The sequence below is a fragment of the Eulemur rufifrons genome, chromosome 10, assembly GCF_041146395.1.
Source record: "Eulemur rufifrons isolate Redbay chromosome 10, OSU_ERuf_1, whole genome shotgun sequence".
In the NCBI taxonomy this organism is placed as follows: domain Eukaryota; kingdom Metazoa; phylum Chordata; class Mammalia; order Primates; family Lemuridae; genus Eulemur; species Eulemur rufifrons.
In genome coordinates this window covers 31,087,788-31,156,758 of record NC_090992.1, presented here as the reverse complement: position 1 = coordinate 31,156,758, position 68,971 = coordinate 31,087,788, and the positions used below count along the sequence as shown (strand labels likewise).

Genomic DNA, 68,971 nt, shown 5'->3' with positions numbered 1-68,971 from the left:
CCTTTATTCTTTAAATGTTGACGGTGCACCCACACAGCAAGGCACTGAGCTGAGCTTGGGAGAAACAGCAGTAATCAGGTATGGTCCCCGCTTCCTGGAGCTCAGCCTGTCCTGGGCCACCCCAACCCTGAAACACATTCCCCAGCACAGCCCGGTACTGCTCAGCCTGGTGGTCCTGTAACCCAGCAAAATGACAAATCCAGGTGTCTGGTACTGAAGCACTTGGGTGGTTTATCCCCTACATGCCTCTTGTCTGACCTTTCGCCGGAGGAAGAATTTGTTTTTGCTCCGGGAAGAGAGGTATAGCTGTGGGAAATTCAATGTGTTTATTTATTTGTTTGGCTTCCTTAATTTAATCTCTTAAACAAATAAAAATAAAGATAGTATGCTTGCCCAAATAGTGACAGGCTCCACCTGAGATGTTATTATTATCCTTTCCAGAATTAGAATCACACCATTACTGCTGGTGGCCTGCGTGCCCGGGGGCAGTCCAGGGTTAGGAGCCCACATTCCGGCCCAGTTCTGCCAACGATGTGTGATGTTGTAAAAGTCATTTCACCTCTTCAAGTCTTGCTTCCCTTCTTTATAAAATGAAACGGTTGAGCATGCTTATAAAGTCAGAACTTCCACATTCACTAGCTCATTTGGCATTCATAATATCCTGTGAAGGAGGCGTTTTGATCCTTATTTTATTGATGGAGAAATTAAAGCAGAAGAGACAGAAGAGTCCAGGTGACTCAACCAACAACGAGAGCAGAATCCGGGCTCTCAACCCTTGCCTGGGTCCTGTTGTCCTCACCCGGGTTTCTCACACTTGAGCAATGCACAGATACCTTAAAAAAAATTCTGACTGATCTTACGAATATGTCCAGGGATCTTAGGGTCTACAAACCCAAATTTAAGAACCTGCTCCGTGTGATCTACAGCAAAATCTTGGTTTATTCAGGAGGCTGGGAAGTCATTGATTATCCCCGTACCGATGTGATCATAAATACAAACACCAACACGGTGCCAAAGTCACGTGGCCATACAATGTTATATCGTCCAAATGATCCAAAAATATAATTTTCAATTGTTTTGGATTATCGCTGAAATGAAAATTAAACCTTAAACTCTTAAAGAACTTGTCTGAACCACCCCCCTCCCCATTCCGAGATTCTATCACGCTGCCTCCACATTGCCTGCAAACCCCTCCCCATTCTAACAGTCTTTGAGTTTCCCTGGTAACCATCTGCTGGTGGAAATGACAATTAAGCTGTTCAGCTGCTGGGTTCACTTAGTTCCCCCATCATGGCTCTGTGCCAGGGTCAAGAAGGCCAGAGTTTACCCACCTGCAGCAACGTGCCAAAGGAGGGGGAACCTCCCAAGGTCAGGGATGAGTCTAGAAATACAGAGTAGAAAAAGCCTAACCCTGGATGGACTTTGTACATCCATCCACCACCCCCTCCACTCATCCATCCACTCTTCATTCACTCCTGCCTGTTATATTCCAGGTCCTAAATTTGGGGGAGAGAAGGTGAGGTGGAAAAAAGTAAGCAAGGTTTACCGCAGTGTGTGTAATGTGCTACTGTCAATATTATAATATGTACCTATGTCTGTGTATTTGTATCTAAGCTCCGGTGACATTGCTTCCTCCCGAGATGACAACTGAGAAGCCGGGGGACACAGCGGGTGGGAGGGTGGGAGATTTACTTTCCTCTGTACTCTTTTTGTAACTTGGTATTTTTGCATCATGTGTATGTATCACCTACTCCAGAAATAAGTTTCCGTTTTAAACAACATTCCTCACTGCCATTCGGTGCCCTGGCCACTTGAGCGGGCTGACCCCTCAGAGGTGGTGGCGGTGGGGTGATTTGGGGTCAGTAACTGGAATGAAGAAGGAGGCATCTTCAGCCCTACGGCCATGGGCTCTGTGACCTTGTTCAAGAGGCTGCTGGCCCCAGAGGCCTCTACCTACCCTCTCCCGGCCCCAGCTTGTTCCTGTGCTCACTGTGCCCAGGATGAACTGCTTGGAGGTGACTGGGGCACCCTCCTGCCATGGCCTTAAGAGACCTGTTTGTGTAGGTTGGCATGTGGTCGCATATGAGTGAAAGTGACTGGGCACGTGTGTCCTTTTCTTTCCCCAGACAAATATTTTCCTTGGAGTCATCAGATGCTCTCCCAAGCCTGCCACCTGGGGGTGGGGACGCCGGGGGAGGGGGGTGACTGGGCGGTTTTGAGTAGCTGCGGAGTGTCGAGGGTGTGGGACACGTCCTCCGTCCTCTCCTGGCTTTCCCAAGAGATCACGAATGCCACTCTACACACGTCCCTGCCTCCAGTGTCACCAAGCACGGGCTCAGGAGCTGCTCAGGACCCAGGACCAAGAGTGGGAGGGAAGCAGGGGTGAGACCCACGTCCTGCACGTCCCAGCTCCTCCAGAGACCCAGCCCCGCTCTGAGACGCAGTTAGGAGATTTGAAGAGGTTGTGTTGAGCCCTTGGGGCCAGGCGAGACTGGACACTCACGCTGCATGATGGCTCTCAGGCAGCTGCTCCTCCGGAGACTTTTCTCAGCAAATCCCCCTCTCCGTGGGGACTCCAGTACTTCCTGCTGTACATCGGCCTCCTCCTTCCAGCCTCATAGCCTGCCTGAAGCTCAGGGTTGTTCTCACCCTACTTTACAAGTAAAGACGCTGAAGCCCAGAGGTAAAATAACTCACCCCCAAGTTCACCAGCCTGTGAATCGCTCAGCCGGAATTTCAACCCAAGTCCGCCCACTCTAGAGCCCATGCTCCTAACACCCCGCCTGAGGGTCATGGCCTCCTGAGGAGGGCGCCACACTGCGAAATGGCCTCAGCTTGCTGAGTACTGCAGAACCCCAAACCACAGAGGACGTTGACATTGTTGGTTATATTCAAATCTAAAGCCTTTGTGCATCCAAAGACTGCATAAACAAAGGGAAAAGATAAGACCGCAGGATTAGAGCTCCTGCAAATCAATAAGAAAGACACAAACAACCCCATGGAAACGGGGGCAGAGGATTCAAAGGCAATTCACAGGAGAGGAAATCCAAACGAGCAGTGCAATTAGGAAAACGTTTCAACCCCACCGATCAGAGAAAAACAAATTAAAAACAGGAATGGAAGACATTTGGCCCCCGTCGGAGCAGCAAACATTCCCAAGTTCGACAATTGCTGGCGCTTCAGATGCAGCCAGGCAATGGCGGAGACCCCAAGACACGCACACACCCAGCGATGCCCCCCGAGGCCCACGCCAGACGCGTACAGGGGTGGTCACGGCAGTGAAGTTTTTATTGTGGAAAATTGGAAATCAGTCAAATGCCCATCAACAGGAGAATGGATAATAAATTGTGGCGCGTACTTACAATGAAACAGATTGACCGGTGGAAACGTATGTGCCGGTGCTCCACGCATCAGTGCATATAAATTGCATACACAATGTTGAATGAAAACAAGCAAGTTGCAGAAAGCTGTGTACAATACTGTCATTTACAAAAAGTTTAAAGCTGCAAAGCAATATTTTGCATGTTTTATGCATTATATATGTAGCACATGTATATATATATATATATATATATATATAAACACTTAGAGGAACAACTCATGCCAACTTCAGGGACTCGTCTGAGCAGGATGGAGGGGAATGAGCTGAGAGAAGCTATTTATTTGAAATGTTTTCTTTGACAATGTAGATCATTGGAACGCAGAAGCTGTGTGTATGTGTGCCTACATTTTTCATATGTCAAATATCTTAAATGATTAAAACAAAAGTGGGGAGCTGGACAGTTGCCCTAAGGTCCATTGTCTCCCAGGTCACTGTTTGAAAGCTTCCTCTGGAATTAACTTCCCAGTCATTGGCCCCGACTCTGTTCCTGACACTGGCGCCATGCACCCGAATAGGCTCCTGCCCTCAGCAGGCAGACGGTGCGGGCTGGCCACTGAGAGGGGGCCGCATCTCCCAGCCACCCCCTCTACTGGTGTCCCCCTCCACCCTCTTCCACCACCGTCCCCCACCACCCCTTCCGGCCTTCTCAGCAGATGGTGGCTCATGAAGCATGTTCTCTTCTGCAGAAATTCCTTGACAAACCCAGAGGCAAAGGAGACTCAAAAAAACCCTACCTCAGTGGTCAGCAGAGTTCTCTGTGCTAACCGTGGACTGGGCTCAACAAGGGACCCTCAGTGGGAAGGACTGACCTGGGAGTCAGGATTTCCGCTGTTGACTTGCTGGGTGACTTTGAGCAAGTGACACAACCTCTCTGAGCCTCCACAGGTGCACTGAGAGAGGTGGCAGTCTACCCTGGTGGTTTCCAACCTAGAAGCATCAGAATCAACTGGGGAGATTTTTAAAATGCAGATGCAAGGGCCCCTCAGTTGGAATCGCCTGAGGTGGGGCCTTGGGATTATAGCTCCACTGCGTAGCAGGTGGTTCCAATGCACAGCCAAGCTGGGGAATCATTGGACGGTGATTCCAGGTCGGACATTCACATACGTGAGCAAGCTCTGTCCACATCGCCTATTTTCTCTCCCCATCCCCTGTGCCTTTCTGCATCCTTGTTAATCATCACCCTGAATAGTTTATGCCAAGCAGGGTGCTGGGTGAGAATGAGGGAGCAGATGAGCTTCCAGAATGCGGCCCCTCTCAGCCTCCCACTCCTTAGTAACCGCAGGGAAGCTGAGAAAGAAGGCAGGAGGGGGAGCCGGCACTCGTACCCCTCCACAGGTGGAGGAGGGTCTGGGGCGGGGGGAACATGGCCCGTCTGCTGAATTCTTGCTCCTCTGCCCAAGGCCCAGCACCCCAGCTCCTGGGGCGGCTCCTTCTCCCCGCCTCCATCCCACCAAAGGCAGGAGTCACTGCAAATCACAGCCTTCTAGAACATCAAAGGCAGACCAATGTTTTCCCCATGCAGCCATTCACTGCTGTCTTACCACCTGTATATTATTTAATTGGTACTTTCTTTTACATTGACTCACCGTTTTTTACTTGAATGCCTACTTTAGTCCCTTTCTAAGCAATAATACCTGCAAAATAGCAGGTTTGATGTGCTAGGTATTTTTTGTCTAATACACATTTAATAGAAATACATAATGATTTCCATTTTAAAATGTCCATCTATTTATCTCTTGAAGTCACTTTGTGCATCACCACGATTTCAGAAACACTGAACTAGCCCAACCCTGCTGTTTCACAGAGGTGCAGACTGAGGCCCAGGGAGGGGCAGAGCTTGCCAAAGGTCGAGCCACTGGAATTGAACCAGGTATTTCCACACTGGGCAGGCCCCGCCACCCTGGTGACCTTGACCTTTTGGGAGACCTTTCTTTGGTTGTGCACTGCCCCCTCCTGGCTGGTTCTCCTGCAACGCGTGTCCTGGAAGGAGCAGTCAGAAAAGGGGCCTCGTTGCAGAACACAGATGACTCTGCCCAAGGTAGGAAGCAGTCAAGGAAGGCACCATTGAAGAGGTGGCATTTGCACTTGGCTTTGAAAGATGAACAGGAAACAGTCAAACTTGAAAGAGGAAAATGGCAATTCTATCCAAATGGTGTGAAGGCAGTGAGATGTTCCAAGGACAAAGTGTACTCAAGATTTAGTTGCTGCTTTAGATGACAGGAGACACACCAGGGAGCAGGCTGCGATGGGCTTTGAATGCCTGTTAAGAAGATGTGGCTCGAGCTTGTGGTCAGTGGTTCAGCCAGGGGAGCTTTGATAAGCAGGGGAGTGATGCGATGCCAAATCCAGCGTGGAGAGGGAACGGGGACAAGAGACAATGGCGGCAGGGGCAGCCTGCAGGGAAGAGGATGTGGCAGTAGCCCAGGCAAAAAGGCACAGAGCCCTCCTTTACCTCTAGCCCCCTGGGGACCTTAGCAAGTCACTTCCTGTCACTGGGCCTGCCCCCTTGTCAATAAGAGGACAGCACTGGCTAGATGCTCTCCAAGGACCCTTCTAGCTCTAAGATACAAAACCACGAAAATGGGAAATTATGCTGATGAGGCTATGAATTGCTACGACCCTTTTAGCAGTTAATCTGACTTTAGCTATTAAAATAAAACACAGGCACCCCTCTTGACTGCAGCCTACAGAAATGAAAGTTCCAGTCTACAAGGATATATTTACTAGGATATTTGGGGCAACACTGTTGTATTAGCCAAAAAACTAGAAGTGAGTAACCTATATCATGCTGTCTCCCATCTCTGTCTGTCAGTGGTCCTGCCCAGGGAGGGGTTCCAAGACTCCAGCAGCTGGAGCCTGAGCTGCGTGGCCCGGGCCTTATCCTCTCTGAGCCTCAGTTTCCTCATCTACAAACAGGGCTGATAACCATTTACATGCTTCATAGGGTGTTGTGGGGGTTAAGCTGGTAGTATCGTGAGCCTGGAAGCGCAGCTCCAGCTCACTGTACCCACTCTACAAATGTGAGCTGCTACTATTATTCGAAAGGGTGTGGCAGAGCCAAGTGTCTGATATGAAATGGCTCTGATGTGCTGTCATGAAGTGAAAAGAGAGAGTTTCAGGGTTGAGTGTTTAGTACGATCCCTTCTCATGAGAAAGAAAGAAAAGAGAAAGGAAAAAGGGAAAGGGCAGGAAGGACCAACACTGTATGATGAATGTCTGTGTCCGTCTGGGCAGAGGAAGGGCATGAGGGTATCTAATACCAGACCCCTAAGACTGGCTGGGGCGGGGAGGGCTGGGGTGTGGGGAAGTGGGCCAGGAATAGAGAAGAAGGAGGGAAAGACAATTGATTTTGTCTTGACACGTCTCCGAATTGTTTAACTTGCTGCTTCAGTAACAACTTGTAAACCTTTAAGAACTCCTTTGAGATTGAAGAAAAAAGAAGGAAAAATTGTCGTCCCGTAAGAGGGAAGGAAACCGTGGGAAATCTGGCCAAAGTGACTTGGCCCAGGGAAAAGCCACTGTTACAGTGCATGAAGGAGGCCGGGGGCAAGGGCTGGCTTCCCAGATGGGCCCTTCTCTTGATAGGTCCAGCGCTGGAAGGGCCTTTGTCCAACAGCTTCATTTAACAGAAGGTAATGTTAGGACCAGAGAAGGCAAGAAACTGGCCCAAGGCCACACAGGCAAACTGGCCTGGAAGGTAAGCGCGCCTGGCCCAGCAGCCTCTCCTCTGTACCACGCCACCTCCCGCCTCTGTGCCAGAGCCATTCCTGCTGGGAGGAGAGTAGAGTGCCCACCTGCTGCTCATTCTTCCTTCACTCATGTCCCGAGTGCCCGCGCTGTGCCCTGCATGTGAATCCAAGGTGACTAAGGCGTGCTGCTTGCCCAAGGGGTGCTCACAGTTGAGTGGTCTGGAAGCTTCTGGCTTCTACCACTAACAAAGACATCTTTTTTCCTAACTGGTAGAGAAATGCTAAGAGGCTAATTTTTTTTAATGCACTGTTTTGTTTGTTCCTGTCTTAATTGTTGCCATGTTATATTTTATCAGTTTAATGTTCTAATTTTGTGCTTGGGCCCTAAGGCAATTCAGTGAAGGGTATGATTTGGAAAATCAAGGAAATAAAGAAATTGTCCACAGAAGAGCCAGCCTCCCAGGAGCCGAGGACAAAGCATCAGTGCCGACAATGAATTTTATTAGGAACAAAACAAAAACAAACAACCTGTTGCCAGACAGAAGGTATTAGACCATCCTGGTTTTGTTTTATTTTTGTTCTTTAATTTAATACCAGTTCTCCATTTCTTCCAGGGTCAGCCAAGGATGTACAACTCAGTTCCTTCTCCACTGCCTTCTAGAAGCCTTCCACATCCCCGTCTCCGGGCATATACTCTGAGTGAGCGCCCTGCCTGCTCCGCCCTCCCCTCTTCTTCAGGAGATGGTCTGAATGCATCTCCATGCATTTGCCAATATTTATTAAGTGCCTGCTGTGTGCGGGCACAGTGCTAAAGGTTGGAGATAATGCAACCAACAACACCAGCATGAGTCTGCTTTCAGGGCGTCTGCATTCTACTCACCCAGGCTTCCTCAAGTGGGGCCAGAATGCCCTCAAGGGAATGAAAATTGGTGTCGGGGGTTGCGGGGGCTTGGTGAAAAAATTCTGAGGTCTTACAGTGGTTTGCATGCTTATCATATATGTTCATTACCCATCCAGCCACCCAAGCAGAAACCTGGGCACCATCCCCGATCGGAGCTGCCAGCCCTCTCTAATCTTAGTTCCCAACCTCCCAGTGGCCCAGGCCATGCAGGCCTCCACTATCCCCCTGAAAGCTGACCCCATCTGCCTTGCTTCTCTCCCTGCACAGCCTAGATCCCAGAGCCCAGAGATTTAGCTTCTCCTTTGCCAATACATTAGACCCCTGTGCCCTTTTTCCCCACCCATCTGGCAAAGCCCTAGATAAACCTGGATAAATCCCACCGAGTACTTCCCTCTGCCTGTGGCTGGGTAGGAAAGCCCCGATGGAGGCAATCACTCAGCAGGACAGGACACACACACACTAATTACCACCAACCTCAACTGGGTTGCCAAGACTATCAGGTGATTGGGGATTTTGTGGGCAAACTGCTTCTCAACTCTCTGAATGATCATTCTCCTTCCCTCAAACTCCTCACCACCTCTTCCTTACTCTCAGCAGAAGACCTTGCCTCCCACTTTGCAGAAAAAATAGAAGCTCGAAATGAAATCTCCCTTAACATCCCACTTGAAACCTACATCTACATCTGCACCCATTCTCTCTTTGTTCCCACTTTTGGGTTCTAGAGAAGTCATCCCTCCTCCCCCCAAGACCAACCCCTCCACCCACACGCCTGATCCCATCCTCTCACACAAGCTCGCCAACATTACTCACTGTCTCCCCTAGTTCCTGCACCCTGATTAATCTCTCTCCCCTAGATCTGCCATCAGTTTTTAAACAATCTCTAGTCTGTTTCACCTTAAAACACACCTCCTCCAACAAACACACTGACCCTATCACTTCATCTCTCTCTTCCACCTCACACTGAAACTTCTCCAAAGACCTATGCCTCCCTCATCCCTCCTGCACATTGGCTCACTGCCATCTGACCCTCTCCATCACGCCACATAAACAGGCCTCCCCAAGGCCCCCACCAATCTCCATGCCTATTGTTAAGCTGAAGCCCAGGGCTGCATCTTCACCCTCCATCAACTCTTCCCACCTTCCCGGAATGCTTCCCTTGGCCTCCTTCCATACGCCCACACTCCTGGGCTCCCTCCCACCTCTGCAGCCACCCCTGCTCGGCTGTGCGGGCAGATCCTTCTTCACTCAGCCCCAACCAGTGGGTGCGCCTCAGCACTTCATCTTGGGCCACCTCTCTTCTCTCCCCAAGTTCTTCTCCCTGGGCAAGCTTGTCTTCATCCACAGCCACAATTATCTCTCTGTTGACAACTTCCTATCTTTGTCTGCAGCCCAGACCTCTAGGCTGTGCCCAAATCCAGGTTTCCAAGTATCTACTCAACATCCGCACTGGGTGCCTCTAAGGCACTTCAAGCTCAATCGTGTCTAAAGTAGAACTTAGACTTTCCTCTCCCCCTCCACGCCCTCCCCTCCTCACTAAAACCACCCACCATCCCTCCTGTTCCAGTTCTTCCTATCCCAGCAAAAGGTGCTGCCTACCTGTTTGCACAGAAACCTGAGTCCATCCTGACACTACCTCTCCCCTACCCTCCCATCCCAACACATCATCACTGTGACAACTTTCCTTCCTGATTAACTCTAGGAACCTTCCACTGCTCTCCAACTCTGCTGCCACCAGCACACCACCCCCATCTTCTCCCTAGATGCCTGCCTACACTCCTAACCCCAACTTGTCTTTCCACATCTGCTCATACACCCCACTCCACTCTCCACTGGGCACCCACATAGGCCACATTAAAATTCAAGTTTTATCTATCCCTCTTGGCCTTACACTATCAGAGGCTTCCAATTGCTCTCAGGATGAAGAGAAAGACCCCTGACGTGGCAGATCCTTAATGTGGACTGTGCCCTCTGCCCACCTTCTGCACTGCCCAATCCCCTACTCTCCCTCTGGGCCCTGCTACAAAGGCCTTCCCTTGCCCCTTCTCTCAGCTGTACCTTCTGCCTCAGGCCCTTTGCACAGGCTCTTGCCTCTGCCCAGGTTTCTTCTCCCCAACCCTCTCCATTTAGGTTTCCTCATAAACATCACTTCCACAGGGAATCCTTCCCTAACCCCAAGAAAAAATAGATCCCTCCTTTCTGTCAAGTGCATTCACAATAATAACAAACACACACACACTAGGAACACTATGTTTGGAGCTTTTCTAAGCATTTCTGCTTAGAACTCATTCATTCCTCATAACAATCCTACCTCGTGGAAATTATAATTATCTCCGTTTTACAGACAAGGAAACTGAGTCACAGAGGAGTTATATAACTTGCCCAAAGTCACCTAGTTAATGAGGCAAAGCCAGAATTTGAACCCAGGCAGTGTGCCTGCAGCGTAGCTTTTAAATACTATATTATTCCATAAGAATTTTCCTTCCTGCCCTTACCCACGTTTGTAACAGTGTATTGTATGACTGTTTGTTTAGCATGTGTCTCCCTTATTAGACTGTAAGCTCTATAGGAGTACAGATTGTTTCATCCCCAATAGTAGGTACTCAATAAATATTTGCTAAATGGCTGAATGTAGCTTAGTCACTCTCTTCCTCACCCACCGCATTCAGTTAGTCACCTGGTCCTACCCATGTTTCTTCCTGGAGCAGGAGTCCCTTACCCTAGGAGGTCCAGTTATGTTTATCCGTGTCCTGAACTTGGGAGGAAAATGTTATGTTTCTGTACACATTCAACACGTTCTTGAGCAAGGGCTGGGTGGTTTGCAGTGTCATCAGATTCTCAACGGGTCCATGAAGTTAAGAACAGCTGACTCAAATATTCCCCAGCCTAGCTCACCCTTTCCTTGCCAGCCTTCCTTCAACAACTACAGCAGCCTCACATCCGGTTCTCCACAAATTCATCCTCCATGCTTTGGTCATAGCTATCTTTTAAAAACACAAACCCAGCTCACTTTCCTTCATAAAGCCAGAGACTATCTAATGCCCTTAGAGCAAAGTCCAAACTCTGTGGGAGATGGGGGAATGGGGTCACAGGCCCTGTCTACTTCTCCATCCTCACGTGTCCTCATTTCTTCCCTCTCTCCCCCAGCAGCACAGGATGGGCTCTGTGTTTGGGGTTCCCAGTCTAGACTAGGGTGGTTTCTCATGTTTCATGCAATGCCCTCTGCCTGGTGTATCGGTCTTCTCCTTTGCACCTAGAAATTCCTACTCTGTTTTTACGCCTCAGCTTAGATGTCTTTTTGGGGTTAGGTGCCCCTCCTGGGGCTACCATAGGCTGTGCCCGTCCCTGACAATGCATACCAGGCACTGAGCAATAGTTGCTTGGTTACTGACGGTCACCCTGGCCTAGGTGAGCTTTGAGGGCAACCGCCATGTCTTATGCATCTTTTTATCCCCCCAGCCTCCCCAGGTTCTAGCCCAAGGTATGGTGCTCAGTAAAAATCTGTTCAGTGAAGGAATGAATAAACCAATGACCACTCGTGCCCAGTTCGTAGGTCCCCAAAAATTTGTGAAATGAATAAATAAGTGGGTAACTGGAAGTTCAGGTGTAGAGACATGCAGATTACAAAGTTCATAGGTGAGTAAGACCGGTCGCAGCCGTCAGAGAATTAACATGGGAGACAAATCTCTTCAAGGAGCAAGCCTTGAAGATTAAAAAGATGGAGTCACTCCCACCGCGACCGGCCCCGGGGGCGGGTCCAGACCTAACCCCGCCCTGTCCGCCCCAATGGGCGGTCTTGACGCCGTCCGAGTCCCCGCCCCTTTCGCCCGCCGGGGCGGGGTCTACCATTCCTGGAAAGGAGACTACATTTCCCGGCGTGCCCCGCGGCAACGGCGAAAGAGGAGCCGGAAGTGAGACGCGCGAGGTCTAAGGGCGCGAGGGAAGTGGCGGGCGGGGACTGACGGGGGGCGTGCAGGTGAGCCGACCGGCCGGGGGTCGCGGGCATGGCCGAGGCCAGGAAGCGGCGGGAGCTGCTTCCCCTGATCTACCATCATCTGCTGCGGGCGGGCTATGTGCGCGCGGCGCGGGAAGTGAAGGAGCAGAGCGGCCAGGTATGCGTTCGAGGGCCGTGTGTGAGGGCCGCGTGCAAGATCTAGAGATTAGCCGCCCCAGCCCCCTCCGCAGGCGACCTGGCGGGCGCCAGGAGCCAGGTCCCGTGGTGCTCGAGGACACGGGCCAGGGCTGCCGGAGAAGCCACAGCCTCTGCCTCTCCCCTTGCGACTTCCAGCCCTTTGGGCCTCGGTTTCCTCGTCTGTGCAGTGGGCGGGACGGGACGTGTGATCTCAAGTGCAGGGCTTTGTAATTCCCGCGCCCCCTTACCTCCACCCCCTTGCGGATAGCGGCGGTTTTAAGTTTCCTAAGTCTCCAGCCACGTGGCTCGGAGCAGTCTCCCTGGGACGAGAAAGTTGCTGCGAGTCTCAGGGGTAGATTGCGGCCAGCACCGTGGGGGAGCATCTAGAGAAGGGTCCCATGGCCCCTTAGTTGAACTGGAACACAGGCCCTTAGCAACCCTCTGTACTGAGACGGACAAATTTGGGACTCAAACTCACCAAACTCGTGATGCAGTCACTTCTTGCTTGATTCATTCATTTGGCGACTGTTAATCTGATGCCTAGGATGCTGGTGGTAGAATGGTGAGCCTTCCTGGAATTTACAGTCTAGTCGGGGAGACAAATCACAGAATCACAAAAGTGACTGTACTCTTAACACTACTTTGAAAGTGTTAAGAATAAGGGGCACAGGAATGTGGCGGGCTGTCCTTGTCAGGGATATCCAGAACTGCTTCACAAAGGAAGTGGCATTCGATTTGAGATCTGAGGCTGGGCGTGGTGGCTCACGCCTGTAATCCTAGAACTTTGGGAAGCCGAGGCAGGATTGCTTGAGGTCAGGAGTTTGAGGCCAGCCTTAGCAACATAGTGAGACCTCATCTCTACAAAAAACACAAAAATTAGCTGGCCATGGTGGTGCGCGGCTGTATTCCCAGCTACTTGAGAGGCTGGGGCAGGAGGATCACTTGAGCCCAGGCATTTGAGGTTGCAGTGAGCCGTGATGATGCCACTGCACTCTACCCTGGGCAATAGAGTGAGGCCCCGTCTCAAAAAAAAAAAAAAAAAGAGAGAGAGAGAGAGATCTGAAAGAAGGGAGGTGGCTATTTCAGGCTGACATGCAAATGCCCTGTGGTGGGAGGGAGCTTGTGTACTTGCTGGCCTCAGGAAAGCCCACTGTGGCTGAAGGGTGGAGTACAAGGACTCTAGATGCCCATAGGGAAATGGAGTCGGGCTGGCTGGAGTGGTCTCTTGGGCAGTTTGGTCTTCATCTGAAGAGCAGTGGTAAACCACTGGAGGGTTTTAAGCTGGTAAGACAGTACCCTGAGTAGTCAGGATCCCTTTGGCTGTGGTGTAGGCTCTGGTCCTGATGCTTGCTCACAGGGCCTCCTGAAGAAACTGACAGGTGATGGGCCCTGAGATGTTACCTATGCTTTTACCAACCCTCTGTGAACTCCACTTGCCCGTCCTACTCCATTCATATCACTTAACAGATAAGGGGCGTGAGAGATAGTACTCCTGTTCATTGGGGCATATGCCCAAGCAGAAGTATCTGCGTACATTCTAGCAGGAGCAGACAGATGACAAATATAAAATATAACTTAATGATATAGTATATTATGGTGATGGTAGGTGCTAGCTATAAGAATAAGGCAGGCAAAGGGGGTTAGGAATATCAGGATTCAGTTATAAACAGGGCGATCAGGGAAGCCCCGCTGAGAAGGTGACAACTGGGCAAAGACAGGAAGGAAATGAGGGGGTGAGCTGTGTGGTTGGTAACATTCTAAACAACAAGAATAGGAAGGCCCTATCGGGGGCAGGGTGGCCTGACACATTTGAGGACAATGAGGAGGCCACTGTGCCTGGGGTGGAACAGAGTGAAACCAACTCTTGAAGTCCCAGTGTTACTGACTCAGTGTGCTGGGCACTGACGTAGCTTGTTTTGTTCAGACCTGATAGCAGCCTGCAAGCTGGATATTGCTGTCATCCCCTGTTAGAAAGAAGGAAACTGAAGTTTGAAGAGGTGAAGAGATTAGTTAACAGAGGAATGCTGCCTGACTCCAGATGTGCCCTCTTGGCCACTCTGCCCAGGTTCCTGACACCTTCTACCCTTGCCCCACACTGCTTACCTCCTTGGAGCTCTTGACGTTTGCATAGACAATGGGCCCTCTGGCCTCTGCTCGAATGGCCTAGATTCTACTGGATCCCCTCTGATTCTGCCAAGAGACTGGCACTATTTGGGCCCCAGTCTCTTCCCAGCAGACTAGTGGACCGCTGCGGTCATGCCACCTGGATGCCTCTGGTGTCTGGGCTGTGGTTCGTGTTTGCGGAGATTGACTAGCCAGGCCTTTGAAAGCCATTTTAAAGGTCAGAGGTGGGAAAAGCCCTGTCTCGTGGCTGGTAAGTGTGGATAGTGCTAGGGAGGCTGGATAAATGCTAGCTTGGAACATTCCAACTCCATCTTCTCAGCGGTGCCTCTCACCAACAAGTCTTAAAAAGTTTTAGTTGGAGTTGCTTGTCCTTCTTGCCTCTGGAAGGTTTTGGATGGAACTGGCAGGACCAAGCAGACATGCTTCCCAGAACAAAAAGATCCTCTTCTGAACCACCTGTTTGTGCAAGTCATGAGGTCAGGGAGAGCTGGGCCTAAGAAGGACCCTTTCTGTGCTGGGGAGTTAATTGTGGCTCTCTCTTTACTTCTCTGCAGAAAATTTTCCTGGCTCAGCCTGTAACCCTCCTGGACATCTATACGCACTGGCAACAGTAAGTCTGGTGGGGCTGAAGGGGGGCAGTAGGGATACCCCATGCAGTCAGCTCGGAATGAGCTGGGATATTAGTCTAGTCTAAGATCTGTCCCCTTAGCCCACTATGGACACCATGTTACCTCTAAGAAGTCAGGTCGCGTCACATATATGGGTATTTCTGTGTGAACGTCTGGTAGTGGAAGGGGACATTAACAACTATGATCTCTTAGGAAGAAAAGCTTCTCACCAACTTGTTATTCATTTGGTCAACAAACATTTACTGAGTACCTACCTGCTAAATGCCAAGTCCTGTTCTCATTATGGAAATGTTGTCAAAAATGAGCCAGACATGGTTCCTTCTTTCATGCTGCTGACATTGTAGTCAAGGAGGTAGGCATGAATGAGAGGGTGAAAGAATTGAATGTAAAATTACAGTGATAGTAGGGATTATGAAAGAAAGGTACCTGGTGCCACAGCCACATAAATGAGGTGATCTGTGACTTGAGAGCTGCAGGAAGTAGGGGAGTGAACTAGGCAATAGGTATAGAGAGGCAGACAGAACGTACTTGGCAGTGGGGATTGCTAGTGCTGAGGCCTGTGGCCAGGGGACAGTACAGATGATGCTGGGCAGTCGGCAGGGCCCACTCCAGGCAAGGCACGGTCATCCATCGTGAGAAAGTTTGTCTTTGCCAAGAGCAGTAGGAGCCATGGAAGGGTGAAGCTGTGAGTTAGGAGATCGCTCTGCACCATGGTGAGACTGGTCAGGGACATCATCGTCCAGGCAAGAACTGATGGGGCTTGAGACAGGGACAACAAGAGGTAGACAGTAGATTCCAAGAATAGTAGGGGACAAAACCAGGCTCTGTGGGTGGATGGGAGAGGAAGTATATAACTGACTCCCAGGTCTGGCTTGTGTACCTGGGTGGAAGGTGGGTCCATGCATAGAGCTGGAAGAGAACCCAATTTGGAGGGAAAGATTTCATGGACAGGTTGGCTGTAAAATGCCTGTGGAACAACTAAAATTTAAATGCTTTTCAAGGAAGGGAGAATAATCTAAGGCTGTGTCAACAGAGAAATGGCTTGAGAATGAAGGAGGGGAAAATCGTGTTCTCTCTCTGCACTGGCCTCACCATAGCCAACTAGGGAAGTAAAGGACCTATAGATATGTCCCATGAGGAATGGTGGAGAATACTGAAATGTCCTGGATGTAAAAGAGGTGGGAGGAGGTGAGGGACCACTGTCTGCACATCTTTGAGGACAAAGAGAGTAACACGTTCTCTGAAGCCCTGGAAGATAGAAGTGGGTCCCATATGTACTTGCTTTAGAAGGACAGGTTTCAGCTTCTGAATGTAAGCATTTGATCATCAGAACTATCTAAAAATGAGGTAGGCTACAGTGGGAGTGGTGAGCTCCCTGTCATTAGAGGTATGTAAGCAAAGGCAGGAATGGTGTGGAAAGCTCTAGAGAAGAGCCAAGGTCATTGAAAACCCTGCCAGCCCTCAGTTCTTGGCTGTCCTCTGCTTCTAAGGTGAGCACAGGGCACAACCCGTACTTCCTCACCGTCTGACTTGCCCGGATGTGTGAGTGTTATTCATATACTTCCTTCCGCAGAAAACTGCTTCAGTGAGCTGCTCACACCCTTCCCTGCCACTGGCCCCTTTTATGGGTGAGGGTTACTGAGTGGGACAAGCACTTCATACTCACCAAGGCGGCCTAGCCTAATAGTTCCCCACAACTAGCTGTATGACCTTGAGCAAGTTTCTTGGCCTCCCTGAGTCTGTGTCTTCATCTGTAAAATGAAGATAATAATAGTAATTATCTCATTGCATTGTGAGGATTAGACAGTGGTCTATATAAAGCAATAAAACTAGCTCTACTCTCTGCCCCCCAAGTTATTTACTGAGCACCTACTATGAGCCAAGCACTATTCTTAATATAATTGGGAACAGACTAGAGAAAAATTCCTGCTCTTGTCAAACTTACATTCTGCTGGGAGGAGAGAGGCTAAATAAATTGATACGTGTAATAAATGAAACCTGTTTTTAGCAGAAGATTCCTGACAAGTGGGCTTCCTGGGAACAGGGGACCTGAGCATCACATCCCAAACTGCAGAGCAGTGTCCATCCCAGCTGGAAAACATGGGGGTGACTCCCTGGGGGGCAGGAGCGGGGCTCAAAGCGGGTGAGACTTGAAAGTTCAGGGGACTTAGCTGTCTGGGTGCTTATCCTATCAGTGCCCCAAATGTACTTTGGTCCTGGGCAAGTCACTTAGTTGTCCATTTTTTGAGACTTGTGCCAGGCACTGAGGATATTGAGGGTATTGCAGTGAGCTGCCATCTCCCTGCCTTCCCGGGCCTTTCTGTGTAGGTGGGGAGTCAGACAGGAAGTAAATACAATAACAGAAGCCAGAGAAAAGTGCTCTGAGGAAAACGAAACAGAAAGAAAGGGCAGAGAATACCTTGGGGAAGGGGGCAATCAGCGAGGGCCTCTCTGAGGAGCCCACATTAGAGTTGAGACATGAAGGACAAGGACTCGGGCAGAGTCTTCTAGGAAGAGGGCACAGCACAGACAGCAAGTTCTGCAGGAGGAAGAGCCTGGAAGTTTCCTTGAAGTGCCACATGGGCTGGCACCTGTCACTTAAAGACTGTTAGCTACTGCTGTTATATAACATGATGGAGCATTCGTGATTATCTTAAAGACTAATTGAGAATTGTAAAAGCACTTTATGAAATGAGTGAAAATGCAGAATACAAAATTTTACCTACATTGTGTTTTGATCATGGTTTAAACACTGTGCATATTTCCTCTGGGGCCTGGGAGGACGTGGGAACGTCTGTCCATTCAAATCTCCTGGAGTTGTTTTGTTACCCAGTTGGTACAGACAGTCATAGTCACCCTTGTCCTGCAGAACCTCAGAGCTTGGCCGGAAGCAAAAGGCAGAGGCCGATGCGGAACTACTGGCCAAGAAGTCCCGTGTGTCGGACCCCATTAGCAGCTCAGAGAGCTCAGAAGAGGAAGAGGAGGCAGAAGCTGAAACTGCCAAAACCAGTAAGAGCACTGCATGCTGGTCACTGCTGGGGGACATGGGCCTCCCAATCAGGCCCCCCTCATTGGTGCCTGTGGGGACTCAGCCGAGGGCCCTGCACCTTTGGGAACAGGCTATAGGATATTGGATTGTTCCGGGGTAGAGTCCCCTTCCAGCTTCCCCTTTAAGTGAGCCCTGGGAAAACCAGGACCTTTTAAGGGGAAGATTGGGAGGGAACCATGAATCTTTTTCAGCATATATTTGAGCCCTTCCTCTGTGCCAGACATTGTGTCCCCAGGCTCTGAGTATCGAAGGCTGAAACAAAAAAACCAGATGGGTCCTTACAGTCAAAGTCCTACCAGAGAGATTTCAGAAGGCAACTAGCGGACACCGCTTCTGTGGGGCCTGTGGGTGCTTCAGGAGTTGCTGACCTTCCTGTTATTTTTGACGTGTGCATGTTAGCACTGGGGGGTGGTACTGGGCACTCTGGTTTTAGAGCATTGGCGGGGGTAACCCAGTCAAAGCCGTTACAGCCCCTTCTCCCCCCGAGTTCACAGGGCTCCTTGAGCTTTACTCAGCAGCAGCCGTAACTCCACAGAGGAATCGCCATGTCTCCTACACATTGTATCTCTTTTCTATGCATTATATTATTGCTTTTTTGCTTACGTGGAAGACAGTTTCTACAATTTGGCAAATTATTCTTCCGCTTATTTTTCCTGAGCCTTTTTTGTTTTTGAGAGACAGGGTCTCACTATGTTGCCCAGGCTGGAGTGCAGTGGCTGTTCACAGGCATGATCATAGCACACTATAGCCTTGAACTTCTGGGCTCAAGCAGTCCTACCTTTTAGCCTCCCGAGTAGCTGGGACTACAGACATGCATCACCATGCCCAGCTTCCTAAGCCTGCTTTTAAAGATGTTTGAGATCATACTAGATATATATTTTATATCTTGCTTAAATTATAAATGCAAACAAGTTCACTTTGAACTGTACAAAATCATATAGAGAAAAAAGTGAAGATTTCCCATTCTCCTACCCTGTTGCCTTTCATTCCCTAACTGCGTCTCCCAGCGAGTAGCCTTTAAAACTCCCTCCTTTGAGTCAGGCGCGGTGGCTCACGCCTGTAATCCTAGCACTCTGGGAGGCCAAGGCAGGCGGATTGTTTGAGCTCAGGAGTTCGAGACCAGTCTGAGCAAGAGTGAGACCCCGTCTGTACTAAAAATAGAAAGAAATTAGCTAGACAACTAAAAATATATAGAAAAAACTAGCCGGGCATGGTGGCACATGCCTGTAGTCCCAGCTACTTGGGAGGCTGAGGCAGAAGGATTGCTTGAGCCCAGGAGTTTGAGGTTGCTGTGATCCAGGCTGACGCCACAGCACTCTAGCCCGGGCAACAGAGTGAGACTCTGTCTCAAAAAAAATAAAAACTCCCTCCTATGCATCTGTATGCATCCATACATGCATCTGTACAGACCTACATACTATGTAAAACAAAAGTGGTAAAGTTTCATACTGCTGGGCTGTTCGATATTGATCAAGTTTTTAAGCTGTGATAATGGAATTGCAATTGTGCTTTGGGGAGTGGGGGTGGTTTTTGAAACAAAGTCTTGCTATGTTGTTGCCCAGGCTGGCTTCAAACTCATGGCCTCAAGCAATCCTCTCACCTCAGCCTCCCAAGTATGTAATTACACCTTTTGAAGAGCCCTCATTGAGAGAAATATGCTGAAGTATTTGTGGGCAACATGATGGGATGTCTGGCATTTTCTTCCAAGTAATACATGATGGGGAAGGGTAGATGAGACAACAGATGAAACAGGATTGGCCACAAGTTGATACTTCCTCTCTACTTATGAACATGTTTAAAATTTTCCATAATTCCAAAGAGAGAGATGGAGGTAAGTGCCAGCACAAGAATTAGATTGTGCCATTCATCTCAGCAACATTCTTTTCAATAGGAAGGCTGAGATTTAAGGAGACAGTACCCTGGTGTAAAAGCACCAGCATCGAGAATCTAGAAATTTCAACATCTAACTGAGCCCAGGTCTCATGGTTCAGCTTCGTCTTCACTAAGAAACCATTTGAATTCTGAGCAGCTTTCTCTGTGGACCTGGAGCTTGCTGCCTGGCTACTGTCTTTTCTTGCTGAGGACTTTTAGGGCTACAGTGTGGTAGCCTGTGTGGGTGGTACCGCTGGAGTTGTGCAGTGCCTTCGTGCTAGCAGACAGCAGGAACATGAGCAATCCTTCTCACTCTGAGGGCCTCAACTTCTCTTGCCACAGGGGAATTAGGAATCCATCAGAGATACAGACGCATTTTCTTCTCTCCTGCTCGCGGTGGTCATGGCTAATGCATCACAGAGCTCGTTCCCACAAGTCTGGGCTCAGCCATAAATCCTTGTGCCAACACCAGGCAGCCAATACCAACTGAGTTATTAGGTGAGATGAAACCTGTTTGCCGTTCACAGATGAGAAAAGCTCATCTGGCGAGTGTTTGTGTCTTGCAGCCCCAAGACTAGCGTGTACCAACTCCTCAGCCATGGGGGCGGATTTGCTGTCAAGCATGAAAGAAAAGGCCAAGGTGAGTGGGACCTCCTTCCAAGCTGTTGCCTGTGGGAGTTGAAGTGCCCTGTAGGGGGCAGTCGCCTGTGTCAGAGAGGAATAGGGTTGTGAGTAATTGTCCAGCCTGGGTTCAGATCTCAGCCTGTCACCAGCTGCGGGATCTTGGTGAGTCCCTTCATTTCTTTCGGCCTCAGTTTCCTTTTTTATAAGAGAAGAATAATGCTACTGTGGTGGGCCACCACGCACGTTGTGCGTCTTGGTGGGGACAGTGTCTTTCCCCTTCATTCCCTACATTCATTCAGTAGATCTTTACTGAAACCTGTTATGTTCCAGGCACTGTGTAGGCCGTGGAGACAATGTAGTGAACAAGACACCTGTTGTTCTAGAACTCTCTAAAAGTATATTCTAAACAGAAACTACTTAGAAAGTAGAATATCACTTGCTGGTAATCCATAAAGTGGTGCCAAAGACAGGCAGGATTCTGTCTCTGAGATTGCTTGGAGTGTGAGTAACAATGTGTAGAAATAATGACAATATCCACAGAAACTGTTGTTTACCACTTAGCAAGTAACTGCTATGTCCTAAGAACTGTACTTCCACTCTCAACACTTCTGTGAGGGAAAATACCGTTTTGGGGGGAAGCAGAAACTTAGGGAGATCATTTGCCTAAACTCACACAGCCAGAAAGTATTAATAGTAGCATTGGGTTCCGATGCAGGTGGCCTGTGCTCTTAATTCACCATGCTGTACCCGATGTGTCTATCACTCTAATTCTTTGTAGGCAAAGACAGAGACAGCCGGCAAGATGGGGAACTCCATGCCAAATCCTGCCTCTATGAAGACAGTGGCCCACCCCCTCTCTGGGAAGTCACCGAAGATGTCAGGAGAGCCCTCAGCAAATACTGTCTTGGCCTCAGAAACAGAGGAGGAGGGCAGTGTTCCGGCCTTCGGAGCTGCCGCCAAGCCTGGTGAGAATCCCCTACCTCTAGGAGCCAAGCCCCCAGAGTTTGGGCTGGCAAAGTAGGCCTAGGCACTGCTTTGTCAAGTTCTGGGACATTCTGGAGTTGAAAGGTTTGTCTCCGTGACGGTGAGGGTCCTGCCCCTCAGGCCATTTTCCCCTCCCCTACACGAGGAAGGGTCAGCGGCAGGGATACCAGCTCAGGCTTAGCATCCTGGGTAGCGGTTAGAGCATTTTCTGGTTCATTACCCTCTGGTGGGTTACAGGGACCACTGTGGTGTCTAAGAGACTAAACTGAAAGGCCTGGGTTTAATCAACCTCCATTTCTATGTAATATAGGTGCTTGCCCTGCCTGTCTCAGTGGATGTGATGATGGAGGGAGATGCTGTAAACTGTCACGTGCTGGTGCACGTTTGTCGGGTCTTATTATAGCCCTTACCAGGGCCTCAGAGATGTGCAGGAAAATAGGGGAAACGATGGGACCCATCTCAGAAGGGGGCTCCAGGGAGGGCGGGTCTGTAGCTCTGCACATGAGGGTGAGCGAGCAGCACCGGCTTAAATTAGCAGCTGGCATGGGGGGAGGTGCCGGGGAGGGGCAGGTGAGTCTGGAAAGGGTGTCCCTCAGTCCCCTCCATGTCCATCCCTCAGGGACGGTGTCAGCAAGCCAGGCCGACAGCTCCAGCGAGGACACCTCCGGTTCAAGCGATGAGACGGACGTGGAGGTAATTGCTGCCCCTCCTCGGGCCTTGCCCTCTCCAAGCCCTTCTCCCTCCCAGGAGCCTGCCCAGGCTTCTGATGCCAGTGGGCCCAGGTCAGTTCAGCCACTGTGTCAGGCGACCAGGAGCCAGAAAGGCTGCGGCCAGGCGAGAGAGGGAAAGGACTCTGGTGCTGCCCCCCGCACTCTGAGTGTGAGAAGGGGCCAGGTGTGGGAGAGGGTGCCGTCCTTCCTGTGAGGCCAGGCAAGGCTTCTTGGAAGAGGTGGCCCTGGAGCAGGTCCTTGAAGCACAGTGGGCGTCACCAGGAAGGGGTGTGAGGTAGGGCATTCCAATCAGGAAGAGATGCAAGGCCCAGGGGCAGCACTGTGACTGTCATGTGGTGTGGTCAGGGCTGAGGCTGCTGAGAAGATTCTAGGCCCACTGGTGAATGCCAGGCCAAGGCACTTGACCAGAGTTGGGCAGGATCTGTGGCCTTGTCTCTTCTCTGAACTTTGACCTGGGAGAGGTCCCCATAGGTCATTCCTCATTGTGTACCTACTAAGTGCCAGGCCTGGGGAGTCAGGTCGTGGCAAGATGGGCAGGGCTCATGCTGCCATGGAGAAAGGGGAGGGATTTAACTGTGGCAGTGGCTGCTGTGAAGGGAAACAGAGCCGTGAGGGGCAGTCACAGGAACCTGGCACTGAGGCGTAGGCGTAAGCAGAAGGAACAGTGTGTGCAGAGATGGAGACAAGGAGAGTTTGGTACCTTTAAGGAACATTGGTCTGTAATTTCATGGTTGGGGGCAAAGTGATACAAGATGAGGTCACAGGCAGGGGCCAGTTCCACCACTTGACCTTGAGGGCCTCCACAGGGAGTTTGGGTTTTATTCTAGGCTGTGAGAAGGCATTGCACAGTTTCAGGCACAGAGATAAGATGATCTAATTTGTGTTTCAAAAAGATTGCTGGCTATGGCCTGGATTGAGACCATTTAGGGGCTACTGGAATTGATATTGGCAGAAGATGCTGGGGGCTGGGACCAAGGTATCTAGGATATTGTAGAGGGAGAACCAGCAGGTATGAGGGGTGGACTGATCTGGTGCCCAGGGCACTTCTCGCCTCCCTGTCCCGCCTCACCCAGCAACCCTGTGAAGGTTGAGACCTCACCCACATCTACCCCACACCTGGCCATGGGCCTTTCCTCACCTTTAGGCCCTAGGTACCGCCAGTCATAATGATGCTTCTGGCCCTGGGAAACAAGCCCCTAAACACATTTACACACAGCCTCGGTGGGCCAGAGGCCATGCAGACCTCCAACAGAAGCGAGGAGCACACAGATGCCCCAGAAACCCAGGGCCAGGTGGGGGGTCTAGGAAAGAGCTCACAGAAGGAAGGAATGTGCCCAAGGAAGCCCAGCTAGCCAGTGGCGGGCTGGTGTTCAAATCCTGGGCTCCTGGCCCTCAGGGTGGCTACCATGGTCAGATACTTGAGTTTCAGGGGCAGGCAGGGAGGAGCTCTTGATTGAGAGAGACTGCCCCCCACTCCTGGGCTGAACCCTGTGTGTACCAGGTGGGAGACGAGCTGGATGGTTGAGAGTTCTGTCCCTAAAGCCAGGTAGCCACGGGTTCCAATCAGGACTCTGTCCCTTCATATTGCTCTTGAGTGATTTAACTTCTTTAATCCTCTTTTCTGGAAAATGGGATAGAGATAATATCTATCTCAGGAAGTTATTTGAGAATCATAAACTGTGGAGCACCTTTCACACCTAAGGGGAAACGGTTATCATTGGTTTCCTATTTCCATCCTTGTTCCAGGCAAAACCCTCAGTAAAACCAGCCCGGGTCAAAGCCTTGTCAGGCCCTGCCAAGGAGCCTCCATCAAGAAGGGCAGCCCCAGCCCCTGGGAAGGTGGGGGCTGTGACAGCCCAGGTCAGAGGAGGTGCCCCGAGCCCGGCTAAGACAACCAAGAAGCCAGAAGAGGAGTCAGAGAGTAGCGAGGAGTCCTCTGAAAGTGAGGAGGAGGCCCCTGCGGGGACCCCCAGCCAGGTGAGGCCCAGAGGTGGGAGTAGGAGTGGAAGAGAGCGTGCAGACCCCGTCCACGGGGGGCCGCTGCTCCTCGGCTCGGTCAGGTTTGCTGTGCCCAAGGGCTACCAAGTATTGCGTGGGTGTCCATTTTTTTTAGGAGTGCAGATGTAAACTTTTACATAAAATCTACTTTCCCCACATTGACTCAACAATTTAAAAAGAAGCAAGCCAAGCACAGCCTGTCTGGAGCAGCCTGCACCTTCTACACAGGTGCCCATCTCTTAGAAGATGAGAGCTGCTGTTTTCTGCAGGGGTGGCCCAGGGCTGAGTGGCCGGGGCCTGTCCAGGGAAGACGGGCCCTCCTTTTGCCGAGGCCCCAAGGCAGTGCAGAGCCTGAGAGCAGCAAGGCAGAGTTAGTGAAGAGGCCGGCGTGGAGACCTCACCCGTGAGGCTGAGGACGGGCTTCCCAGGGGTCCTGCTGCTTTCCATGTGCAGAGCCCAGGGGGGGCCTCCCCCAGTCCCTTCCTCACGTTCAGAATGCCTCCTCCCCCGGGCCTCTGCACCCCCTCCCCAGCCCAGTCAGCTATGCTCCCACAGGCCGGCGCCTGTGCCCACAGAGCTCTCCAGCTGCTGGGAAGCCAGCAGGGGACAGGCTGTATCTACGCTGTGTTCCAGGGCAGCCCAGGGGCCTCTGGGAGAGCTGCCCTGAAAAAGTAGTGTCTGTCTGGGACCCAGAGGCTGAGGAGGCGGTGGCCAGGTACAATGGGGCAGGGGGCTTGAGGCCCCAGGAGTGAGAGCATGACACTGGCTGATTTTTGAGGAACCAAACTGTGGCGAGAGCACCAGTCAGGGTGGAGGTGGGAGAGAACAGGGTGTCTTAGGTGCCCATTAAGGCCTCTGGGCTTTAGCCTGAAGGCATGCCCAGAGGGTTTTCAGAGACGGGAGAACAACTGCTCTTTCTCTTTTACTAGGTAAAAGCCTCCGAGAAAATTCTTCAGGCCAGAGCTGCCTCGGCCCCTGCCAAGGGGAGTCCTGAGAAAGGGCCCACCCTAGCAGCCCCTGGGAAGGCAGGGCCCACAGCCACCCAGGCCAAAGCAGGGAAGCCGGAGGAAGACTCGGAGAGCAGTAGTGAGGAGGAGTCTGACAGTGAGGAGGAGACACCGGCTGCCAAGGCCCCGCTTCAGGTGAGGCCCAGGGCGGGAGACCCCAGGCGTGCCTCCACCCCAGGCCCTGTGCCCGCCCCCTGTGTGATGTCGTGCACTGTCTGGTCGTCTGTCTCTGCTCTCCTGTGTCTCTTCACACGTCCACCCTCTGGGCTCTGTTCTGTTTCTCACTACAGGCGAGGCCCTCAGAGAAGACCCCCCAGGTCAGAGCTGCCTCAGCCCCTGCCAAGGAGTCCCCAAGAAAAGGGGCGGCCCCAGCACCCCCTGGGAAGACAGGGCCTGCACGCGCCCAGGCCCAGGCGGGGAAGCGGGAGGAGGACTCGGGGAGCAGCATCGAGGAGTCGGACAGCGACGGGGAGGCCCCAGCGGCCGTGAGCCTGGCCCAGGTGAGGCTGGAGGACACCCTGCACGGCCCACGCCCTGCCTCGGAACGCCGCCTGTTCGCTTTCCTTCCCTCTACCTGGCGCCTGTGCGGCTCCATTTGCCCTGCTACTGCCTGTGTCTTCACACACATGCTCCCTCTGGGCTCCCTCCCCTGATCTTGTCCTTTGTCACTCCCAGGCAAAGCCCCTGGGGAAAAACCCCCAGGTGAGACCTGCCCCCACCCTGGGTGTGAAGCCCTCGGGGAAAGGCACCATGGCAGTGCTCCCTGGGAAGGCGGGGACCGCAGCCCCCTTTGCCCAGGTGGGGAAGCAGGAGGACCCAACGAGCAGCAGCGAGGAGTCGTCAGACAGCGAGGGGGAGGCACCCACGGCCGTGGCCCCGGCCCAGGTGAGGTCCCATCTGTCCTGTCAGGCTTCTTTTCCCATCAGAGCAGAGCCCCACGTGGCCCCACCTGCCTGCCCTGTTTCCGCACTGAGACTCTGTCTGCCTTCGCAGTCTCTCGGGTCTGCACACATCTGCCCTGTGGGCCCCCTCTGCTGATCCTGTGTGGTTTTGCTCCAGGCAAAGCCCTCGGGAAAAATCCTCCAAGCCAGACCTGCCTCCAGTCCTGCCAAGGTGCCGTTGGGAAAGGGGACTGTCCCAGTGGGCCCTCAGAAGGCAGGGCCTGTGGCCACCCTGGTCAAGGCTGAAAAGTCCAAGGAAGACTCAGAGAGCAGCGAGGAGTCGTCTGACAGCGAGGAGGAGGCGCCAGCAGCCGTGCCTCCAGCTCAGGTGAGGCCTGACCCACCGCCAGCCCCACAGGGAGCCATGCCAGTCGCGGCGTTTGTTCTGGCTGGTGGGGAAGAACAGCAGTGGGGCTCCACCCCAGAATGGGCGAATGGGGGGCCCTGAATCCAAGAGCCTTCTCCAACCCATCCTCGGTGTCCCCTCAGGCAAAACCAGCTCTGAAAACTCCTCAGACCAAGGCGTCCCCAAGGAAGGGCACCCCCAGTACCCTTGCGTCTGCCAAGACCACTGCGGTACGCGTGGGCACTCCAGCCCCCTGGAAAGCGGGAGCGGTGGCTCCTCCAGCTGCGGCCGGGGGTGCCCAGAGACCAGAGGACTCTTCTAGCAGCGAGGAGTCAGAGAGTGAGGAAGAGGAGACGGCTCCTGTGGCAGCAGTGGGACAGGTGAGACCCGCGTTTGCTGGGCTGGCCTCAGGGCCGGCCCCGCCTCAGGGCTGGCCTCAGGGCCGGCCCCGCCTCAGGGCCGGCCCCCACGTGGTCTTTTGGGGTCCTGTGAGAAACTTCTCTCCCACTTGTCATCCCAGGCGAAGTCTGTGGGGAAAGGCCTCCAAGGGAAAGCTGCCTCGGTGCCCACCACGGGGCCCTCAGGGCAAGGGACTGCCCCAGTCCTCCCTGGGAAGACGGGACTTGCAGTCACCCAGGGCAAAGCAGAGGCGCAGGAAGACTCCGAGAGCAGTGAGGAGGAATCCGACAGTGAGGACGCAGCCACGGCTCCAGCGCAGGTGAGGCCTGGGAGGCACCAGCCCATCCCCCCACGCCTGTGCCTGTGCAGGGCTGAGGAATGGCTTGTCTGGGGCCACTCTTGCCCCCAGCATGCAGAACCGAGATCCCCATTCGTTGCTCTGTGTCTCCCTTGCCCTCCGGAGCTCCAGGGTCTCCTTTGTGGCTTTTTGAGCTCCTACTGATTGCCTGTGCTTTCCACAAGCTCTGTGGCGGTCCCACTCTGCCGGCTGCTGCCCTGCTGGGGGGCTGCTGTGGCCCTGGCCCTCAGGGAGGTCCTGCCTCAACGGGGACATAGATGGCTGCATGGGTGCTTCCAGCATGGTGTGATGGGCTTGTGGTGAGGGTGCGTCTGGGCTGCAGAGGGTGACAGGTGAGAGCGTCGAGGGCTTTTGGAAGAAGCAGTGACGTCTGAACCATGGGCTGAACGAGGTGACCTGGTGAAGTGTCACAGGCAGAGAAAGCAGCCTGTGCGAGGCCGGGGGATGGGGGAGTGCCTGGCTCGGGTGACTCCACAGACGGCACATTCTGGTGCGATCACGCTGTAGGGTGGTGGGGTGGATGGCAGGGGTTGGGAAGCAGACTGCCTGGGTTCGAGTCCCAGCTCCACGTCCTGGCACGTGATGTAGTCCTTCAGAGCCTCTGCTTACTCTTCCGCAGAGTGGAAATCAGCCCTCGCAGGTTAGGGTGAGATCTCCCCTGCCGCACCCAGCAAGGGCCCGCACACAGCCAGCCCTTTCTCCTCCAACCCTGGGGCAGGCAGGCTACTGTGGAACACAATCGAGAGTCCGATGTCCCAGCCCGGAAGAGCGGAGGGTAGTCAAGATAGCTCACTCCCTATACTCACCCACCCACTGTTTATTATTTTTAATTATTCTTTTTTTTTTTTTCCAATAACCACTCAAATTAGTCATTTTTCTTTTCCCTGTACCAGAGGACACATTTCTGTAGATTTTTTTTTTGTCCCCATCTCACTGTTGACTTGTGGAACCCAAGTTCCCAGGATTCCTCCGCTGGGGGTTTCAGCTATGCAGGGGCCCCCTGCAGAGTCTCAGCCCCGCAGGCTCCTCTGCCCTTCTGCAAGCTGCAGGCACATTCCAGACTCAGCCCTGTAGAGTTTCACTGTACAGATCACCTAAATGTTTGTCTTCCCATCTCAGCCTCCTCCCTGTACCGTGAGGTGGGTGTTTTGTTTTTATTCTTTGAACCAGGGGTTATTTAGAAGTGAGATGTTTAATTTCCACATATCTGGGATTATCCAGGTTTCGCTTTGTTACTGATTTCTAATTTAATCATATTGTGGTTGGAGAGCATACTTTGTATGATTTTAATTCTATTTTATGTATGCAGACTTGTTAGGTCAAGTTAGTCTTTGTGTCTTCTGTTTTGTTCTCCCGCATCTGTGTTAGAGACACAGCTCCCGTCTGGCAGACTGAAGTGCTGCTTGGATGAGCACCTCGGCCTCGGTCACACAGTCCACGCCTTAGGGAATTTTTCTTCTTGAAGTCCTGACTCTTGGTTTCGCCTGGTCTCGTGTGGATGAGGGACGCTGGGAGGAGGGGGCATCTTCTGACACTGACGAGATGACATCTCTGAGTGGAGGCAGAGGCCTTGAGATGCTGCCAAGTCCCTCGTTCTTGGTTTCACATTAGCAGGGCTTGCTCTCGTCTCTCTAAGTATGTATTTGCTAGAGACCTGGACAGGCCCTTTGAGGATTCTCTGGATATCCGTTAAGATTAGGTTAAGCTGAAGAAAACCTCAAACAGTAATGGCTTTCTGTCTTGTTCTGCCATCCTCCGTACCTGGCTTTAACTCATAGACTAAGGTGGCTGCTTGAGCTCCATGCTCAGCATTCCAGCCAGCCAGGAGGAGGAAGAGACATGTTTCCTACCTTTTATGGCAATCGACTCACATTCAGTAGCCAGAATTCAATGACATGGCCACCTGGCTGAAAGGGAGCCTAGAAAACACCTTTGTTCTGGGTAGTCTTGTGCTTGGCTAACGCTAAGAAGAGGCTACGATAATGCGTTTATTTGAGTGCTTATTATGTGCCATGCACTGTGTTAAACTCTGAACCTCTTATTTAATCCTCACAATAACTCTATAGGTGGGCCTCATTATTATCCCCATTTCACAGAGGAGGAAACTGAGGCCCAGTGAGATCACATGATTTGCTCGGGTTCACACAGCTATTAAATGGAGGCACCAGACTCTAAACTCAGACATCTGACTCCCGAATTAGTGCTCTTGGCTAACTGCTCTACTGTGTCTCACCTTCTCCCTCTATAATTCCCTTTTCTCATTCCAGGTAAAGGCCTCAGTGAAAGCGCCTCTGGCTAAAGCCAACCTAGCTGCCACCAGAGTGTCTTCAGCCAAAGGGGCAATGTCAGCTCCTGGAAAAGGTGTCCCTGCAGCTGCTCAAACCAAACAGGGGTCCACAGCCAAGGCACGTGGGGCCAGAAGCCACAGGCGGTGTTGGCATTGGGGTGGAGAGGAGGACCAGGCACTGACCCCAGCCTGAGTGGGGGGTGGGTGACCTCCCACAGTTACACCACGGTGGGGAGCTTAACCTAAAAGGATTCCTGTTGTCCACTTCCATCCCTGATACCGTTATCTCACAATTCAGGCAAAACCACCAGCGAGAACCCTCCAGAACAGCACTGTCTCAGTGAGGGCCCAGGCACCTATGCCAAGTGCAGGGAAGGCGGGGGCCACAGCAGCCCAGGCCCAGACAGGGCCGGGAGAGGAGGACTCAGAGAGCAGTGAGGAGTCGTCGGACAGTGAAGAGGAGGCGCCAGCTCCGGTGAGGCCCAGAGAGCAGCCCTGTGCTTTCCTCTCCGTGCGGGAGCCACAGGCGTGCCTTGGGCCCGCCCTGCATGAGGCACAGCTACGTTTGCCCCATCGGTCTCCTGCGTCTCCCCGCACATCCACCCTCCGGGCTCTCCCCTCATTCTGTTTCTCACTGCAGGCAAAGCCTTTGGGGAAGACCCCCCAGGTCAGAGCTGCCTCAGCCCCTGCCAAGGAGTCCCCGAGGAAAGGGGCTGCCCCAGCACCCCCTGGGAAGACAGGACCTGCACGCGCCCAGGCCCAGGCAGGGAAGCAGGAGGAGGACTCGGAGAGCAGCAGCGAGGAGTCGGACAGCGAGGGGGAGGCCCCAGCAACCGTGACCCCAGCCCAGGTGAGACCCACCAGGCCTCCAAGCCACCACCACCCACTCCTCCGTCAGAACTGGGGTTCTGGCCGGGCACGGTGGCTCATGCCTGTAATCCCAGCACTCTGGGAAGCCGAGGCAGGAGGATCACTTGAGGTCAGGAGTTCAAGACCAGCCTGAGCAAGCGTGAGACCATCTCTACAAAAAATAGAAAAATTAGCTGAGCGTGGTGGCACGTGCCTGTAGTCTCAGCTACCTGGGAGGCTGAAGCAGGAGGATCGTTTGAGCCTAGGAGTTTGAGGTTGCAGTGAGCTAAATTGACACCACTGCACTCTGGCCCAGGGGACAGAGCAAGACCTTGTATCAGAAAAAAAAAAAAAAAGAAAAACCCAAGCACTGAGCACTGTTAAATGCTCGTAGCACTAACCTCTGCCTTTAGTACAGCAGACTGACGGCTGGCGATGAAAGACGTTGGCCCTGCCCTCAAGGAGCTTACCGTTTATAGGGCAAGACAGGTGACTGGATTATCACAGAATATTCTGGTGGTGCTGTCTGATGGAGCTGGAGGAACAGGTCTCTGAGAGGTCAGAAGAGGGGATGATTGAGCTGAACTTGAAGGAAAACCAGGCGTTCACGAGACCCAGAGTGGAGAGGGGCCCTCCAGGCGGGGGAAGCAGTGTGTGCAAAGGGGCGGGGCATGCAGACGTGTAGTCAGCAATGGCAGCTGTCCTGCAGGCTGCAGTCCCTTCCAGGTGCCAGGCTAAGACACAGGCCCCAGCCATGTTGTGGCCTGGGCAGTTTTTTAGTTTTCAGTGACTTACTCTATCAGTTGCAATGTCCTAAGCTGCAGGAGAAAACCCAGTTCCAGCGAGCTTACATAATAAAGGGACTGATTAGCTCACAATGCATGTACTGCTGTAAAAGTGGTTCCTTCGGCAACTTGGCATCATTGGTGACCAGATGTCTTCCGTCTCTGTGCCCCACCAGCCTCATTGGCACAGCAGGGCTGCAGCATCTCCTAAAGGGCTAGGAGTAGACGACCCTTCAGGTCTCCTCGTCCAGACCTCGGGTTAGACGTACTGCCCCCAGTTGTTGATAAGGGGCCTGCAGTTCCCATCCTGGCCGGGAGGAGGGGCCACCCTCCCCCAAGCGTGTGGTGGGGGCCACTGGAACAGAGTCAGGGTTTTTTTAGCAAGGGGGACATGGAGGCATGGCTGTTGAGGAGACAACCAGCAGTGTGTGTTACAGTTTTCCCATTTAAAAATTGGGAAATGACATGTTCAAATCAGGATCGTCTAGCTTCTCTTGAGGAATTGGAAGGTCAAGCAGCCTGAGTCCCACTTTTCTTGCTGGACTAAGTGGTAAAAGGTGGCGCCTCTACCCAAGTAGGGACACGCAGCTGTCCCCTAGCCTCCAACTGCAGTGCCCAGCAAGCCGGCCCCCTCATCATGCCTGGCCTGGCAGGGGAGTTGGCTTCTAGGCAGCTCCTGCTTTTAGCTGCATGCATTAGAACCAGATGTGAGCTGTGTTGGGACCACTGGTTCACGCCTGCAACCTTGTCCCAAGCTGCTGTCACCTCATTCAGACTGCGGGCCAACAGCATTGCGGCCCTCAGGTTTTAGCTGCATCTGAGTCATACATCCGCTCCAAGTTCAGAGTCAGCTCTGGAAGGAGGATAGCAGGGCGGGGGTGTGCATTTCCAGTGGCTGCAGGGCATGTTGGACCAGCAGCCATCCCTGCGTGTGTGTAGGAGTGGGCCACACTGCCTTCCTGGGAGAGCCAGAGTGCATGAGGGTCTCTGCCTGCTGGCCGTGTTTCCCCCTCAGCTAATGCCCCCCTCCCCCACCATGTGCACATCCAGGTCTTGTCCCCTCAGAAGAATGGTAACTTGAAAACCGGCAGAAGCAAGAGCCTGGCCCCAGCACCCCCAGACAAGAAGGCAGCAGAGTCCTCGGAGAGCAGTGACGAAGAGCTGCCGGCGAGTCAGGTAGGCCTTGCCTTCCCTCCGAGCACACTGCGGGCTCAGCTGGGCCGCGGGCTTCTGTGGGGGAGGGTGGATCTTTCCCACGTCTCTCCATATTTAAACAGCACTTCATGGTTTCTAGAGCTCTTTCCTCTGTTTTGACAGTCATCAGAACAGTGACCCCGTGAGGCAGGCGGAAGAGCACATTTGAGTACACAGGCTTCAGAGCCAGGCAGTGTCGGGGCGAAGCCCAGCTCTGCCACCCTCCGGCTCCGTGGTCCTGGGCAAATGCCTCCCCGCTCTGAGGCTCAGTGTCCCATCTGTAAAGCAGGGACAACGGTGGTGCCGCTCTCCTCCCTCTGTGCCCTTGTGCCAGTACAGGTAGCACTTGGCACCGTCCCTGCCTGATAAGGAGTGCCTGTTACTGGCAGGAGGGCAGGTGTGTCGCCCCATTTGACAGGTCAGGAATCGAGGCCCTGAGAGTTCCCATGATTCATGCGAGGCTGAGGAAGGTGCGGCCGCTGGCCCCTGGCTCCCTGTATATCTCCATTTCCTGTTCAGGACCGGGGGCCTTCTCCACGGGGTTTGTCAGAATCCATGACCTGCGAACCCTGCCTGAGACCATGACTCAGGCACCCGTGGCACACCCTCACACGCTCTGCGGCACCCAGAGCGGAAAGCCTGTGGGCCTGCCCAGCTACATCCCCGGGGGTGAGACCAAGCCCACCTTATCTCCCCAACTCCAGAGGCCCAAGTCCGCCATGCTGATGTGGTCCAAGCTTCCACGTGAACCCGGGCCCTGCCACCAAACAGCACTGCCCTTTGTCCTCCAGCCCCAAGATCCCAGAAGCTTCTGCCAGGCCCTCAGAGCACAGGTTCCCCTCCCAGGGCCTAACCGGAAATGCTGAAGTCTCACAACCCCTAGGCCAGTGGGGTTGTCTTTTTAACCATCTCCCTTAAATGGCACATACCATGTTCTTTTTTTATTCCCCAGAGAGGTGGGATCTTATTCTGTCACCCAGGCTGGAGTACAGTGGCATGATCACAGCTCACTACAACCTCAAACTCTTGAGCTCAAGTGATCCTCCTGCCTCAGCTTCCTAAGTAGCTGAGATTACAGGCGCACATCACTGTGCCTGGCTAATTATTTTACTTTTTTGTAGAGACATGGTCTTACTGTGTTGCCCAGGCTGGTCTCAAACTCCTGGCCTCATGTGATCCTCCCACCTTGGCCTCCCAAGGTGTGAGCCAGCCACACACCGTGTCGTTACCAATCTGTCAATAAGATCGGATGCTGCTGCACACCAGTGCTCCGGTGGGCGCTCACTGCCCTCTCTTCTCAATAGCACAGATTACAAAAATAATGGTGAACAATGACAAGTGACAGTACTGGTCACTCCCTCTGTGCCAGGCACTGCGCTAAGCCCTATATTTGCATTCTGTTTAATCCCCACAACCACCCTATGAGACAACATCCTTTTTTGTTCCCATTTTAAGGAGGGAATGAGGCTCAGAGAAGTCGAGTGACCTGCCCCAGTGTCACATGGCTGCTAACAAGTGGACAGACCTAGTGTTTGAGCCCAGGCCATCTGTGCTCTGCCCTGCCACCTGGTGCTGCCCCAGCACTCCCCTTTGCAGGGCTGGCACTGCCCTCTGGCTCTGCGCCTTGGTGAGGCCACCTCCCTTTCTGAGGCTCTAAACAGCTGGGAGAGAGGGGGCTGCTTTGCCTCTTTCTGCGGGGGCGGACTAACATAATTAAAATGAACATCATGCTTAAACTGAACCATTTAATTGGTACGTTAGTCCTGAAGATTCTGGAGTCCTTATTTAAGAAGCAGAAGGAGAAAAAATCGGCAGTTTGTACATTCCCCCAGGAGGACTCAGGGAAGACGGGCACAGCCCGGGGAAGCTGCAGCCTCCGCCTAACTGGGGGATTTTTAGCTCCTTATCCCCAGCTCACTAATTATGATTATTATCATTATTATGTATTTATTAAGCACTTCTCTATTGACAAGTTTCACTCTGTTTTTATTATTAGCCCATCAGTGGGGGAAAGGGATGGATGCCAGGATGGTGGGCAGAGCCCCAGGCTGGGAGGCAGAGAGGAGACTGGCTTGATGCCCAGGCCCCTCGCTGTGCTGCAGCCCCGTCGAGCAAGCACTGACCTCAGGCCGGGCCTATGCTGCGGCCTGGGGTGGCTACCAAACTAAGAAGCAAATGATCGGTATGCAAAGTAATGCATATGTTAAATAGCCTAATTTAGCTATTCCACAATGTATACATACATCAAAACATCTTGTTGCATACCATAAATATATATAATTTTTACTTGTCAATTAAAATTAATTTTTTAAGTACCATTTCTTCCATTACTTTGCCAAAAAAGAAAAAGACATAGGCCATACCCCCCAAGTTTTAGGTTGAATCAAAGAGAAAAAGGAAACTCGTAAGAAGCTAAATTAGGGTGTGAAACCAGGGCCTGGCAGAAGATCCTGGAAGGAGCTCCTCTCTGGTGCCTGGAGAACTAACTTCTAATCCCAGCTCTGGCACCATTCTGCTGGTCACCCTGGGCAAGGCCACTTGCCCTCTCTGAGCCTCAACCTTCTCGAGTCCTAGGGTCAGATTCCCTCAGGGCTTGGGAACCCTCCCTTGAAGCTCCAGGCCACATCCCCAAAGAGTGAAATTTCTCAGTCCCCTGAGGTGCAAACAGGACTTGTGGCTATGTCCCTTGCTGGGGTCAGCAAATGAGGCCATCGAGCCCCTACCCCAACTCTATCCCAGACTTGCTAGAATAGGGGCACAGTTATGATGAGCCCGGCTCTGACAGGGGACAGTGTGCACTGTCCAGAAAGCCCCCAGGTTTGGTCCTGCAGGCAGAGGGTCCGGATTCCCTCTGGATCCTCACTGCCCAGCACCTACCGGGAGTGATGGTTTCATTGCTTCACTTTCCAACAAGTTTTTCCGATCCCAGAATTAGACCCCTGTGTGTGCTGTGCTTTGCAGTTCCCAGAGTGCGTCAGAACCCTTCCAGTGGGTGGACCCAGGCTGGGATTGCAATAGTGCTTTCGTCGGGTGGGAAACTGAGGCTCAGGGAGCTCAGGGGCTTGACCACACACGCAGTGAGGTCGTGGCAGAGGTGGGATCAGAAGCGAGTTCATCCCCCACAGCTGCCTCTTTGAACTCTGCAGACTTTGTCCTTGCACTTCCACCACTGCAGTGCTGGCCTGTGGCCCCCCGTGCGCACCCCCCACCCCGCCCTCGGCAGCCAGGCCCCCTGCACCACCTCCCTCCCACAGCCCAGAGGCCGGGCGGGGTGGCGTGGGCAGGTGGAGCTAGGGGGAGGCTTTCACTGCCGAGCTGCTTTTAACATCCCGAGCCGCTATTGTTTGCCTCAGTGGGTTCGGTGCCTCTCTTCGTCCCCGACAATCTGTTCCTCTGTCTTCTCACATATATATAGATCCCCCCTCCCTCAACTGTAAGCCTTCTCCCACTTTCCATCCTTCTCTTTTTTATAACGTGGGAAGGAAGGCTCTGGAAGTGGCAGATCAGAGCAGCCGCGGGGGAGGCTGTTTGGCAGGGGTAGGAAAGGCCTAAGCCCAGCAGAGCTTTCCCCTCAGGCGGGCACCTTTCTGCTTTACTTTCACTTTTCCCCTCTCTCCACGGCACCCTGGGGGACAGGGTGTGCTAAGTCAGGCTCAGGAGCCAGGCAGGGTGGTGCAACAGACAGACGCTGGGTCCTAGACCTGCCCCCGCCCCTCCCTTGGCCGGGGCAGCCCCCTGCTTCTCCTGCCCCGAGTCTCCCCGCTGGCCAGCGGGAGCAGCATCGAAGCAGGTCTGACATCTGGGGAGTGGAAGATGGACTTGCCCAGCTCCCTGGCTCCCGGTTACACGCGCTCATTAGCCGGGGCTTTTCGGAAGGAAACTGACCTGGAGTCCACCGGGCATACCGTGGGCGTGTTCGGGGAGCTGCCCTTCCCAACCAGACTGGCCTGTAGGGTACCAGGGAGCTGCTGCTGCTGCCTTCTCTCTTTTTCCTTTACTGTTTTATTGGAAAATTTAAAGCATTCCCAAAGATAGAATAATGTAAAGAACCCCCGCGTACCGTCCCCAGCCGCAACAGTTACAAACTCCTGAGCAGGCTCGTTTCATGCAAACCCTCCACTCCGTTTGCCAACGCCCCTGGATTACTTTGAATCCAGTCTCAGGCGTGTCATCTCATCCACCAGGGTTGCAGTGTGCAGCTCCAAACGATAGGGACTTTTTCTTTAAAGCACAGCATCCCACCTGAGAAATCGAACTACCCAGTCACTGTCCCCAGTTCCTCAATTGTCTCATGAAGGGTATTTTTATGTTTGGTGTGTTCAAGTAAGAGTCCAATTAAAGGCCACATACTACACTGAGTTCTAAGTCCCTTAAGTCTTAACCGTTGGTTCTACCCACCTTCCCTGTGTTTCCCACGTGCAGTTTATTTGCTGAAGAAACTGGGTCGGTGTAGCTGGGGAGCTGCCCCCTGGGCCACATCTCAGGAGGGCTGCATCAGTCTCTGGGCTGGGGGGAGGGGGGCAACTAGACTGGAAACACCTCCCTGGGTGAATCGTATACTCTGGCCAAGCAGCCTTGGGAAACCCTGCTTAGAGCCCCGCACCCAGCAGGTGGATGTCCCTGAAGTCAGCCAGAGTAAAGAAGGTGAAATTGGACGATCTGGCCCTGGCTCTGCTTCCAGCAGACTGTGTCCTTGGGCGGCCCCCTTCCTCCCTGTGGACTTGCGGTTTTCCCACCTGTACGGTGGTGCCTATGCTGCTGCCCATGGTTCACTGTGAGGGTCAGGTGGGGTGCTGGGTCTTAGCAGGTGCATGGGCTGCAAGTGCCCTGGGCAGCTGGAATGGCCTCTGACTGCCCCCAAGCTCTGCGGACCCCTTGCCTTATAAAACCCTCCCCTACCCTATCTTCCCCTTCCCCTGGCCAAGCCTTTAATCACTGGGGGATTATGTTTTGTTTTTGTTTTTCAAGGTGATTAAAACCCCTCTGATTTTTGTCGACCCTAATCGTAGTCCAGCTGGCCCAGCTGCTACCCCCGCGTTAGCGCAGGCTGCGAGCACCCCGAGAAAGGCCCGGGCCTCGGAGAGCACAGCCAAGAGTTCCTCCTCCGAGAGCGAGGACGAGGACATGATCCCTGCTACACAGTGCTTGACTCCTGGTGAGCATGGCCCCTACACAGTGCTGACCCTGCTGCACCTGCCAGGCTCGGCTTGGGGGGCTGCCAGCACTGCCCCACATTGAGGCCCAGAAGGGAGAGGACACTGGCCAAGCCATATAACAAGGTGTTGGTCAGGAGGGGCTTGGGCCCGGATCTCTGGGCCCTGTGTTGGCCATCCTGATTAGGGTCTGGTCAGACCTGCAGTTCTGAGGGACTAACTGCCAGGGCTTTTCAGTGCCAGCTCCAAGCATGGAACCCAGACCAGTGGCTAGAAGCTGCAGGGACCGAATTCCTACATAGTCTAAGAAAGCTCTGTAACAACTGACTGAATGTGGAACAGCCAGGCAGGGTGGTAGTGAGCTTCCTGTCTTTGGTGGCATGTAAAGGGGTTAGGTCATCTAAGCAGACATTGCAGAGAGGGATTTCATCTATCAGTGGGAGAAGATAGGACCACATCTGGCTTCTTTGAATTCTGAGAATCTGTGATTCCACCAGTGATAACAGGAAAATGGTTAATAGTACTATTATTGTTACTGTAACACTTTTAAGAGGAAATCATACTTGATCTTGGTAGGAGAATTTAAAAATACAGATTAGTGCAAAGGAAAGAATACCACCTCTAATCCCACTGCCCCAAATAATTACTGTTAACATTGGAGCAATGGTAACTTTACAGAAACCTATGTGTGTATGTTTAAAGTGAGACTATCCTGTATATAATGCTCAGTAGCCTTTACTAGATACATTGGGATACCGGAGCTTTTTCTACTGGCCACAGAGAAGTCCTTTGCATGAGCATACTACAGTTTACGTAGCCAGTGCCATGTTGGAGGAAGCAGAGGGGTTTTGTTTCTGGGGGGGTTTGGCTGTTATAAATTGTTCAGTGAACATGGGTGTAACAGCCTCTGCAGATAACCAGGGGGGGGGGGGTCTCAGGAGAGACTGTTTTAACTGCAGGGAGAGTCATCTGGCACCAGTGCTGCAGCCTGTTGCTCAGGAGTAGCAGCCTGGCCAGCTGAGAGAGGAGAAGAGAAAGCCTGGGGTCACTGCCACAGCAGCCACTTGAGCTCCCTGGGCCTTGTCACGTGGTGACATCTCGTACCCAGGAGGCTTGGGGAGGGGAACAAACAAGCTTCTACCTCTGTAGCCTTAAGCACAGTGCCAAGTCCCCAGGAAGGGCTGGCAATTCAGGTTTTTGTCACTGCTAAGGCGGCTGTGGGGCTTCTGTGCCCTGATGTGCCCCCATCCCACTCCATTTCAGCCATTAGAACCAACGTGACTGTGTCCGCCACTCACCCACGGACAACCCCCAAAGCCAGCGTTGCTGGGGCCAGCAACAGCAAGGAGTCCAGCCGGGTGTCAGATGGCAAGAAACAGGAGGGACCAGCTACTCAGGTACCACCTGCTGGGCAAGGGAGGGCCATGCAGGCCGGCAGGGTGGGGGCCCCTCTCCTGCCACAGTCACCCCCACGGCCAGAGGCTCTCCTGGCCTCTGGCTACAGCCCTGGTGCTGGCTTCTCGAATCACCTTTGAGTTGTCAGGAAGAGAAATTTGGGAGTACAGCCTCCAAGTGGGGCCAGCCCTGCACCTTGAGTCCCTCATCAGATTTCAACATGGCTGGGCCTTTTTTTTTTTTTTTTTTTGACAGTCTCACTCTGTTGCCCGGGCTAGAGTGCCGTGGTGTCAGCCTAGCTCACAGCAACCTCAAACTCCTGGGCTCAAGTGATCCTACTGCCTCGGCCTCCCAGAGCTGGGACTATAGGCATGCGCCACCATGCCTGGCTAATTTTTTCTATGTATATATTTTTTTTAGTTGTCTATGTAATTTCTTTCTATTTTTAGTAGAGACAGGGTCTCGCTCTTGCTCAGGCTGGTCCTGAACTCCTAGGCTCAAATGATCCACCCGCCTTGGCCTCCCAGAGTGCTAGGATTACAGGTGTGAGCCACCGCGCCTGGCCTGGTTAGGCTTTTTGATTTTTGTTTTCCTCCTGGTTTTGAAATGCCATGAACAAAAGTTGCCATTTTTAGCGTTTATAATAGCAACTTTAACATTCTTCCCAGGCTTCACGATTTTCAGTGCAATTTTATTTGTTCTGTGCCTAAATTTAGAAGCTGGGAGGGTAGGGTTAATGGCCCATTGTTCAGACCATAAAACTGAGTGCCCACTCCCACCCCCAGAGGGCTGTGGCTAGAGCAGGATTGGGCAAGGCTGGGTCTTCTGACTCCCAGGTCCTTGCTCTCTGGGCCATATAGGTTTGGTTTCCTAGCCCACTGAGAGGCAGAAGCCCACTGCACACCCCATCCCCTTTTTCTGAGGGGCAGGAGCGAGCTGGAGTGGGCTGAGGGGGTGGACATCCCCTGCTCAGAGGGGTGGTGTGCCACCCACTCGCTGGGCTCCCTGGGCTCACCACAGACTCCAGCCCAAGAAGAGCTTCTGGGTGCGTGAGTGCTGGGTGGGTGGCTGGGCTGTGGCTGTCCATTAGGCCCTTCACCCAGCAGATGGTGCTGAGCATCTGTCCATGCCAGGCCCTGGGGAACCGGCAGGAACAAGACAGGGAGGGCCTCTGCCCTCATGGGTTCCCAAGCCAGCAGGGAGGCAGCCATTACATAAGGAAACCAAAATATAAGTAAAGTACTCACCAGCTGGCAGGGGCTTTGAAGGAAACAGCGTAAACTAGAGAATAACAGGGTGATCTGCTTTAGAAAGATGGGCAGGAAGGCCTCCCTGAGGCGGTGACAGTGAAGCTGGGGACGCAGCAGTTACAGGATGAGCCGGCACCCTCCAGGCAGGGAAGCTCCAGGTGCCAGGGCCCTCTGGGGACACACTTGGGGGACAGCTGGCTGGAGTAGCAAGAAGGGTACAGGCCATGGCAAGGGATGTGCCACATCTGAAGGGAAGTGGGAGGTCTGGAGGCTCTCATCAAGGGGTCACGCCAGTTTCTTAAGTCCTGGCTGCTGGTGAGTATAGGAAGTAGGAGTGGCACCAGGGGGGCCACCAGGTTAGAGATTTGTCCCTGAGGAAGACACAGATTGAGTGGTGCGGCCCCCAGTGGGGCCTGAGCTGCTTCCCTTCCCTGAGTCTTTGTGCTCTTTGAGAACAGTGTGATTTGCTCATAGCCTGAAGCCTGCCACCCATTTTGTTGCCCAGATGGTGACGTTGCCCCTTCGACTGCCCCTCAGTCCCATATCCCAGCATCATGGCTCCTGCGACCCAGACAGTACCTGACCAGGGTGTGGCACAGATGGCATGCCAAGGACCTGTGAGTCTCTAGGCTGCCTCTTGCTGCCCACAGGTGACAAAGAGGAACCCAGCTTCCCTCCCACTGACCCAGGTCCTTGCCTAGGAAGCCAGTGAGGCCCAGCCTCCTATTGGTAGGACCCCGTCTTCAAGTGAGGTGAGCTTGGGGGCCAGGGGAAGCAGGCCCACCCAGCCCTGCTACCGGAGGCCAGGCTCAGCTCATCTTTCATCCCTGCCGCAGAGTATGGAAGGGAAGGCACAGACGTGGCCCTGAACCCTGGCACCAGCACCTCCCTGCCTGTGACTTTAGCCCTGGGTTTACCTGCCCAGGCCTCAGCGGCCTGGTCCGTGTGACGGAATTTACAGTACGCTCCTGGAGAGTCGTGTGAGAAGGAGCAAATGTGTGACGCACCCAGCACGGTGCCTAGCCCTCTTGGGGTGTTCAGGAAGGACCAGAACTTTCTCACCCTAATTTTTCCACTCTTTCTCATTTCACCAAATTAGGTTGACAGTGCTGTAGGAACATTCCCTGTGACGGCTTCCCAGAGCATCCCTGTCCAGACCGGAGTGACCAGCAATCCCAAAAAACCCAAGCTCCCTGACAGCCAGCAGGCCACAACCACTCCCTTGGGACACCCCAAGGCCAAAGCCCCCGGGAGCTCAGATGACAGTGAGGACAGCAGCGACAGCTCTTCAGGGAGCGAGGAGGATGCTGAAGGGCCCCCGGTGGCCAAGTCGGCCCAGCAGCCAGGTGAGGGTGCCGGGAAAGGGGTGAGATGCAGCCTGGTGGCATCCTGGGTTCTGGCCTCAGCTCTGCAACTCAACTTGTCCTGTGACCTTAGGCAGGTCCTCCTGCACTGGGCCCCAGTTCCCCAGTTCCCCCCGTGCGGCTCCGTGAGGGATCTGTCCAGATGGTCAGAGACCTGCTTTGCTGTGTGGCCACTCAGCTTTTTGATACCAGCCTCCCTTCACTGATTCCCCAAAGCTTCAGGGCCTTGCCTCCCCCGCAGAGGAGAGCAGGGAAATGTAAGTGGGGCCTCGAGAATTAGAAATGAAGGTTTTGGCATTCAGGTGTCTCACCTAGGATGCTGTGAACAGCACTGGATTTTGTGGGAAGCAGTAGGAAGCCTTGGGCGGGAGGGTAGAGACCAGGGCCTCACGGAGCCCTCCTGAAGGCCCTGCCTTGCCTGGCTGGCAGGGGCCACCCAAGACCGCCAGCAGGATACCTGTGCTTCTCCTGTAGGTCCAGCCACCTCCAGCAGGGAGACTTTGGTGGAGGAGACCACAGAGTCCAGTGAGGATGAGCTGGTGGCGCCTTCCCAGGTAACCGCAAGGGGGAGGACTGGCAGCCTCCAAAGTCTTGGACCTAGAGCACCCAGGTCCAGCTGCCATCCAGCTGGTCCCTCAGGGCATGGGGCTGGGCCCTCCCTCTTCCCAGGGGCCTGGGGCAAGGTCATGTCTGCAGGGCACCAGGTGTGGCCCAGCCAGGCTGTTTCCTCCTCCAGGGCTCTATTCGGAGTAGAGCTGGGAGTACTTAACCTTCTGAGCACTTAACCCTTGGGCTCAGTGGAAAGGATTGACTTTGATTCTAGGTGATACTCGACAAAAACATTCTTTATCAGATTTCTCTTAAGGTGTCTATATGTGGCAAGTGCCAGTGATTTTCTGTTTGCATTAAGAAATTTTCTTTTTAAATGTGTCTAAAAAGTGTATTAATTCAAATAGTTCAGGAAGTCCCCCTCTGGGCCTTAGTGCCCCCCCCCCCATCTGCACTGACTGGGCAGGACCCATCCTAGTCCCTGGGCTGGTTTTCTGGCTGCAGACTGTGCCTGGGGGGCTGGGTGGGGTGGGGGTGCGGCCTCTTTCACACTGGGCTTCTTCAGTCTCTCCTCTCAGGTTATGTGACCCCTGGACTAACCCCAGCCAATTCCCAGGCCTCAAAGGCCATTCCCAGGCCAGACTCCAACCCCTCAGTTTCCTCGACTCCGGCCATCAAAGATGACCCAGATGGCAAGCGGGAGGCCGAGCCCCAACAGGCAGCAGACATCACATCCCTTAAAACAGGTGAGTTGAGGGCTGCAGGAGAGACACAGGACATGGAGGGACAAGGCTGTGGGCCCCCTCTTCCCTTCCTCAGCAACAGTCCCACCAGCATGGTCCTGTCTGGCTGGAGACAGTGAGACCTGTGGCCACGCATTGGGCCTGGGGGTGCTCATCAAAGTGTAGGTGGGGCCCCATGCCCAGGTGTCCGGCTGCCATGGTCTGGGACAGCCTGGAGGTTGGTGTTTATCCAGCCCTGGGGGTGCTGATGCACCGGTAGGGTAGCCCCTGCCTTAGAGGAAGCGGCACCTTGGCTTATGCAGTAGGCCCTGGCGCTCTCTGGCCTTCCTTGTTGACTTTTCTTTGCAGCAAATGGGCTCACGGTGTGGGGAGTGGGGACTTGGAGGGTAGCAGACAAAAGGCTGAGAGTTATGTTTGGAGGAATCTCCAGCGCATGGAAGAGACGCCAGCAATGGACTGGCCCCAGAGCTGTTCTGACTCGCTCCAAGGCCTTAGACAAGCCCCTGGCCACGCTGGGCTCTCTGTTTCTTAACCAGACGCAGCAGAGGTTGATGCATCCAGTCTGTATCGAGGCGTGGCATGCACAGAAAATGGTCACATGCTATTGGGAGGGCAGACTGGAGTACTCAAGTCACCCAGCCTGGGGCTTCCACTGTCCCTGACTCTACCAGAGCTAAGAAGCAAGTATCTGAATTGGGCACATCCGAGACAGCTCTAGAGGTTCCCTAGCCTTGGTGTCTTGGGTTGTTTGCAGACAAGAAGCAGAGAAGTGGGCTCTGGGGAAAGAGATTGCCAGGGCCAACTGTGCCCTCCCCAGCCCCTCTCCAGACAGCTCGTCCCCTCATGAGGAATCACCAAAGGACAGAACTGGGCCTCCATCCATCCTGGGGCCCTCTGCTCAGCTTGCCCCGCCCACTTCCCCTGGCCCACCACAGTCCGGAGCCAGAAGTTGCTGGAGACCCTACATGATGCTGAGAGGCGCTGTCAGGGCTCACTGCACATGGCAGGAGCAGTCCCCAGCCTTGTGTGACACGGTGTGCCTGCCTGGACCCCTCTTAAGACGAACACCTCCAGAGCCAAAGCACTGGGCCACCTTTCAGAGCCTGCTGTGTAGGAGCGTTGTGCCCATGAGGCCCAGCATGGGGCACACAACTGCCTGGGTCACCTGGGAAGTTAAGGCAGAGATGGGACCCAGTCCTGGGCTTCCGGCTGCAGCCTGCCCCGTGCTGGGTCAGAAGAGGAGCCGTTGCTCACTTTCTTCCCCAGTGCTCTCTGTGAGAGGCGGGTGCGACAAGGAGACATTTTAGAGGGGGCTGTGGAAGGTTTTTTTTACACATGTAGTCAGCACACAATTATCAAAGGCAAGCAGAGGCGTGGAAAATTCTAAACAAAGGCTGCACCAGAAGTCGCTCTGGCAGGCGGTAAACCTGCTTAGTCAGCCACCTTGTGCATATGCACTGCTCCCAGCGCCCCCTGGCCCGCCGGACCCCTGGCCAGGAAGGGCCGCGTGGGCAGGCATGAGCTGAGTGTCTGCATGGCCTGCATTTTATTGTAAACCTACAGTGTAGAGCAGAGGGGGAGGGCCACTGTTCATCTAACCCTCAGCCTGCAGGCAGGGACACTGAGACCCAGGGAGGAGCTGGGTCCTGGCCAGGATCACATGGAGAGTTGGTAGAACCAGGTCCCCTTCCTCCCAGCTCTGGACGCCATCTCCCTGACCTTTCAGCTCGTTGACAGATTTCAGGCTCATTAACATTCTAGAGTTGTTTTCTGTCCCCAGCCCTAACTTGAGGGGGGTTTTTGGTGAGGAGACAAAAGGAAAAAGCTTTAAGTTAGAAGTGAGATCAGGGTGTGCAGCTGGTAGGAAAGTGTGAGCTTAGGAGACTGGGTGGGACAGAGTGACTGCTGGGCCTTGCTGTCCCCATCTGTGCCACTGTAAGAAAAGGGGGAGCTGTACCCCCTAAGCTCTCACATACCATAAAATCTGTCCTCCAACTCTCCCAGATCCGTAACCCCAAGTTCTCTCTCCATAGGCAAAAAAGAGGCCGCTTCAGGCACCGTGCCTCAGAAGCCCCGGAAGTCCAAGAAGGGGGCCGGGAACCCCCAGGCATCAACACTGGCGCTGCAGAACGACATCACCCAGCGTCTCCTGGGAGAGGCCTGGCCCCTCAGTGAGGCCCAGGTGCAGGCCTCGGTGGCAAAGGTCCTTGCGGAGCTGCTGGAGCAGGAAAAGAAGGCGGCCACGGATGCCACCAAGGAGAGCAGCAAGAAGGGCCGCAAGCGTAAGCTGTCAGGAGACCAGCTGGCTACCAAGGCCCCCAAGAGCAAGAAGAAGAAACAGCTGGCCACTGGGGAAGGCGGGGAGGGTGCTGTGTCCCCAGAAAAGGCCTCCGTGACTTCCAAGGGGAAAGCAAAGAAAGACAGAGCAAGTGGTGACGTCAAGGAGAAGAAGGGGAAGGGGTCTCCTGGCTCCCAGGGGGCCAAGGACAAGCCAAAAGGGGAGCTTCCGAAGGGGGTGGTAAAGGTGGAGGGTGGCGATCAAGGCAACCCAAAGACCAAGAAAGAGAAGAAGAAATCCGACAAGAGTAAGTGACTGCGCTTCCCCAGGCCCATGCCAAGGGCTGCTGGGTACCCCAGTGGGGCGGGAGGGACCCTCAGCCAGCACCTGGTCTCATTCCTCTCATAGAAGGGAAACAGTCGTTTGTCCAGGCCCGGGCTTCAGCTAGCGGCAAAGCCAGGACTAGATTCCAGAGCATCTGGACCAGCGCTGTCGGGGAGGCTCCCAGAGCCCAGAGTGCTCACTCTCGGCACCCAACAGTCACGTTTTCAGCCTCAGGCTTTTGGAAGGCCCAGGCTCAGGCTATAGCCTGGGTAAGGACAGGGAATCCTGTCCTCTTTCCCCCCAGGCCAAGTCAGCAGATCTTGGGGGAACCTGCTTCTCCAGCCAGCTCCCTGGGTACAGAAGGGACCAAGAACCAGAATGCCTGAGTCCCCATCTCGAGCCCTGTCCTCTCTAGACATCAGTTTCCCCTCGGTGGTACTAGTGGCCCCTACTGAGCTCTGTGCCAGACTCTGCACATAGTAGTCCGTCTAATGTTCATGCCAGCCCTGTCCAGTAGGTGATATTTCATTCCCATTTTCTAGGTAGAAAACCGTGGCTCAACAGTAGAGGCACTCGGGGTCATAGATGTAGGCAGCGCTCAGCACTGCCCTGGGTGGTGGCGAAGAGGTGACAGACTGTGTAGATGCCCAGAGAACCAGCGCATTCTAGAGCGAGACCCAGGCACCCTTAGAGCAGGACATGCGGCTCCTTGGTGCTCAGAACTGTGCTAGATTCCCACTTCTAATAGGGATACATAATGTCCTTTTTATTTATTTTATTTTATTTTATTTTTGAGATAAAGCCTCACTCTGTTGCCCGGGCTAGAGTGCCATGGCGTCAGCCTAGCTCACAGCAGCCTCAAACTCCTGGGTTCAAGCAATCCTACTGCCCCAGTCTCCCAAGTAGCTGGGACTACAGGCATGTGCCACCATGCCCAGCTAATTTTTTCTATATATTTTTAGTTGTCCGGTTAATTGCTTCTATTTTTTAGTAGAGAGGGGGTCTTGCTCTTGCTCAGGCTGGTCTTGAACTCCTGACCTAGAGCAATCCTCCCTCCTCGGCCTCCCAGAGTGCTAGGATTATAGGCGTGAGCCACCATGCCCGGCCAGGTAGTGTCCTTTTTAAATAAATGTGCAGGAGTTTTTAGAAGTGAGTTAATTTAGAGAAAAATGATAGTAGTTCATCCAGGCCAGGCACGGTGGCTCACGCCTGTCATCCCAGCACTTTGGAAGGCTGAGGCAGGAGGCCAAGAGTTTTGACACCAGCCTGAGCAACATAACAAGATTCAGTCTCTATAAAAAAATTTCAAAAACTGGCCAGACGTGGTGACTGCAGGTGTGCCTGTAGTCCCAGCTAATTGGAAGGCTGAGGTAGGAGGATCACTTGAGCTTAGGAGGTTAAGGCTGCAGTGAGCTATCATCATGCCACTGCACTCTAGCCCAGGCAACAGAGTGGGAGGGACCCTGTCTCAAAAAGAAAAAGTAGTCCTAGTCCAGATGGTCCATGGATGGGACAGAAGTCATGAGGCTGGCCCCTGAGGGGCAGGCATGCTGGCCTTGGGATGGTCACCGTGGCTGATGGCTCCCCATGGTGTGGGCAGAGCTGGCAGGGTGAGGTGTAGGGTCTCTGGAGCCCTGTCCCTGGGTGCCTCCCGACATTGTTGCCAACACTCAAGACCACCATCTGTTGCTCAGGAAGTTTACTTTCTTCCCTCAGAAAAAAAAGACAAGGAAAAAAAGGAAAAGAAGAAGAAAGCAAAAAAGACCTCAACCAAAGACCCTGAATTACCAGTCCAGAAGAAAAAGAAGAAAAAGGTAGAATGAATTCAGGGGCGGGGGAAGGGGGGGTCCTCAGGCCAGAAAAGGAACCCAAACCAAACCCCCAGGGAGAATGTTAGCTCTTGCCACACGGCAGACCCAGTCTTTGCTCACTCTCCATGCTGTGGGTCTGCTGGGGGACCTCGTGCGTTGTGACACACTAGGAAAGAGGCCGGGAGGGCATGTCCCCTCCCCTGAGCATGTAGAAGCCATGGAAGTGTCTTGTCTGTGAGGTAGAAGGATGCTGGGACAGGGGGAGTGTCTCCCCAGGGACAGGGGACAGGGAGAACAGTAGGCTTGCAGGTTGCCAGGTGAGAGGAAACGCTGCCTGGGCTGTGTGTGTCCCGGCTGGCAGGGGTTCCCCACCGTGTCTAGTCATGGGTGTCACAGCCTGATGCCCTGAACAGGGGCTGCCTTTACAGCCCGGGGCCCAGCACCTTAGACACAGCTGAAGTTGTCACCACGGCCGCGGCCGGCGAGGCTGCAGCTGTGTTCAAAGCTGAACGTCTGTTGCTGCAGAGCCCTGGGCTCCCTCCCGGAGGCCACCTGAGACGCTGCCCTTGCCCTCCGGGGCCCCTGCAGACCCAGTGTCTGTTCAGGAGGAGCCGCCGGTGCTCAGGAGGTCGGGACGGCAGTGGGTGGGGAGGAGCTGCAGGTCTGAGAGCCTCTCTCGCTTCCCTCCTCACAGAAGAAGACGGCAGAGCCGACCGTGTGAGGGCACAGGCGCCAGGCGCAGGTACTGCGCTTCCCGACCAGCCCTGGGCATTCGGGGCGGGAGGGCAGCTCCGGCACCCACTGTGGTCCCAGAGAGCCAGGCGGACCTGACCCCATAGGCGGGGAAGGGGTTCCATTCCTGTGAGGCCAGCGGGCCGATGTCTGGAGCCGGCACTGCAGCAGCAGAAGGATCCAGAACTGTAAGGGTAGTGGTTGACAGCAAGCATGCCCTGAGTGAAGGCGCTGTGCTTGCCTTGGTGGGTGGGCGCCGGGGTGGCACCTGTGTGTAGGTGAGGTTGGGTACAGCCTGGTCTCTCCCTCGCGCCTGTCCGGCTTCTTTCCTTTTGATCCTGTAACGTTGGGCATTTCCTCTCGGGAAGGAAGATGGTTTGCTCGGGGTGAGCCGTGATAATCTCTGCCTCCCTGTGGAGGAAAGGCCCCACCAGGTGGTGGTGACAGAGTTAACTGCTCCACTGGCTGCGCTGGCCGGTGTCACCCACCCTCCTGTAGATGGGGGTTGACACAGAACCTGCCTCCGAGGCTGCTGGTGAGGCTTATGCGTCGCTAAACGCTGACGCACTCAGCCCGATTCCCAGGGTGTACCAAGCGCTAACAAACGGCCACTGTGGTTAGTTAATGCCCCTCCCCTGCATTGGAGATGCCAGGTTTTATTGTCCTTGATGAAGAAACAGGTCAAAAAATCTTACATCTGAATGTGTTTCCTTCCCCCAGAGATCTCTTAGCCAAGTGGTGACCGTCCCACACCTCTGACCTCGGCCTACCTCTGCCCGCCATGGGTTGGAACTGAATTTTTAACTTCCCTCCCAGAGAAGACGATGGCCAGCTGCAGAGTCCCCGTGCTGGCCAAGCCAGTGAGCCTGCAGGGAGGCTGGTCCCAGAAGAAAGTGGGCCCGGCTCCCGTGACCTCGGCCGCGCCTGCCCCCACCACAGGGCGCTTCGTATAGATGTGTACAGTATATATATTTTTCTAAATGACCCGCCTCTCCCCTGGCAAACCCCAAATGCCCAAGGCCTCAGGACTTTCCGCCCAAGGAAGTCTCTGCAGACCCAGCTCGGCCCCACCTGCAGCTCATCTCCTGCCACGTGGTCTCTGGCGCATCCCGAGGCTTTGTCCTCCTTTTGTCAGTTTTTTTGGTTGTGTTGGGGTTTTTTTTTTTTTCTTTCTTTTTTTTTTTTTTTTTTTTTTACTCAGAAAATAAAAGACTTGAGGGAGAGGTGCAAGTTCTAGTGCCTCTGGGGCAGGCGCGTTGCAGTTGGCTTACCCGTGGAAGGGGCAGTCTGGCCAACACCCAGGATTCCTTGACTGCGCATCGAGGCTCTGGGATTCTGTGGCGGGTAGGACGGGCAGTTTGCCAGAGAAAGACTGGGGAAGCACCCCGGGTAAGGCATTGGTGGGGAAGGCGTCCTGGAAGAGGTGGCATCTAAGCTAAAGGAGAGCTGAGGGAGGGTCACGGTTGGCTTCCCGAATCCAGAGTAGGTCATGCAAACACCCAGAGGCAAAAAATGGAAGGGGACAGCGGGAGCCACCTTGGGGGCCGGCTCTCGAGGCTCGTGGGGGAGGATAGCTGTGGCAGGTACAGCAACAGCAGGAAAACCAATGAGGAGTGAGATGGCTTCACTTCCAGGTAGCGATGGTTCCGTGGTGGCAAGGGCAAGAGGTGCATGAACTGGAAAGACACGTCGGGTGATGTCCACGGGACTTGGCGGTGGCTTGGGTGTGGATGGAGCTGTGGGTGGGGGGTAGCAAAGGGTGTCTCTTGCTATTCCAACCTGGAAATGCAAAGGCCCCCTTCCCTGGGCCCAGAGCAGTGTGGAGTACCAGAGGACCTGGAGATTTCTCCAAAGCTCGTAGCTCTTTGCTAGAGACAGCCAGGGCCGTGCAGAAAAGGAACGCTGGGCTGGAGACACCGCTGGCTTCCAGCTGCGCCCTTGAGCCAGGGCCTTGGGCCGGGCCCTCCCCACCGTAGCCTCTCTGCCCTGCGAGCCTGTTGGTCTAGAACAGAGGCTGCACAGTAGCATCCTCGTTGACCCACAGCACGTCTTTAGACTTAAAAATGGAGCAACTTCACTGATGTTCTGGATTTCTGGCTCCTCTTGAAAGGTCAGCAAATCTGGCAGCAGGGCCTGTGCTTTCTCCCAGCAGCAGCCAGTGAGAGCTGAAGAGCAGCCGGGCCCTCGGCGGGCACGGGCACCCAGCTCTGCACAGTCCCCCACCGCCTGTCCGTCCCTGACACGGGGGCCCCACGTCGGCTGCCATCTGTCATCACACTCGCACTGTTCTTAGTATAGAAATGAAATTGGGGACATGGGAAAATGAAAGCTTGACCAAGAGGAACTTGTGCTTAAAAAACTGTAGGCAAGGGCCTATTTCTTTGCATGTATGTGTTAAACATGCAGCCAGGTGTGTCTGTGTCCAAAGACTATAGCCCCACAGGCATCTCTGTTTGGGCTCCTTGGGCTGCGTTCTCCCACCGGATGACTGAATTTAGGGCCTTCGTTTACCTCCTTGGGGTAAACATCCAGATACCGACAGAAGAGCCAGGAGCCGGAGTGTTCTACTCACTACCTTTTATTCTTACATGAGCTGAGGCCCTGAGGGTGATGACAAGCGTGGCTGAGCAGAGGGCACTAGGTTGGCAGAGAGTGAGGAGGGTCGTGGGTGGAGAGGCTGAGCTGTCCCTTGGGGAGTGATGCTGGGGAGAGGTGGGCAGCAAATGTGTCCAGCCTGGGGTAGGGGTAGGGTTGTCCCTTTTCCCTGTGCCTTTCCACCTCGTCCATGGGATCTCAGAGCCCCATGTTGGAGGTTGCTGTGATGTCAGAAATGAGGGTCTGCCTAGCTTTCGGTCCACCCCGGGCTTTGCGTCTCTGTTGACAGGTGAGGATTGGGCAGCAGGGCCCTGCTGCCTCTGTGCTGTTGTGACTTGATTTGTCATGTCCAAGGATGACGGAGAGCCAGGCGCCAGAGTCTCATGGAATGAGGTGCAGGGGGTGAGGGTAGGTGGGAGGGGAGGGGCTAGAGTTGGGGGACAGAGGGGAACAAAAAAGCTGTGGCCGCGCAGGGCTGGCTGGGTGCTGGAGACTGCCTCCGCTGTTCTCACGCCACGACTATGGAGAGAGAAGCAGCAAGTTGAGGTTGGGGTCACCCGTTCATTGTCCCTGCCCCTCCCCAGCATCCTGGGTCTGCAGAATCTAGGACCGTCCACCCTCCACTGCCCCTGGTCGAGTACAGATACTGCCCTTCATGGATTCAGGTACCCCCCACGACCCTGTTCCTCATCTATGAATTGGTCATCCCAGGGATGTCAGAGAATGGCCCAGGGTCAGGCTCCCTCTTCTGCCAGCTGCTGGTGACCAGATCCCGTCTGCAGGGCCCTTACCTAGGCTCGGCTCCGGCTTGGTCAAGCCCAGCCCAGAAGACAGGTCCTCCATGTCCTGTGGCTCTGCAAAGGAGAGCAAATCCATCGTTCCCTGCCTGCCGCCTGCCCCGCCCAAGATGCCCGAGGGCCTAGCGCAGCTTAGTGGCTGGGGAGGCAGGCAGGACGCCCCTGCAGCTGCACCGAAGAGGTGTGGTTGGGGGCTTGGGAGAGCAAGGCCAAGGAAGGGGGTGATGAAAGACGGGTGGATCTGTAGGACTCCTGGATGCAGGAGGACGGTGCGTGGATGAATGAAGATCACGGAGGAAAGATGGAAGGATAAATGAACAATGTAGACAAGCGTGGATGTAAGACGAGAGATGATAAATGGACAGACGAGGAATGCGCTGGTGAGTGGATGGACAAAGGGCTAGACGCATGCTGACGGTGGCTGCCCCCTGGGAGCTGCATTGCAAGCGTCCTGGTCCCATGTGCTCCAGGGGGGACCTCTTGCCCTCAACCTTCCTAGTCCTTTCTGGTCCTCGGACTCTCGCTAGCACAGTGGCCACTGCTTACCACTGCAGTTATGGTGCCCACGGCTCCTGGTGTGGGGGACCTCGGTGCCGTTGGGGAAGACGCACCAGCAGTAGCCGATGCTCCCATAGCACTGGAGCGGCATATAGTTGCCGTTCTCGTCGCACTTGGGACGGAACGTGCCTGGGTGGACGGCGGGGATGCGGCTGACCTCTTCCTGGCACTTGGTCAGTACTGAAGCGACAGGCATGATGAAGACAGTGAGGGAGTGGGCTCTGGACTGCAGTCTCAGCAGAGCCAGAGACCCACACACCACTGCTGTGGGCCTAATGCCTTCTGCCCAAGTGGCTTTACTCACTCTACCCATTACGCAGATGGGAAAGATGAGGCCTGGCCCAACAAGGTCCAAGATCAAAGAGGAAGTGAATGGCAGTGTGTCTAATTCACTCCAGAACTTGATGATTTCTTCTGATACCCAAAGCCCATCAAAGTTTGGAATTGTACCTATGATTCTGATCTTTAGAGAAAAGCAGTAGACGCCTCAGTATGTCTGTTTCCTGTTGCCAGGAGTTCCCAAGTAGAAATGGGGTTACCATGTGTTGTAGAGGGAATTCAAGCATCAGCTAGGAGCTGATCGGGATAGCATGTGAGGTGCCTTCTCTGAACCTCCTGGAGAAATCGAGGCCCAGGGCGGGGTGGGCCATTGACCTTCCACTTCAGGACACTGAAGCCCAGGGGAAGAGACTTGCCCAGAGTTGCACAGCTAGTTAGAGCCAGCACCAGGATGAAAACAGCGCTTTATGTTAGACCATAGCAGCATGTAAAAAAGGGGAGACGGGGGGTTGCAGTTTAGGACATTCTCCATGAGGTGGAAAACGCCAAGGCCCCCTTGGCTGGCACCGTCTGGCTGTGCAACCTCAGGCCCTCGCTGCGGTTTTGGGGCTAGTGCTGGGAAAGGCAATTACAAGGGTTCCTGCCTGGTGGGTTTCAGGCTGGGTTTGCTCCAGGCCACCTTGTGCGGTGCCATCCTCCACTCATGAGGGGAGGCCTCTACCTGTGGGCCCTTACAGACGGAAAGCAGATCACAGACAAGACGGGGCCCAGGGGGCAGCAAACCAAGAAGGGACAGGAAGGAGCGACAGATGTGAGTGGAGAGAGGATGAGAGGTTCCCGCGGTGCTTGGGTCAGGGGGTGCTGAAGGCCCAGCCGCTGCAGCTGCAGGAGAGCTCAGAGGGAGCTCGCAGAAGCCCTGGCACCCCAAAGCTCCCACTCCCTGTACCTTTTGGCGGAGCCTCAGTGGGCTTTTCCTCCATGGAGTTCTTGCTCATCTCAAACAAGAGCCACTGGTGCATCCAGCTCTCAAAGACCTAACGGGGCCAAAGGTCGGGGGTCAGGCTCAGTAGCCATCACCAAGCCCCTGCCCTGCCTGGCTTTGCCCCTGGGGACAAAAACAGAGGGCCAGACAGGGGCCCAACACCCGGGGTCCCTCTGCAGTCTGGTTCCCCCTTAAAACCCAAGGGGGTTGTCCAGGTGCTTCCTCAACTCCAAGCACTCTTAGCAACCTGAGGCTTTGTGGGTGCTGGTAAGCCCCCTCCAGCTTCCTGAAATGGCTTCCTCAGCCCGCTTCTTCCCAGCCCTACCAGGGACATTGGGAGAAAGAGGGTTCCAGTACAAGGAAACCTACCTTCCAGTCCAGGCTCTCCATGGTGCTCTTCAGGTGTTTCAGGTTCTCTGGGAAGCTCCCCTTCAGCTGCGGGTACACCTTCAGGGGGTCGGCCTTCTGCGGGGTGGCAGGGCAGGAAGCATGTTTAGAAAGAGCTCCCCGGCAGGCAAGGTGAAATGTGTAGCCTGTATTCCCCTGGCGCTCCATTCTGAGGAGTGGACCCGAGCTGCACCAAGCCTGCACCCTGGACCTCAGCCATGAGGGGAGGGGCCAAGTGAGGACAGTTCAGCTACACAGCTACAAGACCCCAGGGCAGCTCTTCCAGTGACCCTCAGTCTTCTCCCTGCAGTACCTGCTCATCTTTCAGGTCGTACTCCTCCAGGAGGACTTCCTTGGCTGTTCCAAGCTAGACTGGGTCCTCTGCCTCTTTCCTCACAAAGCCCCCTGCACCTCCCTCATCACCTGGTCACTTATCTGTCTCCCACACTGGCCTGAGATCCTGTGGCTTCAGGATCTGGGTCCAGTGAGTCCTGATCCCTGCACAGTCCCTGGCAGAATAGACATGCAGTAAAAGTTTAGGGAGGAAAAACGGGGTGTCTTGCTTAAGGTACTTCCAAGCTTTTGGCCTCAGTTTCTCCATCTCAAAAATGGAGGGAGGCCGGGCGCGGTGGCTCATGCCTGTAATGCTAGCACTCTGGGAGGCCGAGGCGGGTGGATCTTTTGAGCTCAGGAGTTCAAGATCAGCCTGAGCAAGAGGGAGACCCCATCTCTACTAAAAAAATAGAAAGAAATTATATGGACAACTAAAAATATATATAGAAAAATTAGCCGGGCATGGTGGCGCATGCCTGTAGTCCCAGCTACTCGGGAGGCTGAGGCAGGAGGATCGCCTGAGCCCAGGAGTTTGAGGTTGCTATGAGCTAGGCTGACACCCGGCACTCTAGCCGGGGCAACAGAGCGAGACTCTGTCTCAAAAAAAAAATGAGGAGAGGCTGGACTGCATATAACATTTAAGGGCCACCCTTGCATCCGTCAACAGTCCAGAGAGCACATGCTAGAAGTCTACAGTGAGCCAGGCGTGGTGGAGGCCTTGGAGATCGCCCTGCCAGGGCCCTGTGGGGGCGGCAGGGCTGCCCGGCTGGCTCTCCTGCACTTACCAGGAGCAGGTGCATCACATGGTCCTCTGTCATGTTGCCGTATTTGGTGGCATTCTGCTTGGGCTGTGGGAGGAAGGAACAGAGCGTTACCAGCACTGGCCTTGGAGGAGGGCGTGTGGAGTAGGAGCCCGTGGCTGGGGTCTGGGTAAGAGTCTGCAGTTCCAGGCAGTCGATGTGCCCATGTCTGCCGCCTCCAAACACGGGAGCCTGAGCAAGTCACTTTATCTTCTGCCTCCATGCCCTTACTGGTCAAACTGGCATAAGCTTTCCTGCCCAGGGCTTTGTCAACAGCAAACCGTTTTGTGAACAGAAACATCGGATACGTGTGTGATATCAAGGGCTTTGGGAGTGGGCGGGGACAGAAAGATGCTGTGGGAACTGAGAAGCACTTTGTAAACAGTAGAGGGCTGGGCTTCCTCCCAGGGCTGGCCCCAAGAGGCTCTTCGCCTGTGGGGTACCGTCTCCTTCCTGAGGGGGCCCTACTCCTCCCCCAGCAGTCAGGACCCTTCCCCCGCTGGGCTCTTCCTAGGACACCTCCTGCCCACCCCCCTTGGCGCCTGTCCTCCATGCAGGCAAGATAACATTCCCCTCCCAGCGCCCGGGCTGTCCTTACCCCCTGGGGCAGGCCTTCCATGGGCAGCGCCTGCATCATCAAGGGGGTGGCCATGCGCATCTTGCTCACGGGCTTGGGAGCTGTGGGGACAGGGAGCACAGCTTGAGTGTGGTCCTGGTGCTCGGGGAGAAGGGTCTCCAGGTCCAGGGGCTGAGATCCCAGACCCGGAAGAGGGGCTGGAATTCCAGACTAGAGGCAGAGGACAGTGGGCCCAGCTGGGTACAAGAATGGGGTCTGCGAGGTGAGGGACAGCGGGGTGGGCGGGGGTAGGCAGGGGATGTCAGGACGGCAGTGGGGCACGCACGCTTGGGAAGCTTCATGCGCAGGCTCTCCAGCTGCAGGTTCTGCGAGGTGACCGTCAGCTTGTCCAGCCGGCCCTGCTGCTGGTACAGGAAGTAGGCGGTGGTGGCCTGGCCTGCCAGGAGCAGAGCCACCAGGACAGAAAAGCCTGTGTACAGGGCTCCGCGGTTGCAATTCCTGGTAGGGGTTGGGGGGAAAGGTTAGAGGAGAATCCCGGCTTCCCCAGGAGTTGGCTGGGAGTGGAGGAGTGTACCCCCATCTCCTTCAGCCCCCTAAGGCACCCCTAATAATCACACTTTAAGCTGGCTATGGAAACGTAGCTTGAAGTCAACCACTGTTCCAACCACTGATGTGCCAAAGTCCTCCCAAGTAGAAATCCTGTAGCTCTGCCCCTGGGCCTAGGTTAAATGGAGACAAGTTCCTTGTCCTCTCTGGGCCTTGGTGTCCCACCTGTGCAATGAGGGGTGGAGATACAGGTTCTCCCCAGGTCCCAGTTGCCACAGGGATCTCCTGAGGATCAGGGCTGCCTTCAAGGGGAAAGAATTTTCTTTTGGGGGTTTTTTGGTTGGGGTTTTTTTGTTTTGTTTTGTTTTGTTTTTTTTGAGACAGGGTCTCGCTTTGTCACCTGGGCTAGAGCACAGTAGCATCATCATGGCTCACTGCAACCTCAAACTCCTGGGTTCAAGCAATCCTCCTGCCTCAGCCTCCCAAGTAGCAGGAACTACAGGTGCACACCACCATGCTCAGCTAATTTTTCTATTTTTTGTGGAGATGGGGTCTCGCTCCTGTTCAGGCTGGTCTTTAACTGGCCTCAAGCAACCCTCCCACTTCAGCCTCCCCAAGTGATAGGAATACAGGCATGAACCACTGTGCCCAGCCTTGTTTTGTTTTTTAATTGACCAAAAAAAAAAAATTGTATATACTTACCGTTTAAAGGGAAAGGGGGTTTTTATTCCTCTACCCACCCCTCACCCCCCCACCCCCCACAGTGGAATCAGATTTAATGAGAAAGGGGAAGGAAGTCGGACCAGGACAGCAGAGCGTGTGGCCCACCTGAAAAGGAGAAGTGGGCTCGACATTTTGGGGGTGGGGGAACACTGGACCGTGAAGGGCTGGAGCAGGCCGGACACCACCCCCTCTGGGGCACATCCTCTGTCCCAGACTCTCCACGTGTCTTTGAGCAAGTCCCTGCCAGTCTCTGCGCCTCTATTCCCTCACCTCTCGCATGGGCACCCCTCACCTCTGCGATTCTAGGATCTGGTGGTCTCTTCTTTGAAGCCAGACCTCACTGTGACCACAGAAGTTCTCGAATGGTAATAGCCACCCAGCGTGGGGCAGATTTCCACAGGAGTATAGATGCCCGCGCCTGTGTGAATTTCTCATGCACCCTGGGCTTGCCATCTGCACGATGAGGGGTGGCCAGACCCTCAGACCTCGGGGAGCCCTTGCAGCTGTGGACACTGGGTACAGTTTTGGGGGCACATGTGCATGTGACAGTATGGAAGATGTAAGGATCCTGCCCCGGGACCCTCAGAGTTCCTGACCTGCTCTCCCTCAACCTACCCCAGCAGAGGGGCCACTAGGACCCTGCTATGGTTAGAATGTGTCCCCTCCAAAATTCAGGTGTTGCCACAGTGGTGCTATTGAGAGGCGACTGGGCTGTGAGGGCTCCTTCCTCATGAACGGGATCAGGTGCCCTCGTAACGGGGTTTGATGGAGGAATTGGTTCTCTCTTGCCCTTCCGCCTTCTGCCATGTGCGAACGCAGCAAAAAGAAAAGCCCTCACCAGACGCCGGAGCCTTGATCTTGGACTTGTCAGCCTCCAGAACTAGGAGAATCAAATTTCTGTTACCCAGTCTGTGGTATTCTGTTCTATATAGCAGCACAAAACGGACTAAGGCAGACACTATTGGAAATTGTCGGGATGAGACTGCACCCTGTGTACTCCAGCAATCCGCGAGGATGGCTTAGGAGACTCCACGGGACCCGTCTGCCTAGTAACACATGACGTCACAGGCATGGCTTATTCTCACGGGCTCTCTGCTTGCCCACCCTCTGTGCTTTCGGAGCTAAGGTCCAGTCCAAGGAAGAGTTATTCTGGAAGGAAAAAGCAAAAACCCTTCGTGGGAAAAGGGAGGAGACTAGACAGGAAGGGAAAACAAATTTTACTTCTTGGCTTTTCCAAGGAATGGGTGGCCTGGCCTGTAAAAATGGTGAAAAGTCCCCCGTCTTGTGTCTCACCTGGGTTCAAGCTCTCCTTGTGATTAAAACGAGTAAGCACATCTACTCCAAGACTGTTACGTTAAATAAGATAATGAGGGTAGAGCTCTTGGCTCCATACTTAGCACGCTGTTAGCACTCTATAAATAAATAACCCTTAGTACTATTCTCAGGGGAGCTAATAGTTAAGTTTAGCATCTCAGTTTCTTCCTCTTTATGAATCTTGAATGTCTGTCCCCTAGTTTTGGTAGAGTGCCAACTGTTGTCATCCCCTCCCCCTTTTATTTCCTCCTTTGCACAGCCTCCTAAAATATTTAAAGAAAAAAAAAAGTAATTGGTCAAAGTCACGAGCCAACCAGAACTAGCAGGAATCATGACACAGATGTTGCCGGGCAGAAGTGTTCACAAAAGGCTCCCAAACAGGCTCCCGTCTGGAATGGCCTGAGCACAGTGCTGGACCGGTTTTAGAAGCAGTAACTGAACCAAATGAAAACCAGGCGAGGTTGTGACGAGAGGGCACCCTCTTTGAACACTGAGCCCACTGGGTCTGCAACTCACTGGGTGGCCTAAGCTTAGAGGGGTCCCACTTCCCCTCCCCACAAATCACACCTCTAAAAGGGGCCAGATGGAGGAGTGAGCTCACACTTTGAAATAAGACTAGTCCTGGGTTCAAATTCTGCCCCCAACACTCACTAGCTGTGATAACTCGGGTAAGTCACTTACCAATATGAGCCTCAACGTCCTCCCCTCTGTAACAAGAGATAATCAAAGTACCCGACTCATAGGGTGACTGCGAGAATTAAGATTGAGTTTAGCCTTTAGTTATGTGTCTGGCAAATAATCGTAGTAATAACTAAGAGCAACTGAGTACTAGAAACAGGTCCACAGTGGATGGGAACTCGTATGGCTATTGTTGTTGTTGTTATTACTGAGAATCAGGGAGAGGCAGTGATTTATCCAAGGTCACACATGACGGTGGCAGAACCTCGACCAGAATCCAGTCCTTACAAGGGAGTCTTCCCTCCTCGCCATGGGATTCCCCAGGGTTTTCACAGGCTGCTGCTCTAACAGTCTGTGTCTGGTTACCTCGTCCCCCAGAACACAGCTCCTCGTGACATCTCTGCGTGTCTCTCCCAAACCCCTTTCTGCCTGGCAACAGCTGACGTCACCTATAGCTGTAAGTGCCTGTAGATCGCAAACGACTTTTTGAAGATTGGGGGAGTAGGGGCATTGGGGTAGCTGTATTCTGGCCCCTTTTGGGAGGAAACGTACGGGTGAGGCCATTTGGGCCTGGGAGAGGGGGTCCGGGGTCCTCTGGCCTCTTGCTTGCAGGGAGCGGGACACAGACAGGAGCACAACTCACTTCAAGCCTTGGCCCCAGAAACTTAGCCAGAGCCCGTCCCTCCTTTCTTGCCCGCCCCCCAACATCTCTCGGTCCCTTCAGTGATGGCAGCCATCCGTCTCCCTCCACTCTACAGACACCTGCTTGGTACAAACACCTGGGCCCACTCAGGTGATTAGGAGGGAACTCCTTTGTGAAGAGCTGCTCCTACCGGTCTCTTGGAGAAACTTTCTCCACTGGGATCTAGGAACTTTCAAAATCCAGTCCAAGGTTTCTAACCTAGGGTTCATGGCTCAGCTTGGGGGACGGTTTCTGTGAAGCTCCTGATATTTTATAAAACTCTAGGCGGAGAACCCAGGGCTCACTTCTGATTTTCAGGAGGGGCCTAACGCAAAGAGGATTCCAAACCCCTGCTCTAAGGGAATCGAAGCCCAGAGTGGGCCGGAGACTTGCTCACGGTCACCCAGAGAGTGTTAGAGTGGAGCCTGAACGCATCCCTTCTGTGACTCCCGGCTGTCCTCCTTCCTGCCTCCCGCACACCTGTGTGCAGTCCAGGATCTGTGTGCTTTCCTGGTGCTCACACGTACCTCTCTGGGGCCCCAGGGCGCTGGGTCAGCATGGGCGTCTGCTCATGGTTGGAGATAAGGTCGCGCTGGTCTTCCATGGCTCTGGCTCTTTCCCCAAGGCTGCTGCTGCTGCTGCCGCCGCCGCTGTCTGTGTGTGTCTGGGACCCAGAACCCCTGGCTCACCTCTTGAAGTTGGTGCTGAGGAGGAATCTGATTCGTCCACAAGAGGACACTCCGCCCACCTGGCAGATGTGGAAGTGAAAGCCACAAAGCTGGAAATACCCCACTTGGGCAAAGCGGCCTTTCATGGGGCAGGAGGAGGAAGGGGCTCTCCCCAGGCAGGCAGGTAGAAAAGCCAGCGCGGTCCCATTGGCTGCCCAGGGCCCTCATCACTTGTTTCTGGGCAGACCTCTGGATTCATACGGCTCTTTAGCTGTTTCAAGAAACAGGCAAATGTCCACTCCCTAGACAGAAACTCACACTGAAGCAGAGAATGTCTTTGTTTGTGTCCCCTTCTCATCCATAGATGAGTGGATGCAGAAAGGGGCTGCGTACCCTCGGTGAGCTTGGACAAGTCCTCTTCTCTGGCCTCAGTTATGTCATCTCAAAAATGGGGAAGAAAGGTTGGAGTGAGGGTTCCCTCTGCTCCCTTCTGACTCTAGCATTGTGAGAACCTAAGAGGCCGTGTTTTAAGGCTCTGGTACTAACACTCGCCGTCACTTACTAAGCCCTCCTTTGTCCCGCACATTTTACCTTTGGCGTGCTGTGTTTCCTGTAATGTTTACGGTGACCCTTTGAGGAGTGTTTTGTTTTATCATCTCCAATTACAGATAGGGACACTGAGGCTTTGAGAGGCTACCTGCTTGCCCAGCGTCACGCACCCAGGAAGTGGTGGAGCTCGTGTTTCTAACCACTCTGCTCATCTGCCTTCTAGTGCTTGAATCCTGTGCTTCCAACCCGGGAGAACGGAGGCCTCTGCAGGGAGGGCAGGGGGCCCTGGGGGAGGTAACTGACAGTGGCGGGAAGGTTTCCTCGCCTTGTCAACGGAAACAAAGCCAAACTCTGCAAAATAATTTTAAAGAGATTTATTCTGAGCCAAATTTGAGGACCATGACCCAGAGCCACACCCAAGAGGCCTTGAGCAAGTGGACTCACTGTGGCTGGGTTACAGTTTGGTTTTATACATTTCAGGGAGACAGGGGTTACAGGTAAAGTCATAAATCAATACGTGGGACGCATACATTGGTTTGGCTCGAAAAGGTGGGCCTTCTCGAAGCAGGGGGGTGGGGCGGCTTACAGGTTATAGGTGGGTTTAAAGATTCTTTGGCTTGTAATTGGTTAAAGACATGAAACTTTGTCTAAAGGTTTGGAATGTTTTAACATAGTTGCTGCTTATCAGAGTTAAGCCACCTGGACATATATTTGTTGTGTAAATTGAGGACCCGCAGGTGCCTCTCACATACCCTGAGGCCTGTTAATGGGCTACAAAGGATGTCCCCAAGAAGGGAGGGGGGCATGATGAGGCATGTCTGACCTCCGTCCTCCTGGCAGGCAATTTAGTTTTAGGATATTCCTTTGGCCATGAGGGCATCCATTTAGTCAGCCAGTGGGGGAGGTGAGACTTAAAATTTTATTTTAGTTCACAGCCTCATGTCTATGGCTTGTATACTGTGACATAAGAAATACATTTGGTCTCTGCCCCTGATTCCATAGAATCTCCGGACTAAGAGGAATGTCATTTTGTATGCTAATCAGATACTGGTGGCCGTAAGTGCCCAGATAGCTTCAGGATGGGGGCCAGTTGCCAGGGGAACCAACCATGTGATGAGATGGTTGGGACTTTCAGAGCCTCACCCCCGAGCCACCCCACTGCGACTTCCAGGGTGGGCAGAGCGGCTGGAGATTGAGTTCAGTCACCAGTGGCCAATGATTTAATCAATCGTGTCTACATAATGGAACCTGCGTAAAAATCTCAAACAACAGGGTTTAGAGAGCTTTCAGGTAAATGAACACATCCACGTGCCAGGAGGGTGGCACACCCCAACTCTACAGGGACAGAAGCTCCTGTGCTCAGAACCGTTCCCCATGCCTTGCCCTAGGTACCTCTGCATCTGGCTGTTCATCTGTACCCTTTATAATAAACTGGTGACAGTAAGTAAAGTGTTTCCCTGAGTTCTGTGTCCCATTATACCAATTTATCAAACATGAGGAGGGGGGTGTCGGTCAGAAGTCCTGGACGCCCGGGACTTGTAGTCGGCATCTGAAGTGGGCACAGCCTTGTGGGACTGAGCCCTGAACCTGTGAGGTCTGCCACTAACCCCAGGTAGACAGTCAGAATCAAACTGAACTGTAGGATGCTTGTTAAAAAAAGAAAACGAAGGCCGGGCACGGTGGCTCACACCTGTAATCCTAGCACTCTGGGAGGCCAAGGCAGGAGGATCACTTGAGGTCAGGAGTTTGAGACCAGCCTGAGCAAGAGCGAGACCCTGTCTCTACTAAAAATAGAAAGAAATTATCTGGCCAACTAAAAATATATATAGAAAAAATTAGCCAGGCATGGTGGCACATGCCTGTAGTCCCAGCTACTTGGGAGGCTGAGGCAGTAGGATCGCTTAACCCCAGGAGTTTGAGGTTGCTGTGAGCCCAGGAGTTTGAGGTTGCTGTGAGCTAGGCTGACACTATGGCACTCACTCTAGCCCAGGCAACAAAGCGAGACTCTGTCTCAAAAAATTAAAAAAAAAAAAAAAAGAAAAAGAAAAAGTTTGCACTAATATATTTTTTTAAATAGACTTTGTGGTTCTAAGATTCAATGAGTCTTGGATTTCAAGAGTCAAGGGATTATAAGTGGGAGCTAGACTATGGCTACACAAGGACAAACAGAATAGTACAATGGACATTGGAAACTCACAAGAGGGGAGGTTGGGAGAGGGTGAGGGATGACAAATTACCCATGGGTACAATGTACACTACTCGGACGACGGGTACACCAAAAGCCCAGCCTCCACCACTCTGAAATATGTACATGTAATGGAATTCAACTTGTATCCTCTAAATCTATTAAAAATTTTTAAAAAGAGAATCAACAACGACAACAAAAAAGAGACAGGGGAGATATTAATAGTACATGTATTTTGGAAGGAGAGAGAACAGATGTGGCCTTTGATGCAGCCAGACCTGAGTTCAAATCCCAAGTCAGAAGCATCCTAGGTGTGTGACCTGAACCAGTTCCTCATGAACCAGTTCCTCAATCGTTCTGAATTTGTTTTCTTCTTTGTAATGTAAGGGTGGTAATACTAACTTCGCAGAGCTATTAGATTAAATAAGCATTTAGGGGCAGGATGCAGTAGCTCATGCCTGTAATCTTAGCACTTTGGGAGGTGAGGCAGGAGGATCACTTGAGGCCAGGAGTTCAAGGTTGCAGTGTGCTATGATCGCACCAGTGCACTCCAGCCTGGGTGACAGAGTGAGACCCTGTCTCTAAAACATAAATAAATAAGCATTTAACACAGAGCTGGTACCACAGAAGATGCTCAAGAAATGAAACTGTTACTATTCAGGTATTTACTATTGTTTTCTGGATAATCAAGACAAATGAAATCATATAACCATACAAAAACTTATACACAAATCAATGTCTGTGGCACCTTTATTCACAATATCCAAAAAGTAAAAACAACACAAATATCCATCAGCTGATGAATGGGTAAACAAAATGTGGAATATACCTCCAATGGAATGTTATTCTCCCATAAACAGGAGTGAATATCTCAAATAGACACTTTTTTTAGTGAAAAGGAATAAAGTACTGATTCATGCTACAATACGGATGAACCTTGAAAACATTTGGCTAAGTGAAATAAGCCAGACACAAAAGGCCACATATTATAGGATTCCATTTAAGTGAAACGTCCAAAATAGGCAAATCCATGGAGACAGAAAGTAGATTAGTTGTTGCCAAGGGCTGGGGGAGGAGGGAATGGGGAGTGGTTGCTAACGGGTATAGAGTTTCCTTTTGGTTGATGAAAATATTCTGGAACTAGTGGTGATGGTTGCACAACTTTGTGGATGTACAGAAAACTGCTGAATTGTACAATTTAAAAGGGAGAATGTTATGGTACATGGTACATGAATTACATCTCGATTTTTTTTTTTAAGAGATAGACTCTCACTCTGTTGCCCAGGCTGGAGTGCAGTGTTGTGATTGTAGCTCACTGTAATCCTCACTCCTAAACACAAGTGAGCCTCCTGCCTCAGCCTCCGAGTAGCTGGTAGCTGGTAGCTGGGACTACAGGCAGATGCCATCATGGCCAGCTAATTTTTTTTTTTTTTTTTTTTTGTATCAATGGAGTCTGGCTATGTTGCCTAGGCTGGTCTTGAACTCCTGGCCTCAAACAATCCTCCTGCCTTGGCCTCCCAAATTGCTGAGATTATAGGCATGAGCCACCACACTCAGCCTCAATTTTTAAAAAGATTTTAATGATGGCTAGAATACCCATTTACTTTTGCTTCCTCTCTTACTTTGCTTCTGTCACTGAAGTGACAATGTGGGTTTTTGTTTTGAGAGAGTCTCTTTCACCTGGGCTAGAGTGCCGCGGTGTCAGCCTAGCTCACGGCAGCCTCAAACTCCTGGGCTCAAGGGATCCTCCTGCCTCAGCCTCCTGAGTAGCTGGAACTATAGGCGCACCGCCACCACGTCCGGCTAATTTTTCTATTTTTAGTAGAGACGGGGTCTCGCTCTCACTCAGGCTGGTCTCGAACTTCTGACCTCCTGCCTCGGCCTCCCAGAGTGCTAGGATTACAGGCGTGAGCCACCGTGCCCAGCCGACAATGGCTTTTTTTTTTTTAAAAAAACATGTAAGTCTATAAGAACAAAGAGAAAAGAAGTGAAAACAATGCATTTTAAAAGCTGGAAAGCAGGTGGATTAATGTTAAGTTCCTTAGCAGACCCCAAAAAGATAAAGTTGCGGCTAGAAAAGCTGAGAAGCCATCTAGTTATGTGACTCGGGAATTGGTGTCACCAGGGTGATAAATGTGGGGCTGAAAAGAGGTTTGTCTGGAAGTCTGTTTACAAAGCGGTTGGAACCCCATGTCCTCCCCCTCCCGGAGTGCCCCCCCACCACCAAAGAGACAACTGGAAGTTTATTCCGCAGACCTGAAGCTGAGAGTCCCAGTCCTGTCCCCACAATGCCAGAGCCAGGCCTCCTCCCTCCAGGCAACAGAGTGGAGGAACCGTCTCTGTGGAACCTGCTCATCCCAGGAGGAAAGACCCGAAGATTCTGACATTGGGGGTTTCCTGTTGGAACAGCCCAGCCAGATAACCCAATAGGACTCAGTTCCGGGGCACAGCTCTCACTCAGTTTTCTAGACAATCAAGAATCATGGGACTGCCAGGTGCGGTGGCTCACGCCTGTAATCCTAGCACGCTGGGAGGCCGAGGCGGGTGGATCGTTCGAGCTCGGGAGTTCGAGACCAGCCTGAGCAAGAGTGAGACCCCATCTCTACTAAAAATAGAAAGAAATTATCTGGCCAACTAAAAATATACATAGAAAAAATTAGCCGGGCATGGTGGCGCATGCCTGTAGTCCCAGCTACTCAGGAGGCTGAGGCAGGAGGATCACTTGAGCCCAGGAGTTTGAGGTTGCTGTGAGCTAGGCTGACGCCACGGCACTCACTCTAGCCTGGGCAACAAAGTGAGACTCTGTCTCAAAAAAAAAAAAAAAAAAAAGAATCATGGGACATCTAACGAAAGCCTTCAACATAAAAGAGAGTTAGCAAAACAAATACCCAAATGGAAAAGGCACCGCGGAGGAAACAAATTACCATTAATAACCTTAGGGAGATAAAGGACAACACTGTACCCATGAAACTAGAATACAATGCTATTAATAGAAAGGTACAAATACTGTAAAAGAGTAAAAAACAGCTCTTGAAGATTTAAAATATGAGGGCAGATATTAAACAATCAGTAGACAGAAGATAAAGTGTTTTTCTTTTAATCTCCCAGAAAGTGGACTACAAAGATAAAGAAAAAAATCAGAGAGAAAAGAGAATTAAATACCAATCGGAGAGATCCAATAGCCAAAATATGAGAGTTCCAGAAATAGAGAACAGAGAAAATAGAGGAGAAGGAATCCTCAGTGAAATAATTCAACACAATTCTCCGAACTCAAAGGCCTAAATTTCCAAACCAGAAGGACCCAGTGAGTACCAAGAACAAGGCACGAAAATCATTTCACAGCAAGGCACGTCGTCGTCGTTTCAGAAAAACAAAGACAAAGAGAAGATTCTGCAGATTTTCAGAAAGGAAAAACCAAGCCATACACAAAGGATCAGGAATCAGAATGACTTTAGACTTCTTAACAATAGTGCTAGAAACCAGAAGATAAATGAAGAAAGCCTCCGAAATCCTCTGGAAAAATGATTTCCACCCTAGAATCTTTACAGAGCTAAATTATCAAACAGGTATGAGGGTATCACTAAGATATTTTCAGACATCCCGTATCTCAAAATAATTTCCTTTCATAACGTCCTTTCTCAGAGAGCTTCAGGAAAGTATGCTCTGTCTAAATGAAGGAGTTCACTAAGAAAAAAAAGAAGACAGAATACAGGAAACTAAAATTTAACTCACGAGAGGGCATGGGGAGCCCCGGGATGCTGATAGAGAGAAACCCCAGGAGGGAAGCAGCAGGTCCAGATTGGATCAGGTCCCAGGGCTCGGAAAGACATTTTTTTTTTTTTTTTTTTTTTTTTGAGTCAGAGTCTCGCTCTGTTGCCCGGGCTAGAGTGAGTGCCATGGCATCAGCCTAGCTCACAGCAACCTCAAACTCCTGGGCTTAAGCGATCCTACTGCCTCAGCCTCCCGAGTAGCTGGGACTACAGGCATGTGCCACCATGCCCGGCTAATTTTTTCTATATATGTTTTTTTTTTTTTTTAGTTGTCCATATAATTTCTTTCTATTTTTAGTAGAGACGGGGTCTCGCTCTCGCTCAGGCTGGTCTCGAACTCCTGACCTCGAGCGATCCACCCGCCTCGGCCTCCCAGAGTGCTAGGATTACAGGTGTGAGCCACCACGCCCGGCCGGAAAGACATTTTTTTTTAATTTTTTTTTTCAGCATATTACGGGGGTACAAAAGTTTAGGTTACCTATATTGCCCTTGCCCCACCCCCAGTCAGAGCTTCAAGCATGTCCATCCCCCAGACGGTGCGCATCGCACTTTTTTTTTTTTTTGAGACAGAGTCTCACTCTGTTGCCCAGGCTAGAGTGAGTGCCGTGGCATTAGCCTAGCTCACAGCAACCTCAAACTCCTGAGCTCAAGCGATCCTCCTGTCTCAGCCTCCCGAGTAGCTGGGACTACAGGCATGCACCACCATGCCCGGCTAATTTTTTTTTCTATATATATTTTTAGGTGTCCATATAATTTCTTTCTATTTTTAGTAGAGATGGGGTCTCGCTCTTGCTCAGGCTGGTCTCGAACTTCTGAGCTCAAACGATCCGCCCACCTCGGCCTCCCAGAGTGCTAGGATTACAGGCGTGAGCCACCGCGCCCGGCCCGCATCGCACTCTTTATGTATATATACACCCATCCCCTCCCTCCCCACATCTGCCTGACACCCGATTAATGTTATTCCTAAACGTGCTCTTAGGTGATAAGATATTTTTTCAATAAGTTCGAATTGCTAAATATCTGATATGTCTGAAAGTACCAACAGGCAATTTAGATCATTTTTAGAGAGTACGAGGTTGAATTATAATTTCATAGAAAATTAAGCAAACCAAAAACCAAGACCGCTACTAACTCTTGGGAAAACAAAAGCTATATAGGAAATGAGTAGTAAATCCAGTAGACTATGTCAATCGGCTACGAATAGCATTATGTTGTCATAACGTGGTAAAGGTTGCACACTGATCAACCAAACGCCTGACGAAGACACGGGAGATGAGAAGGCGGGAAGGGGAACGCAGGGAGCGGGGGAGGGAAGAGAGCTCAATGTTCATCTTCCATAGCGAAAAGCCAACCACTAATGTCTAAAGTGGAAACATCGGGAAGTGACAATACTAGAAAGCGATTCAGAAATATGAAGGTACCAAAAGAATTGACTGGAAAATTTTGAAAGTGGTGAGGATCTGCTATTTTTCACAGTAATCCTTGTAGAGGTATTTGAATCTTTTAACTATCTGAATTGATAATTTCAATACAAGGTAAACTAAATTTAAAATAAAGAAAAAAATGCATCAAAGTCAATAGATTTAAAACTGATTGTGATAAAATGGCAATTCAAAGCCCTTTCCCTGGAGGGGCACACTTGCTCATGCCTGTAATCCCAGCACACTGGGAGGATTGCTTGAGGCAGGGAGTTCAAGACCCACCTGGGCAACATAGCGAGACCCTGTCTCTACAAAAAATAATTTTTAAAAAATTAGCTGGGAGTGGTGGCACGCACTGTAGCCCCAGCTACTCAGGAGGCTGAGGTGGGAGGATCACTTGAGCCCAGGAGTCCAAGGCTACAGCGAGCTACGATCACGTCACTGCACTCTAGCCTGGGCAGCAGAGTGAGACCCCCTCTCAAAAATAAATAAATACATAAATAAACAAACAAACAAACAAATAAATAACAAAGCCTTTTCCCTGTGGAGTGACTGTAGGGCAAGGCTGAGGGTAACCCCAAGGTCATCCTGCCCTTGCCCACAGGAGGCTGGAGACTGATTCCAGGAAGGTGGGTCCCAAGACTGAGTTCCCCAAGGGGGGCTGGATGATGGCTCCCTCCATCTCTCCTAACAGGTAAGAGGTCCCAGTTCCCCAGCTGTCACACAGGCCCCACTGCCCAGCGGAGGAGCCCTCACCCGCCTGCATGGGGAGGGAAGCAGAGTGGCAAGAAGCAGGGGGCTCGGATGCCACACGCTTGTGTGGATATGGAGTGGGTGGGATCTAGCTCCCCCATTGTTCATACGGAGAGAGTCTGACTCAGAAGGGAAAAGGAACTGGCCCCAGGTCACACAGAGCTGGAACTGGCCCCTGCAGTATGACATGAGTGTTAATGGCAAAAGAGCTGGAGGCAGACTGCCCGGGGTCACACCCCAGTTTCAGAACAAGCGGTTCCAGGCCTGGGAAGGGGAAAATGCAGGTGAGTCTGAGATATCTTGAGTCTGAGATAGCTTTGTTTTTTTTCTTTCCAGAAAGAAGGCCAGGAAGGCCTCAAAGATTCCTGGGGTTTGTCAGAAGGACCCAGGAGCCAACTTAAAGGGGCACCTGCCAGCCAAATATGGGACAGTGCCAGACTCAATTAGAATAATTTATCCTGCCTCTTGGGAAGGAATTATAGTTCAGTCCCTGTGGA

The 68,971-nt window shown here is 52.8% G+C and overlaps 2 protein-coding genes across 4 annotated transcripts; one reads left to right on the top strand and one right to left on the bottom strand.

The window, feature by feature from the left end:
• The first annotated feature begins 11,919 nt into the window (after window positions 1–11,919).
• On the top strand, window positions 11,920–49,020 carry TCOF1 (treacle ribosome biogenesis factor 1). Of its 2 annotated transcripts, none has more exons than XM_069483927.1 (26): window positions 11,920–12,081; window positions 14,780–14,835; window positions 17,724–17,863; window positions 20,342–20,415; window positions 21,178–21,364; window positions 22,003–22,076; window positions 23,861–24,091; window positions 25,042–25,254; window positions 25,410–25,619; window positions 25,795–26,004; window positions 26,179–26,388; window positions 26,550–26,786; window positions 26,927–27,124; window positions 29,431–29,568; window positions 29,749–29,925; window positions 30,091–30,300; window positions 32,135–32,260; window positions 37,247–37,433; window positions 38,695–38,828; window positions 41,176–41,422; window positions 41,915–41,994; window positions 42,555–42,735; window positions 44,766–45,317; window positions 47,051–47,148; window positions 47,840–47,887; window positions 48,598–49,020. In XM_069483927.1, the coding sequence occupies exons 1-25, from the start codon at window positions 11,974–11,976 to the stop codon at window positions 47,864–47,866; spliced, it is 4,305 nt and encodes a 1,434-aa protein (XP_069340028.1). In that variant the 5' UTR covers window positions 11,920–11,973; the 3' UTR covers window positions 47,867–47,887; window positions 48,598–49,020. The 2 variants fall into 2 exon arrangements, with proteins under 2 accessions (XP_069340028.1, XP_069340027.1); XM_069483926.1 differs by having other exon boundaries at window positions 25,042–25,354; window positions 25,402–25,619.
• Window positions 49,021–50,443: 1,423 nt separating this feature from the next.
• CD74 (CD74 molecule) lies at window positions 50,444–59,951 on the bottom strand. 2 transcript variants are annotated; one of them, XM_069483924.1, is made up of 9 exons: window positions 59,656–59,951; window positions 55,511–55,683; window positions 55,207–55,286; window positions 54,594–54,656; window positions 53,458–53,553; window positions 53,053–53,140; window positions 51,816–52,007; window positions 51,264–51,326; window positions 50,444–50,991 (listed from the first exon to the last, which is right to left on the bottom strand). In XM_069483924.1, exons 1-9 carry the CDS (start codon window positions 59,730–59,732, stop codon window positions 50,981–50,983), a joined length of 843 nt encoding a protein of 280 aa, XP_069340025.1. In that variant the 5' UTR covers window positions 59,733–59,951; the 3' UTR covers window positions 50,444–50,980. The 2 variants fall into 2 exon arrangements, with proteins under 2 accessions (XP_069340025.1, XP_069340026.1); XM_069483925.1 differs by lacking the exon at window positions 51,816–52,007.
• Window positions 59,952–68,971: the final 9,020 nt, after the last annotated feature.

Coding starts and splice junctions, on each gene's coding strand:
- TCOF1 (XM_069483926.1), top strand. CDS start 11,974: ATGGCCGAGGCCAGGAAGCGGCGGGAGCTGCTTCCCCTGATCTACCAT. Junction 20,416..21,177: donor GCATGAAAGAAAAGGCCAAG/GTGAGTGGGACC, acceptor AATTCTTTGTAG/GCAAAGACAGAGACAGCCGG. Junction 30,301..32,134: donor CAACCGTGACCCCAGCCCAG/GTGAGACCCACC, acceptor GTGCACATCCAG/GTCTTGTCCCCTCAGAAGAA.
- CD74 (XM_069483924.1), bottom strand. CDS start 59,732: ATGGAAGACCAGCGCGACCTTATCTCCAACCATGAGCAGACGCCCATG. Junction 54,657..55,206: donor TGGAAGGCCTGCCCCAGGGG/GTAAGGACAGCC, acceptor TTCCTCCCACAG/CCCAAGCAGAATGCCACCAA. Junction 53,141..53,457: donor TGGAGAGCCTGGACTGGAAG/GTAGGTTTCCTT, acceptor TGGCCCCGTTAG/GTCTTTGAGAGCTGGATGCA.